Source organism: Bidens hawaiensis, unplaced genomic scaffold, assembly GCF_021521415.1.
Source record: "Bidens hawaiensis isolate Kalapana, Puna unplaced genomic scaffold, B.hawaiensis_p1.1 tig00013629_1, whole genome shotgun sequence".
Lineage (NCBI taxonomy): Eukaryota > Viridiplantae > Streptophyta > Magnoliopsida > Asterales > Asteraceae > Bidens > Bidens hawaiensis.
In genome coordinates this window covers 375702-447790 of record NW_027492158.1, presented here as the reverse complement: position 1 = coordinate 447790, position 72089 = coordinate 375702, and the positions used below count along the sequence as shown (strand labels likewise).

The following is a 72089-nucleotide window of genomic DNA, read 5'->3' as shown; positions in this document are numbered from 1 at the left end:
AACCTTTTCATAGATTTCACGAGCCTCCATACCTTCTTTGCTAAGTTGTTCACCCACCATCTCCCCAAATCGAAGCAAAACTTCCTTGATATCTTTGCAAGACTCTCGATATATCTCATCTGCATCCGTGCTTCTACCTCTTTTGCGCTTGCTTGTTACACTTCCTGTTTGTCCTTCAGATCTGTCAACATTTGGAACGGCTTCATCAACAAAATCAAAGTCTTCAATATCAACAGGTGAGCTTTTTTGCGTCTCTTGAACAACATCTTCTTCTCCAATGTCAACTGCTTTACTACAAGTAGCTCTATCCTTACCGAATATGGTACACAATTTGTCATAGAAAGGAAATGACTTGTCACGAAAATTCACAGCACCTTTGTGAGACTACAAGACAATTATAAATAAATTAGACTAAAATTTTAAAATCTAAAAAATATATTTTTTAGAATATACCTTCACGTATTCATTCCAAACACTATCATCGACAATAATACAACATTTTTGTTCATCCCAACCAAACCCACTTGTATGCACCATATCATATACAATGCTAAAGTGTGTCTTCCATGTCTTCATCCTAGACTTTATATGTGGTTCTGCTTTGAGGCCAGAGTTAGGAAGACTTACATCTAGCAATTGTTGAACACCATTTAAATAACCTGGTTTAAATCCATTGTCAGCACCAGCATACTTTCCGGATGCATGTATCTCCATTAATGCATCAATTAGCTTTGCATCTTCATCATTTGTCCAGGTATGCTTGTTCCGAGTAACTCCTCTCACTATATTTGAATCTGCCATGTCTACGTACAAATGCATAATTATACAATTAAAAATCATAATTCATGTAACTACAAATACAAATATAACAAGAAACATTAATAAGAAACAAATAAAGTGCATAAATAAACATTAATAAGAAACATCCTTGGTTCTATAAATAAAAAATACATAATTGTCAAACATAATTAAGAAACATTGTTGGCACGCTGCGCACGCATCGCAGTCCAACTATTAAACATTTCATTAGCAAGAAGGTCTCTACGATCGGTCCATTCTTGTGAGGGCTCGATCATAGAAATAACATTGTCATGGTCATTTGTAGGTTGTGTGTGATTTACTGGGATTTCGTTATCAAGAGGGTCTTCACTCATTGTTGTTCGTATGAAATTGTGCAATAAACAACAAGAAATGATGATACGTGGCATGGACTCTATGGGATGATATGAGTTATCACGCAAAATAGCCCATCTATCTTTAATCATTCCGAAACATCTTTCTATAACATTCCTGGCCGATGAATGTCTCATATTAAAGAACTCCTTAGCACTCGTAGGAGGACGAGACCAATCGTTAAGATGATAACGTTGACCTCGATATGGAGTTAAAAATCCTTCACCATTTGTATAACCGGCATCACAAAGGTAGTATGTTCCTACAATTAACCATAAACTCTATGTTAATTATCATACTTAAATCTATATATATTCTTTGAAAATTGTCTATCACATACCCGGAGTTATTTTAAGACCATTGGGTCTACTGATTGCATCACGCAAAACTCTACTATCAGCTACAGAACCCTCCCATCCCGCTAAGACATACGTAAATAAAAGGTCTCTCGTACATACTCCGAGTACGTTAGTACAAATCTGCCATTTTCTTGTCCTATAAGGTTTTCTATCAATAGCAGGGACTTTAACTTTAATGTATGTTCCATCTAATGCTCCTAAGCAACCCTGAGTTAAAAGAAAACATTACTTACTAATTTATGTTAGCAAAAAATATCTTTAATAAAAAAAGTGTTTGACTAACCTTAAACCATTTCCATCTTTCATCAGTTTCATTATCTGGCACTGGCACGGGTGACTTGTAGAGTTCTTTGTGTAATCGACATATAGCATTTAAGACTAACTTGAAATACCGACTTACAGTTTCCCCGGACCGATGAAATCTGTTGACTAGTATCCTATTCTTTGCATTATGAGCAAGGGTATGTAAAAACATAGCAACTTGCTCATCGACTAGCATGTTTTTACTATTCTTTAGTCCCCCTCTAGTTTCTAGCATATCACAAAGTGTTGTAAATGCATGTATATTCATTCTTATGTTAACAACACTCGTAACATCACTTTCATAAACCATCCTCACCATGTTTTCACGCCTATTATGGTAACTCATTAAATATTTTGTACGTAAAGTCATTGACTCAATCGACCGACGCAAATGATAAGTACACAACATCCACCAACGAATCGTAACATAAATGACATAAAATGCACCTATGGCAACTATTCTTTGTCTGGAAGGTGATCTTGCCATCTACACATAAAAATATAAGAAAATTCAAGAAAAGCAAATAACTCCAAAATATAATCCAAATATTAGCAACAAAGTAATCATGAAAGCAAGAAAAATGATTACAGGCAACTTTATTCACTGAATTGCTGAATGTTGTTTAATTGCCAATGTTTACATCAATATATATGTTATTTTGGATGAAATTGAACATCCAAGTTTCCATGTGAGTTACAAGTCAATGTAATACAAGATCCCTAAGGTTTCCATGTGAGTTACAGGTCAATTTCTAGATAAAAATGGTGTAAAAAGTGATGATTTGTTGATATGTAGAAATCTGAGTTTTTTGGTCAGATTTGAGTTTGTAAATATAGATTTATTTATCAACAAAACAATTGAAATAAATTATGAAAATATTTTCACAGAAACTTCAACATCTCTAGGTGTTTATATATTTTTCTCAAAATTTTAAAGTATGCATAAGGTTTTCAACTAAAATGCTAATTATCAAAGGTATCTAAAACTTACTGTTTAGAGTTTGTAAATGTCAAAATTTCTCAAAAATTGACTACTCAGGATTTGCATACAAGGCCAATTGGGAAATATTCTAGACACTTAAAATGTTCATTAGAAAGAGGAATGAAGTTTAAAACTTCAAAAACAAGAGAGTTATGCTCTTTAGAAGTGGACCTAAAATCTGTCAGTCAAAAACAGATTTGACATCCGGTTTTATTTTTCACGTTTGGGTAATCAAAACTTCTCTAAAAATTACGAAACCAGTGGGGTTTGAAACTAGACTCTTTGAACTTAATGTTAGACTCAAGAAACGATCAATTTGCATCTGTTATGATCAAAATATTGTTTGAACAAAACAGCATTACAGATTTCATCAGCAACAGCATTCAAGCAACTCATGTAAACTTTCAATTTATCGGTTCCAACATTCAACCTAGCATCTAAATATCATTCTAACATAAAATTCATGATTCAAACCCATCAATTTCATACCATATAATGTTCAATTCCCAACCTAGACATCAAAGATTTCATCAAGAGTCGAATTAAACATAAACCATTGAAATCTAACATATCTAAATCGATTACCAACAACATACAAACATCCCACGATAACAATCGACATCAGCAGCTGAGTTTGGATCGAGGTTTAGGTCTGGTCGAGGATAAGAAAGTCAAAAAAATGAAAGTTTCATACCTAGGATCGTTGGAATCGAAGCAAGGATCGCGAATACGAACTCGATTATTGGATTGGAGATGATTTGTGGGTGATTAGAGGCTGCAAGTCGATCGAACAGCAGGGAGAGGCATGAGTTTGCTGCTGTAGATCGAACAGCAGGGAGAGGCTTGAGAGAGTGAGGCTGAGAAATGAAACCCTAGAAATCCAATTCTCCGCTTTTTTTAGAGAAACAAAATCAGAGAAATGGAAATGGTTTATTTCCAATTCTCACCTCTTTCTTTCATAAACAAACAAGAGAATTATTTCCAATTCCATTTCTCACCCCTTAATTCCCTCTACCAAACACCCCCTAGTATCATGCTATTAAGAAGACTAATCATTAAATAACATGGTCGGAAAGGAGTGTTGAGTTGGAGTCAAGGGGATGATGATATAGTAGCATTAAACACGTTTTAACATTGGACACCAAACCTATGCTATCACGACTCTTTCATGTCAAACTTTTCTAACCTAACAATTTCAGCTATTCATTAAGGCAACCATTTATAGTTTTGCAACTCTGTTTGGAGATGTTGCATCCAACACTCATTAGTCATTATCATTACTTTTTAAAGTTATTAATCTTTTTTAAAATTTAGTATAGTATATTTGTAAACCTCAAACCGTAAAAAGAGAGGAAAAGAAAATAATAGAGCCTTAAAGGGGGTTCACTAATGGTTGATTTAAGTTTATAAGAAAATTATGTTGTAGCTAATTAAAGGATTTTCATTACTTCATGTAAAAAAATACGTGGTTCATGGGTCCTTTAAATAGGAGGAACATGATTCATACCGGGTGTTTATAAAGCGTTAGAAATAGATTGAACAATCCAAATCAAAGCAGGTTGGTTTGACTAGTTGGAAGTTTATACAACACCGGTTTAACAGAAGTTTTTGTTTACTATTTGGAACTTGAAGCATATTGTGTAAATAGGCGTGGCAATTTAACATCTATTATTTATGTTTTCATTTTAAAAATATTTACTTATGCATATATATTTCATAAATCATGCTTATCATTTAAAAATTTAAGTGTGCTATGCTAGGAGTAATATTAAAAGAAAAATATTTCAACACCAACCGCTAGTAAACCGTAGGAGTGTCTACGGTTAGATTTTGACAGTTTTTAGATAAAACCGTTAATAATAATTTTTATCATTGTAAACCAAAAATTCAACTGTTGAAACATAATGCCGAATCAAATCAAATTGTTGTTAATGGTTGATCCTGTGCCGGGTGGGTAAAGCGCCTTCTTGTTGTGCTTTTTAACTAGTGTCCTTATTGTCTCATGCTATGATGTTTGAACTATTGTCTAATTCTCATGGTTCACCCAGGCTTTTATCATTGGTTTTTGGTTGAAATTGTAAACCAAACTATTAAGTATAGTTTGAAAGTTTTTATGACAATCGATCAAACTTAAAAGACAACAACAAAACCAAACCAATGATTTGTTGGGTGGTTTCAATTTTTAAACCGAACCATGAACCCGCCAAAGCGACCCGGCCAATTCGGTTGTCTTTTTTGAAAACCGGCCGTAATATTTGGTCAAGATTTTCGTCAAAATCGACCTAACCAAGATAAAGCAATGATAGCATTAGAAAAGACTAACCTTGTTTAGAAATCATCCATATCAATACACTTATTAAATATATGATCAATGATTCAATGAATTATAATCTTTGTTAATTAAAGTGTTAATTGGTAAAGAGCCTTGTATTTACACCTTTTGATCCGATCATTGTCTACAAGTTAATATCAAAGCACCCTTCTACTTCACCTAACGTCATTCGTGTCAAAAACTAATTTCATTTTGTTGACTATCGTAAGTAAAATATAGAACTCTAACTTTTAATACGAAAATGTAACATCCATAAGAATTTTGTTTAATTAAATATAGAAGTTTTTGTTTATTAGCCATATCCTTATATTAAATTATTTACGAAGTTAATACATAGGAATAAGAGACTTGCTTCTCCGTTTAATTTCATGATGTGTGATAGTTACTTTTTTATGATAAAAATAGTAGTTCAGGAATAGTTAAATACGAAAGTATACAAATCTGTTGGTTGTTATCATGTAATGAATTTCTAAATTTCTCTTTCATTACGATAAATTTTGTAATATTTTATGGTTTAATATAAGTGATCTTATAATAAGTAACGTGTAATTACCTTTTGACATCTGGTAACATGTTTCAACGACGTTCGTAATATTTAGCCACGCATCCATTTGGTAGATTTTGGCTTAACATTGTGTCATGTGTCTTTGCGAGATCTTTCATTATTTTGTGTGAAGCAAATAGATTAATTTTGAGCGTATGTTGTATAAGGTGTGTACGGATTAGTTATTTTTTCTATCGATAATTAAATTAATTTGTTGATTACCTACAAGTGCCGCCATCTCTCATACTTAGGTAGTTGATAATGATAGTCAAGTCATGTAAAAACTGTAGGGGTATGGTACTAAAACCCGGTTCTACGACCCTAAATCTATTATGTTTGGCTTATTTCATTACATGGACTAATACAATGTTATTGGGCCGAGGGGGTTTTGTGGAGGTAACCCTAACTGGGCTAGGCCCATTAGGGTTCCATGATGGTGGCCATGAGACTCTACATAAGGAGGTCTCCACCTCCTTATCATGCGTCATGCTTAATAAGAGCCACCACCACTTTTTGTGTCTGTAAACAAGTAATCCTCAGGATATCTTAGCAGTCACCTCCACACCCCCGAAACCATTGCAGGTCTCAACATGGAGAGATCACAGGCGCAGCCGCAGAGGAAGAAGATCAAGACGTGGTTCGTTCATCTCAAAATCCGTGGAAACATCGTCATGGATCAGGTAAGATTCATTTCATGATTCGACATTGGCGCCATCCGTGGGACGGCAACGAACTGCCCTTCGATCTTCATCTCGGCTGTCAGATCTCTCCCAAGAAAAACACAGATCTGGAAGTTTACAGAAAAAGGCTTCAAAGATCTAAAAAGAGGCTTATATTAAAGCTCAAAAAGATCCATAGATCTAAAAAGAGATTTCCAGATCTGGACAAGAAGGAAAATCCGTGATTCGAATGATCAGATCTCCGAATCTGTGATGGTTTTAAATCTGCTCCGTGCTTCAGATCTGTCCAAATCTGATTTACAGATCTAGGTCTAGATTACAGACCTGGATTTTAGGTCTAAAGTTGCAGATCTAACTCTTAAATTGCAGATCTAGAAATTACCAGACTTCCGCCGCCATGTACGCACGCCCGTGGGTTCTCACTCCGCAGCCGTGCATGTGCCGCCGCGGAAACCACCATCTGGGTTTTGCGCAAGAGACCTCCGCCATGCACGCGCACTCGCGAGTCACCACTCTATCGCCGTGCATGCGCGCATCAGGCTACGCGCCAAGGTTGGGAATCCTCCTAATATCCCATATGGCTACGCGCCAAGGTTGGGAATCCTCCTAATATCCCATATGGCTACGCGCCAAGGTTGGGAATCCTCCTAATATCCCATATGGCTACGCGCCAAACTGCAAGGTTGGGAATCCTCCTAATATCCCATATGGCTACGCGCCAAGGTTGGGAATCCTCCTAATATCCCATATGGCTACGCGCCAAACTTCAAGGTTGGGAATCCTCATAATATCCCATATGGCTACGCGCCAAGGTTGGGAATCCTCCTAATATCCCATATGGCTACGCGCCAAACTTCAAGGTTGGGAATCCTCATAATATCCCATATGGCTACGCGCCAAGGTTGGGAATCCTCATAATATCCCATATGGCTACGCGCTAAACTTCAAGGTTGGGAATCCTCATAATATCCCATATGGCTACGCGCCAAGGTTGGGAATCCTCATAATATCCCATATGGCTACGCGCCAAACTTAGGGGTTGGGAATCCTCATACCATATGCTCACGCATATTACACATGCTTACGCATCACATGCTTACACATCACATGCTCACACATGTCACAGTCTATACGCACGTGCACGCAACATCTGCGCGTGGCGCATAACACAAAACAAAAGTCTACGCGCACGCGCATGCAACATCTGCACGTGGCGCGTGACATAAAGTAGCCCGTAAGTCGCCTCACGCGCAGGCTTTTATTATTCACAGCTCATAAGACGCCCGCGAGCTGTTATTATTCTTACAGCCCGTAAGTCGCCTCACGCGCAGGCTTTTATTATTCACACAGCTCATAAGACGCCTCGCGCGCAAGCTGTTGGTATTCTTACAGCCCGTAAGTCGCCTCACGCGCAGGCTTTTATTATTCACAGCTCATAAGACGCCTCGCGCGCAAGCTGTATTATTCTTACAGCCCGTAAGTCGCCTCACGCGCAGGCTTTTATTATTCACACAGCTCATAAGACGCCTCGCGCGCAAGCTGTTGGTATTCTTACAGCCCGTAAGTCGCCTCACTCGCAGGCTTTTATTATTCACAGCTCATAAGACGCCTCGCGCGCAAGCTGTTATTATTCTTACAGCCCGTAAGTCGCCTCACGTGCAGGCTTTTATTATTCACACAGCTCATAAGACGTCTCGCGCGCAAGCTGTTGCTATTCTTACAGCCCGTAAGTCGCCTCAAACGCAGGCTTTTATTACTCACAGCTCATAAGACGCCTCGCGTGCAAGCTGTTATTATTCTTACAGCCCGTAAGTCGCCTCACGCGCAGACTTTTATTATTCTTAGCTCGTAAGACGTCTCACGCACAGGCTTTATTATTCTACAAGCTCGTAAGTCGCCTTGCGCGCCAGCTTCATTATTCTACAAGCTCGTAAGCCGCCTCACGCGCCAGCTTCATTATTCTACAAGCTCGTAAGTCGCCTCGCGCGCCAGCTTCATTATTCTACAAGCTCGTAAGCCGCCTCACGCGCCAGCTTCATTATTCTACAAGCTCGTAAGCCGCCTCACGCGCCAGCTTCATTATTCTACAAGCTCGTAAGCCGCCTCACGCGCCAGCTTCATTATTCTACAAGCTCGTAAGTCGCCTAGCGCGCCAGCTTCTTTATTATTACAGCTCGTAAGTCGTTTCGCGCGCCAGCTTCTTTATTATTACAGCTCGTAAGTCGCCATGCGCGCAGGCTCTCGTTATTCTTATAGCTCAATTATTATTCTTATAGCTCATAAGACGCCTCTCGCGCGCAAGCTTTATTACTTTCACAGCTCGTAAGTCGCCTCACGCGCCAGCTCAATTATTATTTTCAAAGATCATAAGACGCCTCTCGCGCGCAAGCTTTATTACTTTCACAGCTCGTAAGTCGCCTCACGCGCCAGCTCAATTATTATTCTCAAAGCTCATAAGACGCCTCTCGCGCGCAGGCTTTTATTATTCATTAGACGCCTCACGTGCAGGCTTTATTATGCTACAGCTCGTAAGACGCCTCTCGCGCGCAGGCATTATTATTATTTTAGCTCGTAAGTCGCTTCTCGCGCCAGCTTCATTATTATTATAACTCGTGAGTCGCTTCTCGCGCCAGCTCCATTATTATTATAGCTCGTAAGTCGCCTCACGCGCGAGCTTCATTATTATTATAGCTCGTAAGTCGCCTCGCGCGCAGGCTTTTATTACAACATGTCACCATCATGAAGAAAGCCTCTCAAAACTCAGACAATAAAAACAAGGCCAAAGAAAAGGGAAAAAACCGCCTCACACCTTATAAAGTCCAGCGCTCCACCTAGACGCTTGCGCGCCTAGGAGCAACACTGGACTTGGGGGGGCTTGTAGGGGTATGGTACTAAAACCCGGTTCTACGACCCTAAATCTATTATGTTTGGCTTATTTCATTACATGGACTAATACAATGTTATTGGGCCGATGGGGTTTTGTGGAGGTAACCCTAACTGGGCTAGGCCCATTAGGGTACCATGATGGTGGCAATGAGACTCTACATAAGGAGGTCTCCACCTCCTTATCATGCGTCATGCTCAATAAGAGCCACCACCACTTTTTGTGTCTGTAAACAAGTAATCCTCAGGATATCTTAGCAGTCACCTCCACACCCCCGAAACCATTGCAGGTCTCAACATGGAGAGATCACAGGCGCAGCCGCAGAGGAAGAAGATCAAGACGTGGTTCGTTCATCTCAAAATCCGTGGAAACATCGTCATGGATCAGGTAAGATTCATTTCATGATTCGACAAAAACATTACACTTCTCTTGGTAAGTATGTATTGTATTCAACAAAAGGCATGTGAAGGTATCATAGTTATTTTTTATTATAAAAGTAAAATCTTAAGTTTTTTTTTTTTTTTTCATAATGCATTGATATTTAAACATGCTAACCATCCTTAAAAACACTTATTTTGAGCTTAAAATGCATTTCTGAAAACTATAAGAACCAATTTTGCCAAAATGAAACTTTTGAAGAAAACCCTCCTCATGTGGCACGTAAGAATGGGCCAAATCCTACGCGTGGCTCGGCCGACAGACCTGATCAGTATTTTATGTTTAAGTTCGTTTTTGACTCGTTTAACCTCAAATCTTCATTCTAGTCTCGTTATAATTCAAATTTTTGAGTTCCAAAACATTCCTAACTATATTCTATAATAATCCCATGAGTTTTATCATCTAATTTATGATAAAGATGCAAACTTGATCATATTCTGGTGTTTATCTTCTTTAGTTTTAAGTTTAAAAGAGTTATCTCCAAATTGTTGATAAACATGAAACTTTACTTCGATTTCTTTATAAACAAATCATTCTCCTCATTATTTCTCTGCTACATACTCATAAGCCTCCTTCTCTTTCGCAAATTCGAGTTCAATCAAGTGTTTTTCAAGGTTTGACTTTCAAAAGTCAAACTGGTATTTTAAGCTTCAATAATCTAGTTTTTCCATCAATCTTCAAGTAGGTTTGTGTTTTTATTATTAATTATCAATACTTGAATAAAATTCCTCATTCGATTTCAATGGATTTGGGGGATTTCATGTGCAATTAAATTAATTCTAGCCACGATTTATGTTAAGAACTGAATTGGGGCTTTTTAATTACACCATGAATTGACCCAAATTAGCTTCCGACTTTTCAATGTTTTATGTTTGCATTTGTGTTTTGATCATGTTGGACTCGAAATTGACCTTAAATCAACATTCGAGTCGGACACGAACCGAACACCCGCTTAAAAACGAACTTTCTGTTTTTCGCATAAAAGACTCATATTTGATTAATTATTCTATCTAGATATCATTATTCTTATTTATTTATGATTATGAACTCATTTTAGGGATTTTTCATTGAGTTCGGTTGTCAGCTCGCTTAAAGTCAATCTTCTCTTATATATTTAATTTTTTTCACTCGCCAATTCTCTAATAGCGGGATTCAGAATTTGATTCTAATTCTAAACATTCAAAATTTGATTTGATTCGAATTCGATTATTAATATTCGAATTCGTTTTTAAAAAAATTCGAATTCGAATTCGATTTGTATTCGAGTATAGTAATCGAATACGAATTCAAATACATAAATAATAAATATCTATTACAAAATATATATTTAAACCCTATAGCATACATTATTATTTCTTATCCCATACATTTGTGTTTTAATTTTAAACTTATTATCACATAGTATACATAGTATTGTGGCTACTTTAAACTAATATTTGTGTGTTTTAAAATTATGATTTTGGTTTTTGAATTCTGAAATTTTCAACAAAGTGAACTTGAATCAAAACGAATTTATCCGAATGCGGTTCGTATTCAATTCGAATTCGAGTTTCAAATACGAATCGAATTGAATTTCGAATATTGAATATAATACGAATACGAATTCGAACCGAATAATTTAACAATCTGAATACTAGCAAAAAAAATAAATTATTCGGATTATTCGATTCTATTGACTTGAAAATTCGTTATTCTATTCAATGAACACCCCTATTCTCTAAGGTTAGTAATCCACACCCTTTTTTCATCTTTTACTTTTGGGGGTAATATACGTACCATACACACCAAACTTTATTATATATATCTATATCTCATCAATCTCAATTCAATATTATGTGTTTTTGGATTTGTTGCCCATCGATGACATGCTATATTGTTATGTGCTTATTCTTATTGTTTGACGGTTGGACCACCTCATCCTCATCTAGCATGTATACATTATTATCTTGGTAAGCTGGCTTTGAACTAGACCGAAAGGGTCCACATCTATTTTATTTGGCAATTGTTATATATCATTAACGCTGTAATTTTTCATAATTACATACGAATTGTTTTGTTTTACAATATAACTATATTCTAAATGTGTATTTCTCAGTCAGCGTTATGCTGATCAAACTCTATTTTACGCATATTACAAAATTGCTAGTTAAATAATTAGAAGTTCGAGAAGATATGTAGTTGGACTTTAGGTTGTTGAAAAAATAAATAATTTATTTGAATAATGCTAGTTATGGATTTTGTGATGGATTTTGATTATATGAATTTAAATTATTAGTTTTGTCACGTTAATATTAATAGTGTCTTGCGAGATATTGTGTAATTAGTTGCGTCCCGACATATTCCGTCATAGGTTGGGTGTGACACGAGTAAGATATCCTAAGACGGGGTGCCAACCGTCCACATTGATATTGAAGTTCTAGGCCTTACTCACCAAAGAAACATTAAGGAAGAAACCTGCCACTTTGGAAAAAACCCTTTTAAATCAGGTTTCGAACTTGCGACATTTATTAACTAAAAAGGTTTAGTATTTTATGAAATTTCATTTGAAATACACATAACGTAATGCTATGTTATTTTAAAACATAATCAAGAATATAATATTTGTAACATGTCTTTATTAGAGCTGTACACGAAGCAAACATTTGGAAAACAGTTCATGAACCATTTGGTAGGAAGTTTGTTTATGTTCGTTCATTTAATAAATAAGCGAACATAAACAAGAAATTTCCTTCGATTAATTAAACAAGCGAACATAAACATTAGTTCGTATATGCTGCTCATGAAAGTTTTTTGTATTCATTCCTCATTATTCACTTTGATAAATATATCAACTTCAATCTCTAGGTTTTGCCAATTTTATTTGTGTTCGTTAACCGTTCTTGAACACTTTCATTTCCTTAATGAATTAACGCGAACATAAAATTTCATTCGGTAAGTGTTTGTAAACAAATTATTTCCTTAACGAATGAACATGGACAATGTCTTGTTCGCATTCGTTCGGTTCATTTGCAGCCCTAGTATTTATAGAAAATTTTAAAATATGTTATTATTAGACGTAAGATAAAAACATACATTATCATTTTGCCTCGTTATCATTTTATGTAACTTTAAAAGACAATTTTTTTAGCGGTGAATTTTTTTAAAACTTTGTTGTATGTGGAACTTGAACCCAAGACATCCTCTTCCAAACCCATATGTTTAAAGATTTTGCCATTACCATGGACCACCAAACGACCCGATTAGTTAAAACAATAAGATATGGTTTATTCAAATAACACTATAAGATATGGTTAGATATTTTAGTATAAATGTATTGACATTTTGACTAATTTGAATAATAGTATTCATCAAACAAATAAGCATATGCAGAGTGCACGTTTGTATGATTTTATTATGGTCTTCCGTATTAGAACCTTAAATGGTTCTTAGGGTCAAAGCCCTTGAACAATCGGGATCCAAGAGGGAGCCTTTGGCTGGTTCACTAAAAATTGAGCTTAATTTTGAAAATTATTGCTTCCATAAATATTAATTTTTATTTTAGTTTTCAGAATTTCACTTGTGAATTTCTGGATATCGGATGATTCGAATATTTAAAAACTTTAAAAATCACTATCTTAACTATTTGAAGATTCGAAATTCCGGATAGTTAGATACGGATTTTTAGATAATCATGATATGGGTATCAAAAATCTGCTACCGTTATTTTGCCTTTGAGAATTGAGAGGATGTGGCTATATTGGAGCATTGGAGGGAAGGATGTGTGGTTGCTGGTGTACGGGGATACTTAGCCGTGCTAGCCTTTCTTGCTCAAATTGATGGTTGGTAGGATTCCTTATATATTTCCTCTTATCTTGACTTCTTTTGTAAGTTTCTAAATGATCTAATTTGAGTTTAATTTTGGCACACATACACTCGGATTATTTTCGTTTATAATAACGAATATCTTTTGTAACTTCGAATGGATTATAAGGTTTTGATTATTGTGAGTTGTTAGTAGTAGATAACAATTTTATGGGCAAATAGAGTAGAAATAGTGTTTTTTTAATAATGACGATTTCTTGTTTGTTATAATAAAGCAGAAATAGTGTTTTGTATAAATGCATAAAAGTAAATGTTTGATATCACTTTTGTTCTTTTCAATATGGTATAGTGGTAGAGGGTTTGGTTTTTCAATGGAGACCCAAGTTCAATTTCTACTTACAGCATTTTGCAGGGCATGAGTGGTTCAATGAAAGAAGATTGATATCTTTGTGATTTCCAGTTCAACCCTGAGAGCATCCGGTTTTTACCACCAGTGGGCCTTCAGCGGTGGGTTTTTCATAAAGCTGGAGATAAATTGAAGGTGCTTAAAGACTCTGTACAGCTAGGTTGGACCAGCTGATGATGGCCTTTTCCATTGAATTAACCCTTACAAAATACCTAGCCATTTTATATTTGTTGATGGTTAAAAAAAATACCACTCCCAATATTTAATTTTTGTAGAGAAAACCTTAAAAAACAGAGTAAATGAAGTACAATTAATAGTCATAGCTACAAACTACAGTATACATTCAAGTTCAGGTCTGAAACAATTGTCACTTATCTTCAATCTCACATCTCCACCGCACGCGCCATTGAGATCTCCCTCACTCGCTCGCTCACTACCTATAAATACCCCACATTATCCTCACTCCCTACTTTCCATCCACCCCTTCTTTACTTAATTCAACCTTCATTTACACACCTTTGAATAATGAACGAAAATAATAATAAACTCCACCACCGCTCCCTGCCACAAACCACCAACCTCCTCACAACACCCACCACCAACATTTCCATTAATAATATTAATCTAAAGAAGAAGAAGACTCACGGTTGGTCATTAACCAATGCGTCGTTTATGCAATGGAGGGTGGCGGATGCAGTGGGTTTGTTCAAGTACCACCCGGTCCCGTGTTTCTTTGCGGGCTGTTTGTTGTTTTTTATGGGTGTGGAGTATACGCTCCGGATGATACCGTCGTCTTCTCCGCCGTTTGATATTGGTTTCAACGCTACCGTGTATTTGCACCGTGTTCTTGTTGCAAGTCCTACTCTTAATACCGTACTTGCCGGTCTTAATACGGTAACAGTTTGTTGCTGTTTTCTTATATGACCATAAATGTTGTACCCGAATTAAATTATTGTATTTTAGGTTATTGCACTCTCCAAATACAATAAGAGTTTACAATTTTCATATGTAACCTTAAAAATATTAAATAGAATTTTATTTATTATTATTATTATTATTATTATTATTTTGTGTTAGTTAACAAGTTTTTGAAAATTAAATAATTTTTTAATGTCTTGTTTTTAAAATAATATACTATAAAATAGACAAAGTTTTATTATCTTTAATGCAAAATTAATATTGATAAAATTTTAAGTGGTGTGTGATACCATATTATGTGATTATATAACATGGTAGGTATTTATATTTAATTACATATGGATATTTTAAGCTTATAAATTTTGGTATGAAATTATGCATAGGTGATACAAGATTACAATAAATATGGCATGTGGTTATATAACTATTGTATGTATTTAATCTGATGTGTAATCATATATTTGCATTTATGTTGGCTAAAATACATGCCGCATTTTGGTGACTTTATATGCTTAGCATAATTTCGACTATTTATATAGAAAATGTCTATTGCATATCTTGTTATATATTTTTAAATTAAAATTTAAAAATCTTTTACACTCATTTTTAATACTTGTTATGTGTTTGAAGGTGTTTGTGGGGATGCAAACCATATACATATTTGGGGCGTGGGTAATTGAAGGACGGCCGAGAGCCGCTGTCGCGACGCTATTCATGTTTACTTGCAGAGGGATTTTGGGTTATTCAACGCAACTTCCTTTGCCGGAGGTAAAATCGTTTTCGTCAACCTCCATCACCGTCCATTCTTGAAAAGAATTTGTTTTCCATTCATAGTAATTAATTCTCAATTCTAAAATTGGCATATTTTAACAGTATAGGTGAGTATCATTATATTCATTTACTTAAAAAGAACATATATAATACAGAAAAGGTTAAGAAAAAAGGATCGTTTTGTGATGCCCCATCACCCATGTGACGATCAGAAATAATAGTTGGGACTTGGGAGTCTTTTTACAATTTATAGTACTTTAAAAAAAGTACACTGAAAAAATATATATATTTTTAAAAAAAATGTGCAGCCTAGTTAATAATCCCGTGTTCTCCGCTGTAATTTAAGAAGTTCGTTTTTTATAATATTTAAGACTAATTTTTTTAATGATATATGTAACTTTTAATATTAATATATGGTCTTAACTTGTTCTCTTGGTTAATATTTTGATATGAATCTAACTGAAAACTGAGTTGCATTTAACATAATATAAAAGGGCGGAGTTTTTGGGTTCAAGTCTCATATAGGATTTCTTCTATGAGTGAAGTGAAGATGATTGGGTAGGTCAATAGTCAGTCGGTTACTTAAATAACCATTTAAAATAAAAAAAAATAATATAATTTTTAAAGATATCGATATAAGAAATAATTTATGTTAATCACATATTTGTCTTTGTTTTTACATTTCAAAGGGTGTGAGTTTGAAAATTGTCCCTAAGAAGATAAAGGTGACTTACCGGCCATCTTTTGAAAAACGCACTAGTTTGGCGTGACCAAAAGTACATAAACCGGCTAAAAATCCTAAATAAAAACAATTAGTTTTTTTATTAACGAATTAACAATTAGTTTTTTTTATTGTATTATTTTAGGAATTTTTGGGTTCAGGAGCGGACTTTCCAATAGGGGACGTGTCCTTCTTCTTGTTCTATTCGGGTCATGTAGCCGGATCAGTGATTGCCTCACTTGATATGAGGAGAATGCGTAGGTGGGAGTTGGCATTTCTATTCGACACCCTAAATCTTTTACAAGTGGTGCGATTACTGAGTACAAGGGGACACTACACCATTGATCTAGCCATCGGTGTAGGTGCAGGCATCCTGTTCGATTCCTTTGCTGGAAAATACATGAACAATGCTGGGGTCACTAAAGAGGTCGGTGGCCCGTATAAAAATCAGGCTCTTTTATCTTGACCTCTATATAGTCAATCAAGTTTTAAATGTTGATAGTTCTAGTTGAGTGTTTTGAAGGAACATCTGTATAATTTAACAATAGGTTTTTATATTACAACTTGTGTCAATTATTTTGTTTCCTTGGTTCTTTTGGGTTTAAGCGGCTTAGTTTAGGTTTGTAGGGCCAATGTTTTAAAACCAGTTTAAACCGGCCAGTGATACAAGTTAAACTGGATGCACTAATTGGTACGTTTTATTCTGGTAAATTGGATGAAAGGTTTGTAATTTGAAACAATGGTATTACCATCAATACCGCTTTAAGCCTAGGGTAATATTTATTATATAGACTTTACGCCAAAGACTTTTATCGACCTATATATACTTCCGGTTAAAAGTTTTAACCTACGGTTTTTCCTTAACCATCGAATTGATCAATTTTAACCTAATGGAATTTCCGGTTGCTAGCTTATTTTCCCTGGCCCAAAAGCTCGGAACTAAGCAAGATAAATACAATATTACAATTGATTTGCACTAATAAAATTTAGTTTGAACTATTTTTAAATAATTAAAAGGACAAATAAATGTTCAGTTATTTATATGTTTTTAGTTGAGAACTTATATTGAAATTATCAACGGTCGAGGCCCAGGCCCATCAAAGTTGTCAGCAGGGTCTGTACGTCTTCAAAAAAATTCCAACCCAGGTCATAACCTTTTTTTTTTAAAGGAACTTTTATGATCCTCGTAGCCTCATTAACTTAAATGTTTGGGTTTTGACAATTTTCTTTTTAAAGGAACTTCTAAATCATCCAGACATCCACCTTTAAAACACATACTTACCACCACACTATGTCCCTTAACGATAGGTTTTGGCCTTTAGGTTTACTGGATTGTTTTAAAAGTTTATATGGTGTTTTGTTTTTTGTTTAAAATTTGGGACGAGTGTTCCGGAGTTTGCTACCTCAACATTGATGGATGCTAAAGAGATTAGCAAGGTCCTTAAAAAGATAGTAAGAGATTTTTATGCTTGGTATATTAGACTAGTGTAGTCGATTCATATGAGTTTACTGCTTTACACATCAAATTTCTTTCAAACACGTTTGGTATTAGTTTAGTCGCTTGAATGATTATAAATATATCTATCTCAAACCCTTATTAACTATTTTGATTAGTGAGTTGTTCGCAACTCAATTTTGGGCCAATCAGATTGAAATTGACATTTTTTCTTAAAATCAATTTCGACCACTCCAAATACTTAGGATTAGGTTTCCAAAAAAAAAAAATAAAAAACTCTTAATAGCTTAATGTGTTAAACATAAATTTGTATAAGTTATGTCAAATTTGAAAAAGTTATGCCAATTTCCTTCAGAATTGGGATGATTAACGAACCTTAAATGACAGGTAAATCTAAAACCCTAAACATGCAGGACAATATTCATATATAGGACCGGTCTGAGATTAGCTTTTAAATTTTTTTTCACAAGTATGAGACGGCTAGTTTTTACCCGATACCTAAAACATACATATTTAACTCAAACGCCACTCATAAATAATTTCTTTTATTTTTATTTTCTTCGTCATGTGACATTGTAATCTATTAATTCACTCGCGTTTCAGTTTTTATGTCTAATATATTGGGTAATAGAATCATATTAAAATTATAACTGAATTAAACTTTGTACTCCCAAACGGATGTTTTTTTAAAAAACTTGTGGGCATACTTTGTACGAGCAATCATGTGCCCAAGTCCAACTGAGTAACTCATACGAGACCAGGAATGAAATACAACTTACAGAGAAAATACTAAAATTACCAATGCATGTCTTATGCCCACCCTATTATATCTCACTTTTACAAATGCATAGCATAACCATCACCTTGTTAAAGATTGTGAATCTAAAAAAAATTACACATTAGTTATTACTATATACTTTGTAACATCATTTGGGGTATGGAGAGGTGTACAAAAAAAAAAAAAAAACTGTTTGAGACCGGTTTTAGGCAAACCGAACCGTTCCAGTTTGGGTTTAAAACCGGTTTCACCCAAACCGGTTCCCAAACCCGACCCAAACCGCCAGTTTCAGAACCGGTTTCCCTTAAGATCTACCAAACCGGTTTTAAAACCAAACCGGTTTGAGGTAAACCGGTTAGAACCTGTAAACCGAACCGAATACCTAATTATCGTTTATAAATTGGACCGAACCGACATGACTAGGCCGGCCTATTTTACTTCTAAACCGGTTAAAACTGTAAATTCAAGATGTGCCGGGCCGAATACCTAATTACCGTTTATAAACCGGACCCAAACCGCCAGTTTCATGACTAAATACCTAGTTACCGTTTATAAACCGGAACGGATCGACATGACCAGGCCGGCCTATCTTACTTCTAAACCGGTTTATAAACCGTACCGATTTGAGTCAAACCGGTTTTGACCAGCCGTTAACCAAACCGGTTCGGTTTATAAACCAGTTTGGTTTGGGGTTTAAAATCGGCCTGTACACCTCTACCTCCATGTATTTTAGACAACTCAAGTCTTACAAAAAAAAACAGCCCAAATTATAATTCGGGCCAACTTTACAAAGATTCAGGCCCAGTAAACCTTCTGGAATTCGGAATGATATTACGATAACTGATTCATTACCACGGAAAATATCAGTTGTGGTCCGAATGGCGCCTACTCTTCTTTCTCCGGCCACCGTAAACCACCACCACCACCACCCTTACTCGTCGTTACTCACCGTCTCATATCCTTTCGTCCCGTCTATCCATTTATTCTCGCCTTGCAATTATTCAACCAGTAGAATCATATCATCACACCGTTGGTCTCTACTTACGCCACGGACTTCCAGATTACGGCGTGGCCGGTGCGGTGCTGCGAGTCCTCATCCGCCGTCTCCACCGGAATCCGAACCACCGCCTGGTGATGATCAAAGTTCGAATTCCGGTATAACGATTCTTGCTGTTTTGTTTCTGTACCGTAGTATTAACAAATTATGCTTACGTAATCATTTAATTCAATGAAATTGTTTTAGTTATTGATAATTTAGGTTTATTTTGTGTGCTTTAGTTTGATTGTAATTGCTAATAGGATAGTTTTGACCTCCAATCTTTTTTATGGATCTCAAATGAGTTAACAGGTCTAGGTTAGATTTAAAGAACCGTATTGAAAATAACCTTATTAACACTAACCGTATTAACCTATGTTTGGTTAGCTGGTTTCTATGTGAAAATTCGTATCGTTTAGTATCCGGCTTCTCCTATGCCGGTTAGTAGCCGGTTTTGGTTCGGTTAACTGGTACGATTTGCACCTCTCGATGCAGGTGGTACTTCTCTTGATCAGACGTACAATTAATCTACAGATAATTAGCAGTACTATTCAGCTGAAGTTGCTGAATCTCATTGAAATAGAAGTAAAGAAACTAAAAACTGTAAATTCAAGTTTTAGCATTCCGGATATTAATAAAAGTGCAGAACTTAATGATACGGTAATTAGGTATTCAGTCATTGGATTTGGGGCAAGAAATACAAAATTTTAATTAGTGATAATAGAAAAGGATGATAGATTGATATCAGCAGTTTATGTTTATTAATAACAATGGTATTGTGTTCATGAACAGGTTCAATAGCATCTTTGTCTAGATTTCAAGAACGTGTCCAGATTTTTTGTGCTGTATTTTTCTGGATGTCTCTCTTCTTTTGGTCATCTGTATGGGACGGAAGGAATAAAGGCAGGTCTGATAGGGGACCTAGATTCTGGAAATGAATAGGTAAACATTTTAGCTTGTACGTATATATTATGATTAAGCTAGGTCGAATGTGTAATAAAAACGGTTATATGCTGATGTAGCTATGAAAATATTTGTTGTATTGTATGTTTGTTTGCTGATTCATTCGTTATCTGATCATCTTGTTGCAAACGATTTTTAACACAGCCTGTAGTCTGTAGATGGAAGATATAACGACAATCTCACAATACACACTATATAAATCGGTGTCAATACACCTGTTATAAAAATCACCAGTATTAAAGCTGGTTATTAAGAGCACAGAGCACCGATAGCCAAAACAAATAAGGTGCTATTACTTTGATGAGTTCAATGGTGTGTGATGAAGTAGATAGTTGTGTTTGTACCAAGGTATATTCTTGAGTGAGGAAGTGATGCTTGAAACACACTGAAAATGGTGGTGCTCGCCGGAGGAGATGATGACTGAGGACGGTGATGCTCGCCAGAAAAAATGGAGGCCGGATGATATGGTGGGTTGGTTTGGCGGACAACTTTATTAAGGCGGGGAGGATGACGGGAACGATAGTGATTTAATGTGTTCTTTTATTTTAAATTTAGATAGACTACATCCAAGTAATCGCCACGTAATGGCCACCTAATATGCCACATTATTATAAATAAACGGAGTTAAAATCTAGTTAGTTTGGGATTGTTATTAGTAAGAAAGTTTAAAGTTAAGATTGCTACTAGTTAGATTGATAGTTGGGATTATTATCGGCCAATACTTGATAATTTAGATTATTAAAATACAATTTTCCTTAAAATAATAATAAGTCAGAAAAGGTAAGTAATCAACAAATTAGCGGCTAAAGACTTGGGTAGGGTGGTGAGTCATCCAATAAACACGTGTACCATCACCCAGCTGCTTCATCATTCACGTGGCATTGCACTTTAAACCTCCTCAGGTGTCACACTCTAGGACTTAATAATTTGCCGGCAAAGAGATGGCAAGTTGTGATACTCCGGCGAACCCCAATAAAGGCGACGAGCAAGTTCCGGCCGTCGACGATATGAGAAATGTTGAAACTGTGAAGTCGAACTCAACACCGCCATCGTCTAACAAACGTAAGCGTGAATCGGCAGTGGCTGTGGCTGATCATGTTAATAGTACCAACGAAGAAACGAAACAAACAGAAACAACTGTTGTGAAAGAGGTAGAGATGAAAGATGCCGAATCCGTACAAATCGAGATGCAAGATGATGCTGATGCTGATGAGGTGGCCTATAATAAACCAGATGTCGAGGAATAGATCATAAAAGATGAAAAAACGAATCCGAATATTGATGGTAAAGAAACAGGGTCGGATTTAAATGCGAGTGAAGGCGGTAAAGAAGATGAAGGAAAGGTTAATGAGGATGGATCCGGGCAACAGGTGTTAAGTGAGGTAGCAACGTTGTTGAAACAAGTTAAAGAAAGTGACACCAAAGCCAAGTTGGAGGTTGAGGTGAAGGCGAAGAAAATGGATCATGGGGACGTGAAGGAAAATATTGGTCAAGTTACCAAAGAACCAAATCTCGGGTCGGGTTAGTGGCTCATGATTGTCGTTTATATGTTGTAGGTTTAAGTTAATGTGTTCGGGTTGGGTTACCAAATGGCTAATTTTGTATGTACTATTACAGCTATTACAACCCGAAAATCACCTATCCGTTTTACCAAATGGCTAGCTGTGTTTGCATAATGAGTAAACATAATTGTTTGGTTGTTAACTTTGTATTTAAGTTTTCTTAAGCCCATGTTTGATGGTTTTTAAGCCATTAGTTAGCTAGTAAGTGGCATTCTACCTAATTCCATTGGCTCTTGCCTCTCAGTTAATTATCCTTGGCATTTTCTTCAAATTAGTTTTCTGCTTATAGGCAAGTGTTTGATGGTTTTTAACTCTTTACGCTGTGTCGGCATGAATGAAGATCAGGCCAAGATTTGGGTTAATGAAAATGCTGGCCCTTTTGTACCAGGGACTTTGTCTGTATCCACCTACTGCTGCAGGACTTGGGTCCATACAATTGATGTTTTATACCATATCTGCTACAGATCATATCATTAATCATTGTGACAACTCAAATCCCTTTCAGGTGCCTCAACAATCCTATGAAACAAACAGACATTTCACTTTAACATTACTTCTTTCTTCTCCTCAGTTTTCTCTTAACTAAATCAAAATACAGATTTACTTTTTGATATGTATAAGGAATTCGACTCGGGTCAACGAGTTGACCTAGCGAGAATAATTGGTCAAAGCTTAAAACACAACCGCCTAAGGAAAGGAATTAGTCAAAATTATACAATTTTCCTTGCCTATATAAACTTTGTAAGATAGTTCTAAGTTTAACACAAACTTGCGGTTTTAAATTCTAATACCTGAAGACAATAATCAAATCATATCTCCAATTTTAGGTGAAGAAAACAAGCACATGAAGACTGAAGGATTCAAGACACCAGAAAGCAACCGACCCAACCGCAAAGCTTCATCCTCAACTAAATCTAGTTTTGGTAGTATTTTGCTGAACATTTTCTTGGGTTTTATATAGATACATAATATGCAAAATTCCCCAAGTATTTAATATTTTGTTTTTTATTAAGCGTTGTTACTCTTTGTGACCATGAAACAGACTCAAGTTAACCTTTTGAATACAAAATGAATTTTACATTGTTTACACAAGGATATGTTTCAAATATCCAATCACTACTCAAATTAACTAATAACGCCAAAGTTAATAAAAGAGGGAACATGTTTGTCAGCAAGTCAAATAAATGTTTAGGAACCAATTGAATTTAACTCAAAATTCCTTTTTTCACTGAAAATTTCACTGTTTTTCCTTCCTGTTTTGGGGAAATGCACTGGTTTTGATGGTTTCATCTGACTAATTTCTTAAATCTTGAGTCATTGATTCTTAAATTACCAACATTATCCTTGTGATTTGGTCATGCCAAGAAAACAATGCCATTAATACTTGTATCTGTATTTTCTTGGTGGGGTTGGTTGGTCAAACTACAGTGGGAATGGTGCAATTAATAAGTTCTCTCATCAGTAAATATTGAAAGTAACTGCTGCCTTGTTTCATGGGAACATGTTGACGGTTAAGTTGTGTGTCTCACAACCAAAAAGTTGGGGTTCAAATCCAGCAAGTTACGTGTTATAGTGTGTTTATCCGAGAAAATCTGGAAACTGTTGTTCAAAAAAAAAATAAACTATCTTGTGTGTTAAGCATACAAAATCTTGAAGTTAAGTTATACAATACCATCTGAAGAAACACTAACCGGACCCCGGGCAGATTACTGGTAACCTGGGGGTTGGAGAGATGTTTCCCACGAGGGGTTAGACCCTTGGAAGATGGTTCTTCTGATAACCTGCAAAACAGACACCGTGAGCTCGTCACTGAGAAGGGGGGGGTTCCTCCTTGTGACCACCCTCCGGCGTGAGAATCAGACTAGATTGCTCTTTAAATATAAAAGTATATTAAGAGATTGCTAGAGCAGATATCAGGTATAATATGATAATGTAGTAAGATATGTTGTGTTTAGATGATCATACCATTTGGGGTATTTATAGCCGAAGGTAGGTTTTCAAGGAGGTATGGCCGGCTGCAACAGTGTTCCTGTTCATCAACAGTAGCCTACGCACGTGCCCTGCTGGTAGTTGGTGGGTAGGCAGCGGCTGATAGCGACCAGGCCTGCTGTATACTATTCCCTTTCCACCAACTGCCGGCTACGCACGTGGTATGACAGTAGTTGGTGAGTAGGCAGCGGCTTAATAGTGATACAGTACAGGAGCATGCTGCTCGCCATACTGTATCAGTGAGCTGTCGTATCCCTGATCAGATCTTTCGCCCATACCTCGTCAGGTACAGTGAAAGGTCCTTCAGTATAGACTGGCTTATTTGGGCGGGAGTATTCCCCCTCCCGCCTCTGTGCGGGATTGCTCCCGGCTTTGCTCATTCCTTCAGGTGACACTGAATGATCGAGAGCTAAGTACCTAGTGCGTGTAGCCATGCTGCGCGGGTGGCCTTCCCTCATGGCTTGTATCCGAGGCTGCGGGAACAGGCGGAGTCCTTCACCATGGGAGGCATTTCCTGCGGGACCAGCTTGCATACTGCGCGTAAGGACGTCACGTCTCTGAGCATGGTTGGTCCTGCGGATCCAGTTGGTCTCTGCGCAGACGTCCCTGTTTAAGGTGAGTCTTGCGGGTCCAACTGGGCTCTGCTGGGACCTACCTCTTCAAGTCCCCCCAGTCCAATGTTCTTCTCATGCGTGTTTAATAAAGTGAGGTGAACTTTTGGACTTAAGCAAAGGGTTTTGAAAAGGGTTTTGTAAGGTTTTCCATGGGAAGTCCTTGTCACTTGCAGAAATGCCCGAGTTTCCTGCTTGGTCTTTGGGTATGATGCGGGTAGGTCTGTAACCTCCTCGCAAGTCAGGAGCATTGAGTCCCAGTTGTGTGGATTCTCCATGAGGTTTTGGTAGTTTTGAACATAGTGATCAATTATGTTAAAACCACCAATTCCATCCTGGAACTTCAAACAACGTAGTTCTCAACGTTCCCGCTATGCGGGGATGTTATTTCCGTTTCCGCAAGCATTGCCCAGAAGATCCTTCCTGGTTTCAATTCCCAGCGGAGCGCTAGGTATGTGAAGGGTTTTGCCTTAACACTGTACCAGCGCTCGTCTTACGGTTACTTTACTTCCAAGGTATTCCTAGCGTCAATTCCCTGCAGGTGCTAGGTATGTGAAGGGTTTTGCCTTTACACTATACCCGCATCCGTCTAACGGTTACTTGTTCGCCAAGGTTTACTTGGCTTCAATTCCCTGCGGGTGCTAGGTATGTGAAGGATTTTGCCTTTACACTGTACCCGCATCCGTCTAACGGTTACTTGTTCGCCAAGGTTTACTTGGCTTCAATTCCCTGCGGGTGCTAGGTATGTGAAGGATTTTGCCTTTACACTGTACCCGCATCCGTCTAACGGTTACTTGTTCGCCAAGGTTTACTTGGCTTCAATTCCCTGCGGGTGCTAGGTATGTGAAGGATTTTGCCTTTACACTGTACCCGCATCCGTCTAACGGTTACTTGTTTGCCAAGGGGTAAGGGGTATTTTCCCGCTTACTTTTTAATATTTTCGAATTTTGAATTTTGAAATTCGAAGAGTTGGTGGAAAGATAAGAACAGTCCAAACCTCTGAAACGTCGTGCGACGGTTTCTTCTGACTGTGTCAGGACGTGCAGTAAGTTATGGTGACGTGACAGAACATGGTCATTCCAGACGCTTTTCCTGGCGCGTGGGCACGATTTTTCGGGCGCGTGGCCGCGAAATTACTGGCACGCGTCCTGTCAACAGCTGTTGCCAGCCTGCTTTTTGCCACGTGTCATAGTTTCATTGCACCTTCGATTTCTCTCTCCTCCGCATTAAATTCACCGCATTAATTGCGATTAGTATATAAAGGGGGAGAGGCCCCTTTGTAATCCACACTTTCACCTCTCTTCTTCTTCTTCTTAGTGATTTCCGGCAAATACTCCCCTTTTTCAGGCAAGCATTTTCCCGAAATCACTCTTCTTTCTGCAAAAATGTCTTCTCATGATGCTGAAGCTGTAGCCGACGATAGGAGTACTGCTGGCGAGTGCCAGTGTGCTCTACCTCTCGATCAGTACCAGTATATAGTCAGGAAGTTCATGCTCGAGTCTCTCGAGCCTGAGTTTCCTGAATCTCACCAGACTGTGTACGATGCCCCCAGTGGCAAGATCGGGGTATATGCTGCATTCTTTGTTTATGGGAACCTTAGGTTTCCATTGACAAAGTTTATGTATCGTGTCCTGGAGAGGCACGGTGTGCACCTGACCGAGGTGCATCCGATGGCGATTGCCAAGGTCCGGCACTTCGAGTGGGTGTGCCGGATTCTGGGTATTGAGCCCTACGTGGACCGCCTGATGACCTTCTATACTTGGAGGTGCGTCCAGGGGTGGTACACCCTAACAACCCGTATTAAGGGTTTGAAGATCTGCGTGACCGAGCGCAGTCTCCGATCGTGGAAGCGGGAGTTCTTCTACATCTCTGCCCGCGCCATCCCCATTGCTATGAAGTTCAAGAAGGGTCAAGCGCTTCCGAGCCTTCACGCTTCCAGCTACCAGGAGGCGGAATGGTTCGCGAAGATATCCCGGGTCCAATCTCCGGTTTACCGGTTTGCGGAGTCCGGGATGGTGCTGCTGGGGATGAGCCGGGTATGGAAGGATGCGTCCCGGTTTCCCATCCTTCTTGAATATGGTTTGAACTCTATTCCTTATGGTATGTCTTGTCTTTCTTGCTGATATTAGTTAATTTTCTAACTGTTTCTTTTTCTTTCAGAGGGGAATAATTTGGAGTCGCTCCTGTTCCCGCGGGAAGCTGACAGTCCTGTGCGGGTGGGCACTCGTGCTCTGGATGACAATGAGTTGCCCATCCTGGAGCAAACGGCGGATAGGTTTGTGGAGGTCTATCCGCCGGGCCAAGAGATCCTGAGCCACCGGCGGCCAGGTAAGGAGATATTCTATCCTGAACCCCTCAATGCTGTACCCGTTGCTGAAAATCCTTACGTCCTGTCTTCTGAGGAATCCGCAGATGGTCCTCCCCTTGTGCGGAAGAAGAAGACTGCTGCCGGCGTGAAGGGGAAGGAGAAGGCCACAGCTGATCCAGTGGTTCTATCTGACACGGAGTCAGATAGTGAAGAGGTGGCGGGGAAGCCCGGTGGTGAGAAGACCACTGCTCCGGAGGCTACGACCGTTACCTCCGGAGAACCAACGAAGACGACGGTGACCGGTACCAAGAGGCCGGCTCCATCGGGTTCCTCCCCGCCCGTCCGTACGTTCAGGGTCAAGAAAACCCGTAAGTATAATCATAATGCCTTTGTAGATTTGTCACTTCTTAATTTTCTTTTAACACTTTCTTCTTTGTGCAGGCGTGGATGTTGACGCAATCCTGGGTGAAACGCAGGGGAGTACTTCCTCGCCAATGATGGTAGGCTCGGTCAGCCTTCCTGAGGCGTCGACCCAGTCGCCTGCGCCTGCATCCGCTGGTCCAGTTGGTCGTTCCGTCGAGCCAACTGTTCCGGCCGAGATGACGTCACCGCCGGCCGTGAGTGCGATTTTTACAGCATCCTTCACGGAACCGGCGGTTACTGCTGCTTTTAAGGAGGCGGCGACCGCGGCGGAGACAACGACGGCGACCACGGCGGCTGCCACCATGCCCGCGCCACCGGCACCAATGGCCGGACCATCAGGTACGCGCAGGGCTTCACGCCGATCTTTGCCACCTTCCCGTCTGCCTGACCTGTTGGATGGATTTCCTTTAGGTTCAGGTGATGGGTTTGGCGGCTATCGGCCTGTCATTGACCCTACAGGTGCGTAGGGTTCCTTTCTTTTTTCCTTAATGTTTTTCATCATCTTTTCCTTACTGCTTTTGTTTCTTTTGCAGTGTCGGATTCCAATGAAGTGTATGTTCCTCGATGGAACATACGCCGAGGAACAACCCTTCGCACACCCGTGGATTGCGTGGACTGGGCTCGCCACGCTGCTCCTCCGGGCGCGTTGGGGGAAGCCATGGTTAGCTACCAGGAGGGTAGGCTAACTAATGAGCTTCGGGTTCTCCAGGCCCGGATGCAGCCGCGCGTCGAGCTGCTTTGTCGTGAAAACGACAAGTTGAAAGCAGCTCACGCCAAGGACATATCTGAGGCGCGTGCTCTTCGGGAGGAGAACCAACAGCTGGCGGCAGCTGCCGCCGACAAGGAGAAGGCCTTCAAGGCCCTCGAGGTTGAAGTTCAGGCGCGACTCGAGGCCCGCTCCAAGGCTGCCCAAGCTGTGAATGAACAGCTTCGGTTGGCCAGGGAGACTGCGCGAAACGCAACCGAGAGGGCTGCCAAGGCTGAAGCCGTTGCTGAGCCTTTGCGTGTGGAGAATGAGGAGCTCAAGGCCAAATTAGAGGCTCTCCAACGCGCTCATGATGCCTTGGCAATGGAAGATGCCAAGAAACTCCAGGAAATCCTGGACCAAAGGGGGGTGCTTGACCAGACCCAGCGGAAGCTTAAGGGCGTCGAAGAGGCTGCCGCTAAGGAAGTTTTACTTGCCAACCTTAACAAGAGCGAAGCCGAACGCGCCCATACCGAAGCTCAAGCTGCCCTCCGATGGCTTCTTCGAGAAGCGTTGCCTCAGGTATGTTTAGATTTATCTTCACGCATTTCTTTTGTAAGAAAAGGTTCTAATACTTGTGTTTTCTTTGTAGGTTGTGCGTCGGGTCTTTTCAGAGACCTCTTACGATGATGCTATGACCGCAGCCCTCAACGCTTCTCATGATGATGGGGAAAAGGCCGGCTTCATGCTTGGTCTAGGGTTTGTTGAGAAAGGCGTCCCGCCTTCCAACTTCCCTTTGTTCAATGTGGATACTGAAGCCATTTATGACCAAGCATTGAACCAATACGCCGCCTTCCCGCATCCAGTGGTGGAGAAGGTGGACGAAGTAGCTGCTGCTGATGATGGGTTAGCTGTCCTCAAAGCGTTCCTCGAACCACCCCGTCTTGACGGAGCGGGTCCAAGTGGTAGCGGCCCTGAGGCTTGATCCTGAAGATCCCTTCCCATTGCTAAGACTTGTATAGTTTTTTATTTTCTTTTAGGCGGGTAGTTACCCGGCCATTCTTGTAATATATTCTTGAAATATTAATCTTTTTGCGTATAAGATTGTTATTTCCTTCTTTGGGTTCCTTGCTTTATAAACTTATGACTTGCATACTTAGTTTAAATTAGCAATTTTCCAAGTGTTTAGAATAAGAACCTTTGAACGTGGTTGATAGTGGGTTAAAGTTTCGCTTCCTCCTTCGTGATTGTGCGGGTAGAACCGTCACTTGCACTTGGTAGGATGGCTAAACTTTAACTTTTATCTAACCTGCGTGCTGGTTTTTCTTACTTTTTGAGGATAAGTTAACCTTTGAACGTGGTTGATAATAGGTGTGAAGTTTTGCTTCCTCTTTCGTGATTGTGCGGGAAGAACCGTCACTTGCACTTAGTAGGATGGCAAAACTTTACCCTTATCTGACCTGCGTGTAGGTTTTCTTTGCCTTTTGAGGATAAGTTAACCTTTGAACGTGGTTGATAATAGGTTGTGAAGTTTTGCTTCCTCTTTCGTGATTGTGCGGGTAGAACCGTCACTTGCACTTAGTAGGATGGCAAAACTTTACCCTTATCTGACCTGCGTGTAGGTTTTTCTTACCTTTTGAGGATAAGTTAACCTTTGAACGTGGTTGATAATAGGTGTGAAGTTTTGCTTCCTCTTTCGTGATTGTGCGGGTAGAACCGTCACTTGCACTTAGTAGGATGGCAAAACTTTACCCTTATCTGACCTGCGTGTAGGTTTTTCTTACCTTTTGAGGATAAGTTAACCTTTGAACGTGGTTGATAATAGGTGTGAAGTTTTGCTTCCTCTTTCGTGATTGTGCGGGTAGAACCGTCACTTGCACTTAGTAGGATGGCAAAACTTTACCCTTATCTGACCTGCGTGTAGGTTTTTCTTACCTTTTGAGGATAAGTTAACCTTTGAACGTGGTTGATAATAGGTGTGAAGTTTTGCTTCCTCTTTCGTGATTGTGCGGGTAGAACCGTCACTTGCACTTAGTAGGATGGCAAAACTTTACCCTTATCTGACCTGCGTGTAGGTTTTTCTTACCTTTTGAGGATAAGTTAACCTTTGAACGTGGTTGATAATAGGTGTGAAGTTTTGCTTCCTCTTTCGTGATTGTGCGGGTAGAACCGTCACTTGCACTTAGTAGGATGGCAAAACTTTACCCTTATCTGACCTGCGTGTAGGTTTTTCTTACCTTTATAAGAATTTTGTTTTGAACCGTTCGACGCGCGGTTGTCGATAGGTTAGTGTTCATTTTCCTTTTATGATTCATGCGGATAGACCGGCACTTTCATTTAATGGAATAATTGAACTCCTTCAACTGACCTGCGTGAAAGTTTGCCACGTTATTGGGTTCGTGCGGGTAAGACCGCCTTCCCACGCAACGACTTCACGTTATGTGAATGCCGTCACCAGTGTTGGATAGTTTTAACCGTTCGACGCGCGGTTGTTGATAGGTTATTATTCAGTTTCGTTAATGATTCATGCGGATAGACCGGCACTTTCATTTTTGGGTGCTGAACTTTTTCCCCTTCAACTGACCTGCGTGAAGGTTTGTCACGTTATTGGGTTCGTGCGGGTAGGACCGCCTTCCCATGCAATGACTTCACGTAATTATGCGGTGAAAACCGGCATATTAGTGTCCTGAAAAGTATTAAATGTAAAATCATCAGCTTCGATATTCTTAAGAGAATCATTTCCATTAGAAGTGGCTCTTGGCCTTTTCTTTACAAATTGGAATTGATTTACATGCAAAATGTGTAAATGAGCTCCCTTCCTTGTTGGGATGGGAGTGCCATCGAGCCGATACGCACCTGGTTCGGGATCTCGTTCTTTACGCAGCATGTAGTCTCGATTTTGAAGCTGGATTTGATTCGTGTTTTCCCCAGCTGGGGTTCTATACGCACCCGCCTGCTCAGCCTTTATTACGCCACGAGGTGCGCGAGCGTCCCATCTCTGACAAATGCTTCGACCATATCTTTTACATCTATGCATTCTTCAGTGTTGTGGCCCTTTGTCTTGTGAAAGTCACAGTATTTGCTCCGATCTGCATCGTGACGATGTCGGATTATTGGCGGTTTTGGCCATGGGAGCCCTTCAGTGGCGAATATCTCAGTGACGCTTTTGGTGAGTGGCGTCCATCTGGAGTTCCGGTGCGACTGTACATTATCCCTTCCGCCCAACCGATTTTGCAAGCCGGATGAGGTGTCAAAGTTTACCCTTGACTGCCAGATGCCTAGCTTTCGTTTTTTATTTAATCGGGCGGTGAGGACGTTGTCTTCTCTCGTCCTCTGGGTGTAGAGGTTTGTGCTCTGTGGGAGATCTCTACCCAGTTGCTTCTCTGTTTCCGCATAGCGTTTTGCTGCTGTCATGATGCCATCCCATGTGGATGGCATGCCATCTTTACCCGTTAGGGTGCGGATGAGCTCCGGGTCATGTGCGCCCTGGATGAAGGCAGCGCGAACAAGATCTTCACTGATATTGCCCAAACTTAACTTCTTTGAGTTGAAGCGAGTGATGAAGTTTGGCAGAGATTCGTCTTCCTCTCGTATGCATTTGAGGATTGTCCATTGCTCCTCGGTATACTTCCGTTGCTGGCTGAAGTGTTGGCTAAACTTTTGTTGGAAGTCTGCCCAGTCGTAGATGTGGTTGACCGGTAGACGATCGAACCATGCTCTAGCAGCCCCAACCAGCGTCATTTGGAACATGTAACACCACGTGGGTTCCGTCCAATTGCTGACGGTTGCCCCTGCTATGAACCTGTTCAAATGATCGTCTGGATCAGATATACCGTCATATGTGCCTATGTTGGGCATTTGTTTGGCACTCTTTGGGGCGATTGCTTCAGCAATGTCCCTTGCAAATTTGGACGTTCCTGCATTTGCAACGTTTGGTCTGAACGTTTTAGAGAAGTCTCGTGGACTTCCTCCTGTGCTTTTTGGTTTGAAGGCTTGTCCAAAATGCCTTTTCGGTTGGGATTCCGTTTCCTTACGCTTCCCTTTTGCCCTATGGCGAGGGTTCGCGTCAGAGTCGGATTCCTCCGAGTCATCCTCCCAGTATTCGAATTCGTCGGCCTGTTGTACGGAACGCAAGCGTTCGTCCAACTCAGCCTGGAATTCCTTTTGTCGTGCCTCCGCCCATGCCTTAACTTCATCGAGAGTCTGGCGGGGGAGTCTTCGTTTCTCAACCTGGGTATCAGTGGATCCCAGTAGGCGCTCATTTACTGCACTTGCCCCAGCTTTGGTAAGTGGGGTAGTGTTCGTAAAATTTACTTCGCTTGCCCCGGCTTCGGTAGCCGGGGTAGTGTTCGTAAAAACTGTGTTGCCGGTATTCCCCCTAGTAGCAGGGGTTATGGTTACCGGAATTTCTCTAACCATCTTTGTAGAAGTTTGAGAAAACTGTGAGAAAAATAAAGTTCTAGCTTTATGCACGGATGGCGCCAATGAAGAAACACTAACCGGACCCCGGGCAGATTACTGGTAACCTGGGGGTTGGAGAGATGTTTCCCACGAGGGGTTAGACCCTTGGAAGATGGTTCTTCTGATAACCTGCAAAACAGACACCGTGAGCTCGTCACTGAGAAGGGGGGGGGGTTCCTCCTTGTGACCACCCTCCGGCGTGAGAATCAGACTAGATTGCTCTTTAAATATAAAAGTATATTAAGAGATTGCTAGAGCAGATATCAGGTATAATATGATAATGTAGTAAGATATGTTGTGTTTAGATGATCATACCATTTGGGGTATTTATAGCCGAAGGTAGGTTTCCAAGGAGGTATGGCCGGCTGCAACAGTGTTCCTGTTCATCAACAGTAGCCTACGCACGTGCCCTGCTGGTAGTTGGTGGGTAGGCAGCGGCTGATAGCGACCAGGCCTGCTGTATACTATTCCCTTTCCACCAACTGCCGGCTACGCACGTGGTATGACAGTAGTTGGTGAGTAGGCAGCGGCTTAATAGTGATACAGTACAGGAGCATGCTGCTCGCCATACTGTATCAGTGAGCTGTCGTATCCCTGATCAGATCTTTCGCCCATACCTCGTCAGGTACAGTGAAAGGTCCTTCAGTATAGACTGGCTTATTTGGGCGGGAGTATTCCCCCTCCCGCCTCTGTGCGGGATTGCTCCCGGCTTTGCTCATTCCTTCAGGTGACACTGAATGATCGAGAGCTAAGTACCTAGTGCGTGTAGCCATGCTGCGCGGGTGGCCTTCCCTCATGGCTTGTATCCGAAGCTGCGGGAACAGGCGGAGTCCTTCACCATGGGAGGCATTTCCTGCGGGACCAGCTTGCATACTGCGCGTAAGGACGTCACGTCTCTGAGCATGGTTGGTCCTGCGGATCCAGTTGGTCTCTGCGCAGACGTCCCTGTTTAAGGTGAGTCTTGCGGGTCCAACTGGGCTCTGCTGGGACCTACCTCTTCACCATCCATTCAGAATTACGAAACATCTAGACCAAAATCGAAACTTTGACACTGATAGACAAATTAAGTGTAAGCCCAACAAATTGGGCTGATTTAGGTGATGAGCGAAGAGTGGCTTTGGGTTGATACGCTTTTAGTGCAAAATGAAATCAGGTGAAAGCAGGATATTTTTTTTCATTAAAAGTATCAATTTTGGTTCTATTCAAAGTAGGTCTCGGCCAAAATGGGTCGAACTGAGTCATTTTAGAAAACGTACAATATTTTAGGCGAAGGTGGTGTGTTCAAAACGGGTTAATACGGTTTTAGTGCAAAATGAAATGAGGTGAAAATGAGATTTTCTTTTTAAAAGTATCAATTTGGTTATGTTCAAAACGGTTTTCGACCAAAATGAGCTGATCTGAAATGAATCATTTTTGTCTTTTAGAAAAGGTATTATATTTTAGGCGACGGAGGTGTAAGTGGTGGAGGGGACGACTACGAGGTGGTGGCAACAAAAATAATCATGAATGGTTGTAATGCATTTGGACCCGTTCCACGTTAACAATAAATTGTTTCGTAGTAAAATATTTACAGCTGGAGGGTATAAGAAAACTTGAATAAATGTAAGTCAGAGATGTTACATGGGTTAGGCTTAACGTCAGAAATGATGTTTATGTGCACCGGGCCACATGACCAAAAAATTCAAAGCGTCATTTCATCAAACGGTTGGCGTGCACAGTCTTATCTATGGATTTGGTTTTACCTTTCTTGGCAATACTCACAGTTTTCCATTAAAGCTCACATACATACAGTGATTCGTACCCAAAAGCAAAACCAATTCATCATCAAGAAGAATTTAACTGTTCATCAGTTTCAGAACCCTAGAAATATGAATGGTGAATATTGATCCTACAATGCTGCTTTATGCACACTATTGCCAAAAGGAACTGATCAGATATCTCACATGGAAATGTCGGCCCCGTTAATTAAAAGTCTTTATGATATGATATGACCTTCCATTGACGCCATGCCATGTTAGTACTCAGTACGCGTACGGCGTTTGGGCCATGCACCATGGGCCCAGAGCCAGACGCCATGGTTATCGGTAGGCTCGAGCTCGGCTCCCGAAGGTATTTCGGGCTCAATTTCGACTCATAAGTAGTTTTTCAAAGTCCAGCTTTTAAAACTCAAGCTTGGCTCGGACTTCACTTGGTTATTATTTATTAATTATTTTATTTATATTTATTCTTGTTTTTTTCTTACATTTTAACAAGTTAAAGACCATGCGCGCTGCGGTGGCTTAAACTTGAATCGCGAAGGAATCCTAACGCCTATGTCGGTTAGGTTGCCAGGAACCTGAAAGGATCCAAACCCTTTCTCTTTAGTGATTTGAATTGGCGCGTTGCGGCTAGGACGCGGCAATAACTTGGTCAATATCATCTTGTTTCGTTACAATACCATAAAAAATGTCGTGGTCAAAGTTGAAAATTATTGTACCAAATGTGTAAAGACGTGAAATTTAGGTGGCTAAAGTTTGAAGAACAAATAACTTTGATGGTCAAATTTAAAGTTTAAATGGAATAATTATTTAGGTGAAATCTTAGCATGGAGGGCGGAAATGGAACATATACCAGTTTTGTTTTCTTTGGCTAAAAGAGGCGTTGCGGTAGAGTCGATCGTTTGTCCGGTTTGTGAAGAAGATTTGGAGTCGGCTGAACACCTGCTTGTATCGTGCCAATTTGCTCAATCAATTTGGAGTATTATTACTAATTGGTGTAAGGTGCCGGCAATCTTTGCGTTTTCGACTCGAGATTTGTTGGAATTGCATAAATATGCGTTATTGTCGAGTAGAAAGGCAAAGACTTTTCATGCGGTGTGTTTAACAACAATTTGGAGCCTTTGGTGTACAAGAAATCGTTGGGTTTTCGAGAGAAAACCGCCTAACTTAAGGAGTGCGGTCGCTGAGATCAAGGCTTTAAGCTATTTGTGGGTAAAAAATCGGTCTAAGTGGCCGGATTTAACGTGGGATAGGTGGTGTGCGTTTAATGTATAATCTCAATTACGGGTGTAATCGGGCGAAACTTGGGGGGTATGTAATTGTAATTTATTTTTGTTGGATGGTTTCGGTGTTCGCTAGTATCTTGCTAGTGTTTCAAATAAAATTTTGTTGGTCGTTCAAAAAAAATATTTTAAAAGTTTTTTAACATTCTTTTTTAACTTTGGTGGCTAAGGTTGTATGTTTCAAACTTTCAAATTTGTTTTTTAATTTGGATGGTTGGAAATTAGCTTATGATTGACCCGGTTTGGAATCCTATTGAGTTTCTTCCGAAGGGCGTAACCTCTGGTTTATGAGGTCTTTTTTGTGTCCTCGGAGGAACATTCTCCCCTTATGTCATTTGACGCCAGTTCCGCAGCCACAAGAGTAGAAAACCTCTGGCGTAACGCGGGCAGGATAACCCCCCCCCCCCCCCCCCCGGGTGTGGCTTGGATTCAATCTAGCGACCTCCCGAATAATGCTTAGTTTTATCTTCATTGTCATAACCAAATTTCCCGGTTGGTTTGGCAACTTGGGTTGTTCACATAATAAAAATAGAATACCTAATACTTAAACTCGAGGATTTGTTACTTAAAATGATTCAAGGTTTGATGGTTCAACAAATAACTAAGCAATAATCCGAATTCGTAGACTACTAATCCATATACAAGACACAATAGTCATTATTATTATTATATATAATAAATGACAACTTTGGTGCTGCAATAACCTCATTGGACCACTTGGTTGCACCTTAGTGGTCGATGAATTTTTAGTTTTATTTTTTTTGTTTTTCTTTTTGTGTTTTTTAGTTTCAGTACCGTGACGAACATAGCGTAAACCGACCGAATGACAAATTTGTTTTACCTTTTTTGTTTTAGTTCTCGTGCCGTACCGAACGTGACGGAAACCAACTGAATTTGCATAAGCTCACTACATTATGTTTTAGTTTCAGTATCGTAACGAACGTAACGAAAACCGATCAAATGCGAAATTTGTTTTTGTTTTATTTCTGATACATAGCAAACATGACAGAGATCAACCGAATTTGCATCAACTCACCGTCTCAACACCCGGGATTGACAACGCTCAGGTTTTACCAACGCTCAACTTTTACTGACCGACAAACCCTATTGGGCCACCTCAAATTTTTTTTTTTGGTTTTAGTTCCAATACATAACGCACGTAACTAAAATCAACCAAATTCGCGTTGACTTACCGTCTTTACATCCGTGACTAACAACGCTTGGGTTTTACCATCGACCAGGTTTTACCGACCTGTCCCGTCGCAACGCGTCGGGTGAGCTACTAGTTATTCAACAATCAATCAATACCTAAAATTCAAGTTTCGCTTAAACTATAAAACTAACTATTAGTAAAATTAACAATCATACAAGCAACAACAAACAATAAACAAACCTTTGAGTTTGAAGTAATCGCCCATGTGTTTCAGTTTATTTGAAAAAAATCGCTCCGATCTTTTTTGTCTTCTCCTACCCTTGACTTTGCCTTATGTTATCGTACCCCAGCGGCCACTCATCCTCAATATTTATTTTATTTTTGTAAGTTTTACAAGTATTGAGTATTTTGTGGGAATTGTGATCATTTAAATAATTAATTCGGGCTTATTCTACTAATGGAGTCACTGTCCAATAAATACATCGGTGTCGCTCGAAAATTCATACATACATCTCTAAATCGCGAAGACCCATTGTATTCCTATGACTCCATACCATCTTAGACCATTTTCATCACTCTCCTCCATTCGTCACGTCTTCACCGCCTTAGTGCCAAGTCGGTCGTTTCTCCATCATTCAACATCGTCACTCAACCTCTGTTACAGTTCATTCTCATCATTCTCTATCATTCTCTGTCAGTATATTATTTAATAATATAAAGACATTAAAAATAAAAGAAAACAAAAAAAAACTAATTGGAGAGAGTGGAAAATGACCCGCATGACCACCCTCATTCCCCACATTTCACGTGTGACCATTTATGGGGGCGTGCAGTGTTTGAAGGAGGAATGATGCCACGTAGGACCCTTGGAGGGTCTTGCATGACCCATACCTCACAGCCTTAGAAGATCTGCCATTGACACGCTGACTCAAGTTAAAAATGAGTCGGATTCATTCGAGCTCAACTTTCAGCTAAAATTGAAGATTAGGAGTCGAGCCAACTTAACCTATATTGTTACAAGCTAGAGTCTAAGTTCATGTCAAGTGGACTCAGGTCGCTCTTATACAACTCTATAGCCACGAGAGTTGGTTTCATAGAATACATGTTTAAAAATTTCACAAGTGTTGTAATTCGATAATTCACAACTCAACATAGGCATGATAATAAATCGGTTTTATTTTTATAAAATTCCGAAGAATTACAATATGATAGTTAGAAGCAATTCAGAAAGGAGATGTGATAATCAGTAAGTGCAGATTAACAATATTCATTGCCCATTGTTCTTCGTTTCCTTGTTTATATCTAGCTCGAGCTATCACCGCACCATTTAACTTGTTCGGCCACTGGACCAAGCTGGTTAGTTGGGCCTTGGTTCATAACAAGGTAGTTTTTCTTATGTATATGACTCTTAAAATTATAATAGCAATAAAGATTTAGATTTTGTATTTTTATTTTGAATTTTGTAACGATTATTCTCTTTAGAGATGTTGTAATTTGATAGGGTTTAACTTTTTCTTCAAATGGATCAATAATGAAAGAATTAGGTTATGTTGATAATATTAAAAAAAAACAAAAACCCTCTAACCCCGTTTTATAAAACTTGAAAGGAACTTATTTTTGATATTAAAAAAATGATGTTATAACCTGCTTGAGGTGTATGTTGAACATGATAACATATAGCAACGTTAGACCTTCACAAGTCGTCACATCAACGTCACTTTAAATTCCAAACTATTTTTAAAAACCTCTGCTTTCTTTCGTAGCAATAAACATTCACAAAACACAAAACTCCTATAAAAATATTAAATTTGTTTATATGTGTGTGAGGGAATGGCATAGGGCCCCGCCACTCCGTCCTCTGCAAACTTTTCAGTTTTGCCATGGACTTCACCCCCACAATAGTAAAGTTTGTTTGTCTAAGGTCCATCCCCATGTCGCATAGATCCGGACCACAAGTTCCGGATGCTTTGTGGGTGCTTGGTGCTCTAAGATGACCAGTTGTTAACCATGTTACAAAAACTTTGGACAAAGAAAAACATAAATAAATGTTCAAACTGAAGAAACAACAAATAAATAAATATTTTGATTAAAAACATGAATATAAGATATTCATCGTGAAAACTCTACAAGTAGATTTCGAGCCTCACTAAAATCCGTAGTTTTGATTCCACAATTAGAAACATATTCTTCACTCCATGTTTTCCTGTCCATATTTACATCATCTGCAAACCTCACTTTCTTCTTCATCCTTCCATCTTTCTTCACTGATGACAAACAAGAACGCGGTGGCCGCGATGATGATGCTGGTGGTGGTGATGGTGATGGTGTTTCTGCTGAACTTGAATCTTGATCTCCAGTAGAGGAATTGGAGGTGGTCCGGAGTAAGGAGAGGAAGATCATGGTGCCCGAAACCGCCATCGCGGTTGCGAAAACCGCGGTGTGGGAGCTCCAAACAGGTGACATGTTTTGAAGTTGTTGATTGCTTGAGTTGGAATGAGTGGTTATGAGTTTGGAGAGAGTTGATGAATGTGGTGCCAGTTTAATACTGCTTTTGGTGGTGGCCTCTTGGGACAAAGGTGTATTATATTTCGTAGAAACACACTACTTTCGTGTGGGGTCGGTTTAAAAAAATAGTATTTTAGCAGTGGTGGGATTTGGTACAGAAAAAATTAATCAATATGGCTCGAGGAAACATATATGCGGCACTTAAGCATAACTGGACACTAACTCCTCAGAACCTGGTAAATTCAACTCCATTAACAGATACTTATAAATTTTTTTCCGTTTACACTTTACACCCATTATCTCAAGTTTTGGATCGAACTAATCCATTGACACAAATGGTTCATGGGAGAAAATTGAGTTATTTGGGCCTGGGGGATTGACTGGGCGAACTACTACTTTTCCAATACGAGATATTCATCCTAGTCACTATGGGCGTATTAACGTATAAATAATTAAAGTAACAATAATTACTCTTATTTGTATGTTTCTTACGTTAATAACAGTTTGTAATTGATCCTGGATTCCTGATACCTCTAGCAGGTTAGATTATGTTTATATGTTTTTTATATACGTCTCTAGAATGCATGCAATTAGACCATCACCATGTAAGAGTTCTAGTAAGTTTTAGTGATAAGAAAATCCTTCTAGCGATTATAATACTTGAATTCAATATTGATAGGTGTGATAATCGTGTAAGGTTAGATGGTTGGTGTGGTGGGGTTATTACTTATTAGTTTTATTGGTTAAACTTGTATATTATAATTTTTGTTTTTTCTTTTATTCTATCTTTAGACGAGTTGACAAGTTAAACTATTTAACACTTGCATAACTCAAACATTGCTTTCTTAACTATACCGATCAATTCAATCATGACATGTTTATTAAACGAGTTAACCGGAATTTGATTTATACGCAAATATAAACCAATAGGAGTGGTGTGTGGGGTATTATGGTGGGATCGGAAATGTGAAGGAAGGATGGTTTGTGACTTGTGTGTAAACCATGAAATGTGGACCTAGAGGTGCACAAATCGGGTTTTTCAAATACCTGGGTTCGGGTATGGAATTAGGTTCGGGTATGATTGGGTATTGGAAATCGGGTATTTGCAATACTCGGGTCGGGTTCGGATCCGAGTTTTGTCTCTAAAAACCATACCCTATGTATCGAGTTTGGTTCGGGTATAGAACCGGGTATTTGAATACCCTATTTCCGGGTATTGAAAAAACCTATTTTCGGGTTTTTTCTGGGTACAGATTGGATTTTATAAGAGAGTTGCACTTTTTAGGAGTATTTATCGGATATTTTTCAGGTATAGATCGAGTATTTGAAAAACCCAGTTTCGGGTATTGGAAAAACCCGGTTCCGGGTATGAAACCGGTTCCGGTTTTCGGGTATTAGCGGGTACAAATTGGGTCCGATTCGGGTATGGGTTTTGGTACTGAAATGCATACTCTACCCGTAAATTCGGGTACGGGTTTGGGTATTAAAAACCCGGGTGTAAAAATAACTGGTTTCGTTTTTTTCTTAAATCTGGTTTCAGATTCGGGTTTTTTTTGCAACTCTGTGTATACCAATACATTAAAAGCCAATTGGCAATGGTGGTTGGGATGACTGGTGAGAGGGTCAATTGTGGAGTGCTGGTCTTTCGCTTTCTGATTTTTGTGGATCAATAGTCATGTTTTATTTATTGTAAGGCCCCGTTACCGGTAGCCCTACTTTCGTGTTGGATTTGCTCATAATCGCAGTTCTAAATATCAGAGTTAATTAAAACATTCGCGGAATATAAAAGCTTTCATAAAACATTTCATAATAAAACACGCCTTGTCTTAAAACATCATTTTGTCTTTCAAAATAAACGAAACATTAAACTTAAACGTCTTGAGTCTTCCGATGCCAGCCTCTTATTCAGTGCCACGTGTCTCCTCAAGCGAGCTGCCTCATCCTACTCACCTGCGTGCATACTAAAAGTCAGCTACGCTGAATGAGTTCTAGTTAATCATACACTATACAATACACATAAATTTATATTCTTTCATTCATACTTTCTTTTGTATTAACTTACTTTCATATCTTACGTTATAAAGAGCATTATGCCCTACATTCCTCGAGTATTATTAGGGCTCGGTACCCTCCTTCCTCGAGTATTATTAGGGCTCGGTACCCTCCTTCCTCGAGTATTATTAGGGCTCGGTACCCTCTTTTCTCGAGTATTATTAGGGCTCGGTTCCCTCTTTCCTCGAATATTAGTAGGGTTCGGTTCCCTAGTTCTCGAATATTAGTAGGGTTCGATTCCCTCCTCGTTACCGTACATCCATCCTTTCCTGCTTTTATTAACTTTATCACATTCATACACATAAGCATACATATCATACTTACCTTATACTTAGCGTTACAACCTGACAGTACGTGCAATATCCGAAGATCGTTCACGTACCGTCAAGCCATCATTCATACATTTCACATTATCCACATAAGGCATACACTTATCTCTTAGGATAAGCGTATTAACAAACATATTGAGTATGCACACAGCCCCGAAAACATAACACATAAATGGGGCTAGAAACTCACCTGAACACGGTTACGTTCACCGTTAATCGTAATCCCTTTCTTCAGTTGTGCACGGCTGACTGTATAACAAGTATACGTATCAATTAACTATTACTACTCATATCATCTTTCTAGTCTTAACTACTACCCACAACGAACGGGGGTCCGGGGGCAGCGCCCCTGGCAGCGGGGTCTAGGGGCGGCAGCCCCTAGCATTCCAAGGGGCAGAGCCCCTGGCTGGGGTCGAGCTGCCAGGTCAGCTTGGAAAAATTTTATTTCCATTAACTGTCTTAACACATTTTCATTAGGTTTTTAATTTATTTTCTAATCGAACTTGACTTTAGGCGAAGTTAAACCTTAGGCGAACTTAGCTTTAGGCGAAGTTAAACCTTAGGCGAACTTAACTTTAGACGAAGTTAAACCTTAAGCGAACTTAGCTTTAGGCGAAGTTATCAGTTAGGCGAACTTGGCCGTAAGCGAAGTTATCAATTAGGCGAACTTGGCCTTAGGCGAAGTTACCAGTTAGGCGAACTTGGCCGTAGGCGAAGTTATCAATTAGGCGAACTTGGCCTTAGGCGAAGTTATCAATTAGGCGAACTTGGCCTTAGGCGAAGTTACCAGTTAGGCGAACTTGGCCGTAGGCGAAGTTAAGCTTTGAAGGCGAAGTTAAGCTTTTGCAGGCAAAGTTGCCCAGTTCGCAGGCGAAGTTGCCCAGTTCAGCTACGGGTTTGGTTTTTATCAAGCATTTTGGCGATTTTAATACCCTTGTTATGGTTCGACATCACCCACTAACGTTCCCTAACCATTTTCGGTCGTATATATATCCCGTATATACTATAAAGCTTGGATCTTTAAGTAAAAACGTTCAATACTACGTAAACTTTAAAGGTCAAGAACATACCTTTTGTGCTCGTTTGGATCTCGTTTAACTTGTTTAATCACAACTAATCGTTTACTCTCTCTCGGATCTTGCTCGTTTCTCTCCCTCGGCCGCCGGCCGTATATGGCGGTGTGTGGTGTGTGTGTGTTTTGGAGTGTGTTAGAGAATAAGATGGAAATGAAATGAGGGTTTAGGGTTTTAGGTTGGTTTAGGGGATATTTATATCCCTTAAAGCCCATGGACCTAAGGCCCATTCTCATTTAACCCATCTTAATTAATCTAAGTCCATGATTCGTTCTTTACTCGACATTAATTAATAACGCGAAATCACTAAACGTAACTTTCTTTATTTAACATTATAAATTTTAGGATGTTACATTTATGAAAAGTGCCTAAAACCTAAAGCAATCTATTCTATGTTGTGTTTAAAGCCACTTTTGAAATATTAAAAATTTCCTATTTAAAGCGTGAGAAGCACCATGTCACTACCTTTGTTAGATGTCAAATCGCGACTATAATTTGTGTGTCATAAGGGTGGATGGAGTGGGTTTTCCCATCCCGAAATTCATTCTTGGTACCACACAAGTTAGAATGGTATTCACCTCCATCCTGCCCAGAAATTCTTCCCGCGGCTTCCGTTTCTTCTTTGTTCTTCTGAGATAGCGGGGCAGTGAAGCCGAGGAGGTGCGTTTTTGTTCGGTACTGACAATCACAGCACAGGGTGGTGTTTCTGTCAGTACCGAACGATATTAGATCCCATTTTTGGTTCAATCCGTTCACCATAAAGGGTTTGGTTCATAACAAGTCCGAACTAAATATATGGAGAGTTTAAAAAAAGGTTAAAGAGAAAGTGAATTGAAATAAAAAATAAAGAGGATAAAAATCTATTAATTTTGAAAATTGTACTGGCCCATGGTTTTGATGGATATATTTGAATTCAACTTGTATCCTTGAAGCACCTAGTCAATTCACACAACTTGCAATTAGTACAAAAATAAATTTATTCAACCCAAAACATCTCTTTCTTATCAACTTTCAACATCATCACTCCCAAATTCAATTCATAGTTTTTGATGTTATCGATCAACAACCATACACGGTACAATCATACCTCTATCTCATTTGATAAATTAACAAAATTTTATATAACCGTCTTAACATAAATACTTAAGAAAACGTCTACAACATGAGCCAGTGATGCAATTTTGTAAGAAAAGCTAAATCCGCTTTGCTTATTAGATTAAATCATGGATGCAACCTTGTTGAAATTGATTTGGAATACATCTTAGGTATAATCGAGCACAAGCCTAACTCATTTAGTTATGCACATGTTGACAAACGAATAGTGGTAGCTATATCATAAGATGGCCAAATAATGAGACAATTTTTATACCCAAAGACTAAAAACTAAGAGGTATATACCTGGGAATATATTGAATATGCTTCAAAGATGCTTGGGATTGGGTCCATAAAGGGCCACACTACAAACCTTTGGTGCAATACCAAAAATAGAAAAATAAAGATATAAAGTTTGGAAAAAGATTTTGCATTTACATATCCATCACTATGCCCGAGTGGGAGGGTGATTGTATGTCATATAAAGGTTTAAAAAAGCAATTAAAGTTATGGGATCGTGAAAGCCGTGACGAGGGCTTCACGCGATTACTCACTAACGAGCTTGTGAAGATGAAAGATTTTTTCTCGGGGAAGGAAGAAGAATATACTAATAGATTCGAGGTACTTGTATCAAAATTCTAAAGGGTGTTAAACAGGTTGTGTTCGTGGGTTGGCAGGTTAAATCTGACACAACCCCAAAAATGACACGAGTATATGTGGTTGACATTAGCACGACTTGTTTAACTTGTTTTTTTGCATATTAATAATCTAATTTACAATTTTACAAAAAAAATAATAATACAAATGTTCATAGAACAATTGCATTTTGAAACTATACAAGTTGACTTTCTGCTTCAATTTTTGATGTTTGTCATAAACTATGCATTCATCTGATCTAACTATATATTAAAGCAACATGATTTTTCCATATGATATTATTTTGGAGCCTTCACATATGATGCCACATAGATGTCAAGTGAGCAGTTTCTTATTTTTTCATCTCTTCTTCCAAACACAATATGGAGCATGAACCCGTTTAGTTATTTTATAACCCATGACCTGGTTTCTCTTCAAAACAACCATCTTCATATGAAGATAACATTTTGTAAAATTTTGAAAAATAAATTATTGTGTGATACAATGATGCTTACTAGCCCCACTTAAGTAGTTATTGTGTTAAATTTCTTAACTTCTAAGTAGTTAGATTCACTTATAGTTAATGTATTATATATAACAAATTTTTATTTTTATTATATTTTTCACCCGTGTAAACACGGGTCCTAACCTAGTTTTTATATTATGACATAATACTCATTCAAAAAAAAAGAAAAGAAAAGTGTAAACAGACAAATGGGTTAAACGCAACCTTGAAACCCGTGAGGTTTATATATTATATTAATGTGTTTTTGATTAGGAAGTCATTTTGTATGTTCTAAATTTGTTAGTAAACAACTAAACTTACAGGTGTTGAGAGACAAAGTAGATGATATACATAGCAGAGAAGATGCAAGACGAGTTATGATTGATTTACTGAGATTTCATAACAATTTGAATCTGCTCCTTCTTTACTATACACTCAACTGTGACGGTATGATAACCATACATCTACTATACACTCAATGTCATTATAATACATGATTATTTTTATAAGCCGTACTAAGAATAAACCGAAAAGGAGGATTTATGAAGATTATCAAGAAACACAGGAAAAAAACCGGAGAATCGTTTAACTTGTCATTTATGCAAGAAGATGATCAAAATATGGTCTTCATTGCCAACTCACTTGACGAACTTGTGGCAGACTGTGTACAACTTCTTGTGTACACCGCACGTAGAATCTAGTAGTTCGTACCATGGAAAAATAGGATCATAAACTTCATTTGCATAACCATATGTACGCTACACAGTTATGTAAAACCACCTAATTAGTGTTACTCGTAATAAACTTATATTCGTATAAGTTCCTAATTTCCAAATATGAACGGAAATTTTGGATAATTATATTACGTGGTTAAGAAGATTTATGAAATGATATATTTTATACATGTAATATGTGGTTATATAGATATCAAATATACACAACAGTGATTAAGACGATTTATGAAATAATGTATTTTGTGTATGTAGTTATGTACTACTTTGTTATATACGTCGTATGATTATAGTGCTTTTATAGTACACATTGTCACGTTTTTTGTTTTTGTTTTGTTTTTTTGTCTTTTTAAAGAATGTCTAGAAAAAATTGTATTGTATTGTATGGTTGTGTTGACTTAAGATCTAAACAAGTCGAATGCAATTATACCCGCTTGATTAAAACTAGAGTCGGCTTCTTTAACTTACAAATTTTGAAGACAAGGTGATGAAGGTAAGTTTTCAACTTTGTCAAAACAAAATAAAAAATCATTTAGAGGCATTTCAAATGGTTACATGTCGGACTCCTCTGTCTTCACAACTGATATATTATCTAATATATATAATTTGAAAGTTTGGCGACGCTAGCATCTTATTAGTCCAAGTGGCGGTCCGATATTAGACAAAGTTTTTTTTTTTTGTATTTTTATTTTGTTTCGTAGTTTCAGTATCGTAACGAGCATAATTGAAACAAATTAAATTTGTGTCGATTTACCACCACAAATTCCGAGACCAACAACGCTCAGGTTTTACCGACTCACCACCGCAACGCTCAGGTTTTACCGACCCTTTTGTTTTAATTCCGATATCTTAAGTTGGTATTGACTAAATTCGTGTCAACTCGTCGTAATGCTCGGGTTTTTACCAACGCCCGGGTTTCAATACTGGGGTTTTGCCAACTGCCCCGGCGCAACGCGCTGGATAGAAAATCTAGTTGAATTATAAAATGCATTTTGTGTATATGAAAACTCATCCATATAGGCATCTAAAAGTGTGTCAGTTGACAAAGATGCCCCTAAAAGTTGAAAAAAGATACCTTTGGTGAGGTGACATGTTTATAGATTCATAAATTTGTTGTATTTTGAGAAATTTCAAGGGCATATTTGTCACCTGGCATGTTTTTGTTGGAATTAGTATGTGAATAAAGCCAAATATATACACATGGGTGGCATCTACAAACATGTTACATTGCATATACAAGTTTGACTTTTGAAATTGTTTTGTTAGGTTGACGCGCTACAAGGGTTTCAAAGAGGGGTTAAAAAGAATCCTTGTTGCAACTGATTTAGTTGGAAGGGGCATTGACATTGAGCGAGTTAATATTGTCATAAATTATGACATGCCAGATTCTGCTGATACTTATCTGCACAGGGTTGGTTTAAGTTTTAATAATATTAAACTGATGCGTTACTCTTCTAACTGCTTTTTAGGATGCACAACTGATTTCTCATGTTTATTTGCTTTATTTAATATTTTGGTAGGTTGGTAGAGCTGGCAGGTTTGGCACTAAGGGTCTTGCAATCACTTTTGTAGCATCTGCTTCAGACTCCGATGTTCTCAATCAGGTGATTGTTTTTTAATGTTTTGGATGGTGGTTGATGTCAAATATCTGATGCTTATCATAGTTTAGTATTTTATATCTTTTTTATGTTGCAGGTGCAGGAAAGGTTTGAGGTTGATATAAAGGAGCTTCCAGAGCAGATCGATACTTCGACCTACAGTATGGCTTTTTTCTAATATTCACGCTCTACTTTTAATAGTACCCAAAACACCTTTTTTCTTAGAATTTTTTTTCCATTTAAATTACAAAAATTGTATGTTTCAAAATATTAATAATCATCTGAACTCTTATGCCATTATAATATATTCAAAATTGTAGATTGACTGGGCGGGCTGGGTAAAAAATGATTCAGGAACATGTACTTTTTGTGCTGGTTGAAACTAGCAGGATGCAAGGGTCTACTCAAATTAATTGTTCAGAGCTTGAAAAATATAATAAATTTTAGGATGTCAATTGTGCTTGCAGCAATTACATCATTCAATAACAACCCAATATTTTGTATAACTTGAGTCCAAGGTTTTATGCATTAATTGCACCTTAGTTGACTCTTGAGTTTTGACTAGTGTTTTTACAAGCATTTTAGTTTCTAGTCTTTGGTTCAAAACAGGGCACCAATGGGTCTGGCATTCGTTGTAGTACTTATGTTATAAATTTGATAAAAGCTATAGTTGTAACAAGTCACTCGCTTTAAATTTTTTTAATTTTGGTGAATATGTTTATAACAACACTGTGTCTGAACCTTGTTTTCTGCAGTGCCGGCATAAAGAGGAGGTTGGGGATGGATTGTAATGGTTTTCAATCTTCTTTGCAAAAAGTGTTAGAAAAGAAGAAAACGACACCAGTGTATTTCTTAGTATTTATGGTATACATTTGAGCAGGCTGTGGATCTAGACCCACCCAGACTGTTTTGATGGTGTTTTGAGCTTTGGATTTTGATCTGTTTGAAGTTTTGCTATTAGTAGTTGGCTATAACTTAAATGCGCTAAGTAGGATGTTCACAAAAAAAATTCAAATGTTAAAGCTGCATTTTTAGAAAAAACCCTTCACAAAAGTAAGTAAAACGCTGAGACTTCTAAAACCAAGAATAAATGTGGTTTTAGAAAAGAAAGTATTAACTATTAACACATGTTAAGATTTTAATTCTTGATTATGTAAACCTTAAAATACAATTTTTTTATTCATAAATTTTCGTCTCGATGTTTGTTACTGTTTAAAAAAGCTATATTAAAATTGATTTGCACCTCTTTAATGACGGCAGCTTGTTTTAGCACATATGAGTGGAGGGTTCTATGCTTGCATGACTTATGAATGCTAAAGTTGGCTGTCATGTTAAACTTTGTATATAAAGATATATATGTATGTAAAACACAATCCTATTGCAATCTATAAAAGTACTGTATTTTACTAGGCCTACTATTCTGTAAGGAAGTTTTGGTTTGTTTTAGGTTGTGGATGGTGTGTAACTTGCTTTCAAGCCGTCCATAGACAAACGTGTTAAAGCCTCGTTTGATTCCATGATTTTAAACGTGTGATGTTTTGGATTGATATACCAAAAAGTATAAGGATTATGTAATCTTTTAAATTAAATTATTTAATGCTATGCGATCAATGTTTTAAAACACGTATTTATACTTTTGCCTTATTTGCACAATATATTAAGAGGAAAGTGAATGCAATGCTGTTATGCACCTAAGCTTAAACGCAAAACTATCAAAACTATGTAGTTTTTAGTTAAAAACAATTAAAATTTTAATTAACTTTTATTATGTTTTATTCTATGTTTTAGCTACATCAAACAATCAGCCGTCATGTAAGTATTTCAAATGAAAAAAAAAGCTAAAACTTGAATTATCATATAATTAAAATGTTGAATTTGAGAATTCACACGTAATGCATTTTCTTTTTCGTTATATATATATAGATTTGGGGAATTTCAATTTTTTCTTTCTTTCTGTATTTTGATTTGGAGAATTAAGAATTAGATGTTAAATTTATGTAGATTAACAATGAAATAGAATAAAATTAGGCTTAATTGGATTGCAAATTTGATTTCTGATAAATGAATAATACTTAAGCATTTCAATAAAAAAATTATGATTAATCCATTATGATGAACGATTATCAATAGTAGGGACTTAATCAAGGATTCAGAGTTAGTGGAGACAAAATACGTAACTTAAAAGATTGATTTTTTATTAGATTTATTTAAAATTACACAATTTTGATGGTTTTGCGTGTATGCTTGGTTGCATAACAACATTGTATTCACTTTTTCCATATATTAAATAACAGTTTATTAATTGCGTTAGATCGGGAAGCATGGTGCTATTTATTTAAATATTTAACATAATTTTGTAACTGGTGTGTATGTTGTGTCTAGCTCTTGGGTAGTGATCAATAAAATTGGCTGTTAAAAAAAATAATAAATAATAGTTTGGTTTTAATCAAATTTTAATTGTCTTGTCTTTCTAATATGGTGTAGTGGCAGTAAGTTTATGTTTTTTAATAGGGACTCAAGTTGGTGTAGTGGCAGAAAATATGAGTTTCCAAATAGAGACTCAGGTTCAATCTGATAACACTTTGAGAGACATGGATCACTCAATGAATGAAGACTATAAGGATTTTTGTAATCTCCAGTTCGATTCTAGGGTTGTTTGGATTTTATCACTAGTGGATCTTCGGGTGGGCAGGTTTTCCTTAGGAATGAAGATAACTTGGAGATGCTTAAGGCACCGTACAACTTGGTTGGGTCAGCTGGCGATGATATTTTGCCATTGAGCCACTCCATACAGAATGCCGTCAATAAAAAATATTAGTTCGTTATAACCTAATAATATTTATTTGAAACACAGCATTAAAGTAAATTAAAGACACCATTTCATTAATGAGAAAAGGTCAAAAACTGTTAAAAAAGGTTTTGTTGATTACAATTTGACGAAGAAAACCAAAGCCAAAGACAAGAAGAAACCAGAGTCAAAAGTAAAACTCACATCCATCAGAAGATCGAGTCAAGCTTGGGACGATGGGATTCATCGGAGACACAATCGACTCGTTGAAGTCGTTAAAAGTCAGACAGGCCTTTGAGCAGGTCATCACTCTCGGTATGTTCAATCTGTTTTCTCGATCTTAACGTATCTCTATTCGATCTTAATTTGCTTGCTGATCCAATGCTGCAATTAGCTTCTGATTTAGGATTTTATTTTTACGCTAATATCAAGCCTTAATTGAGAAACCCTAAATTTGAATTAACTTAATTGTTTCAGCTCACTGTAATTGCACAACCTGGTGCCTTTGTATTTTTATGAATTTAGATTAATTGTAAATGAAGGTATGACTGAAATAAACAAGGATGACAAAAAATAATTTATGATTAAAAATTTACTATTTTTTTTATCAGATTATTGAAAAAGTGTTGTTTTTTGTTTGCCTTTAGGTATGATTGTTTCATCTGCACTGATTATATGGAAGCTTCTGATGTGTCTTACTGGTAGCGAGTCGCCGGTGGTTGTAGTTCTTTCTGAAAGCATGGAACCTGCATTCCAGAGGGTAAGACTAAGTTTGTAGAGATCAAAAGCTTGTATTTTTGTAGGTCTTTTGGCCTTTATTTTATTTAAAGATTATAACATGAGATAATCCCAATGGTAGAGTGTTTATAAAGATATATATATATATATTTTTAAGTTGATGCCTTGTTTACATTACCAGGGAGATATTTTGTTCTTAAGAATGGGTGAAGACCCTATTCGGGCTGGTGAAATTGTGGTGTTCAACATTGATGTAAGAATTCTAATTCCTCTTTTAAGTTTAATATTTTGGTTACTTTGTGTATGCTCATTGAAACTTATATTACCTTTGTGAGTTATATCTTAAGGTTTTTTTGTTTTCTTTTTTATTTCATTCAGCGCCGCGAGATTCCTATCGTCCATCGTGTAATTAAGGTATTGCGTTTTTCTTGGATTACATGTTTGTCCTTGTGTTTTGACCAAGTAACATGATGTTACATAGGCATGTAAATGAACCGAACGAATACGAATGAGGCATGCTCAAGTTCGTTTAACTTTAACCAAACAAACAATCGAACATGAACGATTAAACGAACAGAGTTTTCTTGTTCGTTCGTTAAGAAAATGAATGTGTTCATGTTCGTTTTCCTAACAGTATAAATGGACGGTTCATGAACATAAGAACAAATATTATTAAACAAAAACATAGATTTTGTTTTGAACGCCAATGTTACAATACTCCTAATACACTCTCAAAAGTTAAAACCCCTATATATACATTCATTGCCTGGGTTAGAACCCAAGACTTCCATGAAGAGGCAAAAGCCTCTATCGAGTGAGCTAGCCCCACATTGGCATTATTTAACATAGATCAACAGAAATAACAAATATAATTGAGCCGGCACTAATTAAAAGTAAGCATGAACATCAATCTATTGAGTGTAGAAATTTAATAAAAGTGGACTAAATTGTAGTGGGTAATATTTTATGTCATAAAATTAAACTAAATTGTAATGGACCTAAAAGATTTATATGAATATATGCATGAATGGACTTTAATACATGTAAATTAAGGATCATTAATTAACCTAGACAAGCGAGCACAGACGCTCACAAACATAAATGAACGAACGAGACTTTTGTTCATGTTTGTTCGTTTAACTAAATGAACAGAAAATGCTGTTTGTGCTCGTTCGTTTGTAAAATAAACCAACTTACCGAACAATTCACGAACAGTTCACTGAATACTGAACTTTTATTTAAGAAGAATGCTATTATACCCGCTAGATACTGTCATTGTTTAAAATATGATGATTTTTTCTGGCTGGGTAATTAATGTGATTGATTTGCTTCATATTTCCTTATCCTGTTTTACATTTTGGATATTTGACCAATAGTCAAACACCACATTTACCTTTGGAGAGAGGGACTATTGTTTATTCATTTTGTTAATTTAAACGGTGTGTCTTATTGTTATCTTTTACAGGTTCATGAACGGAATGATACAGCAGATATTGATGTCCTTACAAAAGGTATTATTATTAGAGAGTTAGAAGATAATAATTTTATCTATCAAGGTTTCTTTTACTCTATCAAGGGATAATAATTTTATATTTTTTTATCTCAGGGGATAATAATGATCAGGATGACCGAGTTCTATATGCACCAGGTCAGCAGTGGCTTCAACGCCAGCATATCATGGGTAGAGCCGTCGGGTAAGACTAAGACGCGTATTTAAAAATATTTTACTTAAAGAATTCTTTTATCTTTTTTGGTTTCAAGTTTTTATTAGAATGCGAAAACTGGTAGGGCCAACCTGCAAAGTCTTTTTCTCTTGGCCTTTTTCTCGAATTTTACATATATAAAGAAAACTATACAATAAAGTTGTAATCGTAGTTTTCAAAGTAAAATGATTCAGGAGGTTTTATACATTTTAATTACATTTTGGTAGGCCATATTTCCAATTGACCCGTTATGGGAAAAGTGTAACCTAAATCAACCAATTTACCCTTAAATGGGTCTAAATTTCCAACTGTAAGTAATACATCTAAAATGCTAAAACCATGGATGCAGACGAATCGAGAGATCGTGTGCATCTAGTATTTGACTTTTTTTTTGTGCAACTTTTTAACATGTGAAATTATCTATTCTGAAATATATAATGTTTATTAGTGCCGACTTTCAAGAGCTAAAAACCTTTGTTCATTTACAGATTTTTACCTTATGTTGGCTATGTTACAATCATCATGACCGAAAATCCCATCATAAAGGTATGTCTAAATGTCTTGTTTCATGTTAAAGCAATTGATGCTTTCCATTTATTTATTTCCTTTTTTTGCCAATTTACAGTATGCTCTTATTGGCGCTTTGGGTTTACTTGCAATTACATCAAAAGATTGATAATCATGCATCCAAAGTTCTCAAAAGTCATCTTACATATTTCTTCCCAGTTGAGTAGTATTTATGAACAGATTAAGCCTTAACATTAATGATATCAAAATTGCAGTCTTGTTAGTTTCAACGTTTCGTTATAGCTGGCCCAGTTTACTGGGTTAAGTTAGAAAAAGAACTAACGTTTCGGTGGCGTTTAAAGCCTGGGGGATTGAGAAACTTGTTCATGACTTTAAAAGGCTTTAGTTAGCAGTCATATGTTTTAATTAGAATAATCCTGTGACTGATTCAGTGTTCATTCATATGAAAAGTGAAAGAATTGCCTGCCCTTGAAACGTCAGCCCGGGCTTATTTAATAAATGAGCTCATTTTAAGGCACAAACTCGGGCTCGGGCTTGTAACGAGCAGATCTCGTTTGCAAGAGGAGATATGGCGTATCCTGGCCATGGCGGTAAATGAAACGCAAGTGATCACAAGAGCTATGGCGTAAGTCAATGTGGTTGCATAGTCGGTGAAACATTGGTACCATGCTCGTGGTGCAGGCCATCAGTAATTTCTTAAGACGACTTGTGGTCGGGAAAAGAACAATCCCGAAACCCCAATGGGTTCATACATACCGTCTCTCTTAAGTGCTTGCGAAGAAAAGCTTTTTGGCAGAAGTAGCGTAATTAGCCAGCCGGGTTGGTTTGTGGCTACGTTGGTGGCTTGAGTTGGTTAGGACAGAGCCGAATCAGAGCCCTCACAACTGTATTCTAGCAGAAACGCAATCGGCTCCTTCCTAGCCAATCGTTCTTCTTGGCCTCCTATTTAGCATATTTGTAGCTCGTGTCAAATAAAGGTACTGTGTCATATTAGCTTTGTAAGGTTTTCGGTGTCTTGACTCAAATAATGCTGAAGAGGTAGGGTCTTAAACCTACCTAATTAGCAGCATGGGCTTCCACAGGTGAAACAGTCTAGCACCAGGTACAAAGTACAAAGCACCGATAAGCATTCTACAAGGCGCTAAGCATTCCCTAACGCTTTGGGAAGAGTGATGCCGTAGATCTTTCTAGATATGGTGCAAAAAGGAAGTATCTTGTTGAAAGGATGCTCAACCAATGATTGATTGACAACACATTAACAATAGTATTACATAGTATAAATGTTACCATCAGTCAACCACTTTATCCACCAACTACCCTAGAGCACGTGCAAGGCCTCTGATTGGTGGAATTCTTGACATGGCAGGTGACCCAAATCTTCTCTCCTCCCATTCGGCTGTAAATACCACTCAACCTCCAACGGTAAAGGGATCGAAACTTTTACACGAGAATACTCACTAATGTTCCGTGATAGCTTGTATTCATTATTTAGTTATTCTTCTGTCCTGATTCTCACGCCGGAGGGTAGTTACGAGAAGACACCCCCACCCCCTCTCTATCGTAACAAGTTCACTGTGTTCTGTTTTATAGGTGAAACTGCTTGGATCTACCGGATTATACTCCACCCTCGTGGGAAAGACTAAGTGTTAACCTAAGGACTAAGTGATTAGGCTAAAGGTTAATCTAGTGTTTACTAGCTTAGGTCCTTTATTTGATTGGCCCAATTTGTTCCATGACAAGTTTTAGATAGTGAAATTTGCATGCTTATATTAGATATTTTTATGATAAAATACTTAGGTCCTTTATTTGATTGGCCCAATTTGTTCCATGACAGGTTTTAGATAGTGAAATTTGCATGCTTATATTCGATATTTTTATGATAAAATATCCAGAGAATTTTAAACATACAATTCACGTGCTTTTGAAACCAATTAGCTAGATGAACAAAAACTACGTGAACCCAATATATTATTTGAAAATGACAGTACTTATTGGATTTTGAATTTGTTTTAAATATTGTATTAACTAATAAAACGCTACATTGTTTATGGATTAGCGTTGTATACATTTCTTGATCATGAAACTATGAAAGTAATAATTGGAATCTTGATGACACGATCCGACCTTGTAAAGGGTTCTTCAATGGTTTATAAACGTCTGAAAACCGAAAGGTGAAGCGGTTAAAAGAATTACGGTCATCATAGTGTTTGTAGCCCAGCAATATCAAGATGTTTGATAAGATAGAGTCCTCTCAAATAATGAGAAATAGACAAAAAAAAATATCTTTAAAAAAAGAAAAAGAATTAGGGTCCATTTGTGACCACTAAGATCACGTAGAAAATTATATTTATTTGTTTTTGGTTGATCCTTTTCTTCAATTTCAATGAGTTGGTGGTGATGGGGTTACGTCTTTTACTTGTTTATTTTGCATACACTTAGTTGACCACAATTGATGCCATATTTAAGTTTAAGAATATACATTAAGTCTAACTAAAATCATCGACATATTTTATAACTAGTGAATCATACATAAAATACATTTTTGTTGTCATGTATATTTTATATCCACCGATAATTAGTAGTGTGTTATGATCTTCACAACTGAGTGAGTGACTAAGCAAGGGTGAAGCTTTAAAAAGATACCGTTTTTTCTCAGTAGTTGAAATTTACGTGTTTTCGTCTCATAATATTTATAGATATTGAGTCCGCACCCACATATCTTGTCACTTGCATGATTATATACTCCCATGTTCTTCCTGGACTATTCTAGTATGAGAGAAATGATCTTACATGATTTTCTTTTATCAAAGAGCTTCTTGTATTATTTGTTTCTTTAATTATTAGTGAGGAGGCCGAGTACTATCAATCTTAACACAATGCTTTATTTTCTATTCGTTTTAATAAAGGTTATTTCTTTTCGAATGATAAGAGTTTAAATCTCTTAATTCTAAAAAATTGAATAAAATTATATTACCTTACATTAACCATCATTAATATATTCAAATAGGTACAACAATTAAGTAAAATCATAATTAACATAAGTAATAATTTCACGTAACAAAAACTAAGACAAAACGAATAAAGTAGGTTTAAGTTCCATTATAATATGCATTATACAAGTTGACTAGAGAGTAGCATTTTTTTAAAATATTTAACAACTATTTGTATTTTATACCTAGCTACTACAGTTTATGGTATAATAAATAATATCACCAACTCAAAAAATAGATCAATTTCACTAAATATAAATCACAAGCTCAACAATAACAAGTTGTAACTTGACTAACGATATAAACAAGCTAAGGTTAGTTAGCTTGACTCGTTTCAAACTCTACATGCATCAATCGTTTCAAACTCCACAAGCTCGTTTTTAAAATGAGTTTAGCCTCAAACTCGGACTTGATCTTATTTAAACTCGACTTGATTCAAATTTTAGCAAACCAATATGTAGTAGCTAACATCCTCTTGACTCATTTATGACCAAGAAAACATACAAAGTAAAATAAATCAAACTAGTCATATAAATATATATTTTTGGTGGAAACTTGTCGTGGCCACGGTGTCTTAATCATATTTTATGTACATAAAGGCAGAGTTTTCATGTTACATCAATAATTATGTCATTGGGAAATCTTTTTAGCTTAATGACATATTGCGTGTATTGTTTGATTAACTAATTAACTAATATATAAATACAATGAACGGTGTCAGCAACCAAGTAGCCGCTTATAGTAATCCTATATAAAAATGTGTTTTCTACGACATGATACCTAATTAGTATAAGTTGGCTTGTTCCATTATTTAATGAATTACATACTACGCAATTAATAATAGTTAATATAAACTGATTATAATTGTCTTAGGCTTAACTAGATACTGCATTAATAGTTTAAAACATTTTAATTTTCTAGACAAACTTTATTTTTCTAAATAGCAACATATCACAATCCCCCCATCATGATACCATTGTTTTAAGGGTAAACAAGTCAAGTTGTTTGTAAATTACTAGAGACCGACTACATAAAAACTCGAATCAAGCTGAGTTTAAACAAAGTTGAATCAGATTTGAGCTTCTTTTGGAGCTCTTTTAAAATCACGAACCTAATCAAATCTATTATTTATATATTTTTTATTTAATTTTTTAAATATTGATTTAAATAATTATATATATATGTGTGTGTGTGTGTGTGTGTGTGTGTGATGGATCATGCGAGAAATGATATTACAGTGAGAAGTGCGAAAAATGAATCTGAACAATTGATTGTGTTTAATCAAGGGTCTATAATATAAATGACATTATCGTAAATAAAAACACATATTTATGACATATTTTTAATAAAAAAGGGTAGACATGTCTTTTGTGGTGTAGGACTCATTAATCATGTATTAATGTATTAAACGGTTACTTTTTTCTTATGCTCAATCAATGCTAATAATATTATTAAATCAATATATATATATAGGATGGATCATGCGAGAAGTGATATTATAACGAGAAATGCGAGAAATTATGTAACATCCCGAAATTTCCAAAATGATATTAATTAATTAATATCGAGTAAGGAGCGGATCATGGACTTGGATTAATTGAGACGGGTTAAATGAGAATGGGCCTTAGGTCCATGGGATTTAAGGGGTATAAATATCCCCCAAAACCCCAAACCACCATCCATTCCATCTTATCCTCTAACACTCCAAAACACACACACCACACACCAACACCGCCGCCGGCCGAGGGAAGAACCGAGCCAGATCCGAGAGAGAGAGCGATTAGTTGTGATAACAAGTTAAACAAGATCCAAACAAGCTCAAAAAGGTATGATTCTTGATCTTTGAAGTTTAAAGATCCAAGCTTCATAGTGTATAAACGACCGAAAACGGTTGGGGAACGTAGTGGGTGATGTTGAACCATAACAAGGGTGTTAAAATCGCCCAAAATGCTGGACAGAAACCAAACAGCGGCTGATCTGGGCAACTTCGCCTGCAACTGGGCAACTTCGCCTTCAAAGCGATAACTTCGCCTTCAAAGCGATAACTTCGCTTGAGGCCAAGTTCGCTTAATGGATAACTTCGCCTGAGGCCAAGTTCGCTTAATGGATAACTTCGCTTACGGCTAAGTTCGCCTGATGACAACTTCGCCTGAGGCCAAGTTCGCCTAATTGATAACTTCGCTTGCGGCTAAGTTCGCCTGATGACAACTTCGCAAAAAGCTAAGTTCGCCTAAGGTTAATTTCGCCTAAAGCCGAGTTCGATGAGAAAATAAGTTAAAAGCGATAAGTAAAAGTAAGCTAATACTAGGCCACCAGATTAGATCAGGCGAGTATTGATACGTGTAACTTATACAGTCAGCCGAGCTCAGTTAAAGAAGGGATTCACAACTACCAGAGGAAGAAGCAGAGTTCAGGTGAGTTTCTAGCCCCATTCTTTGTTATGTTTTCGGGGCTGTGTGCATACTCGATGTGAAGTGTGAATACACTTACCATAAGTGGTAAGTGTATGCTATAGATGTTATACGAGGTATATATTTTATAATGCTTGTCGGTACGTGAACGATCTTCGGATATTGCACGTATCGCCAAGGATAGTAAATTCCAAGTGGTTGATAGTGTGTACGAATGTTATGATGTGACTGGTTTATTACGTAAATACCGAACTGATATGAAGTGTGATATAGGCAGGTAGAGGTAGAGTGTGTTAAAAGTGGCAAGAGTCTAGCAAGGGTGTTAGTGGCATAACGTGAGCGCGTGATAGGGAAAGCCTGTACGTGCATCGTTATTATGTGTGTATGATTGTGGATGTGACATGCTTATTATGTAAATGATATGAAGCGTGTTGTAGACAAGTAGAGGTAGAACGTGTTAGAAGTGGCAAGAGTCTAGTAAGAGTGTTAGTGGCATAACGATAGTACGTGGTAGGGTAAGCCTATACGTGCCTTCGTTATTAAAGTGGCAAAGTGGCATAACGTTTTACGTTATTAAAGTGGCAAAGTGGCATAACGTTTTACGTTATTAAAGTGGCAAAGTGGCATAACGTTATACGTTATTAAAGTGGCAAAGTGGCATAACGTTTTACGTTATTAAAGTGGCAAAGTGGCATAACGTTATACGTTATTAAAGTGGCAAAGTGGCATAACGTTTTACGTTATTAAAGTGGCAAAGTGGCATAACGTTTTACGTTATTAAGTGGCAAAGTGGCATAACGTTATACGTTATTAAAGTGGCAAAGTGGCAAGGTGGCAGGTGTAAATAAGAGGCTAAGTGGTAAGTTAAGCAGGTTAGATGCGAAAGTGTGAATACACTTACCTTAAGTGGTAAGTGTATAGAAGTTATACAAGTAGCTATTATGTAATGCTTGTCGGTACGTGAACGATCTTCGGATATTGCACGTATCGTCAAGGAGAGTGATTGTCAAGTGGTTGTTAGTGTGTATGTATTCTATGATGCGACTTGCTTATTATGTAAATATTGTATTGGTATAAAGAGTGCTGTAGACAAGTAGAGGTAGAGTGTGATAGAAGTGGCAGAGTCTAGGAAGAGTGTTAGTGGCATGACGATAGTACGTGGTAGGGTAAGCCTATACGTGACTTCGTTATTAAGGTGGCATCAAGTGGCATAAAGTGGCATAAGTGGCTAAGCTGTAGGGGTAATTAAGAGGCTAAGCTATAGGGGTAATTAAGTGGTTAAACAGTGGCATGTTAGACAGTGGACTATGTGTCTTCGGATACGTATATATATTGTATGTAGTGGTTGTATGATGAGTTGCTTGATTAACTAGAACTCACTCAACGTAGCTGACTTTTAGTATGCACGCAGGTGAGCTGATTATAGAGTTAGCATGAGGATGGCACATGGCATGGATTGAACGGCTGACATCTGAAGAAAAAAAGAAAAGATGTTTTAAACATAAAGTTTTGTGTTATGGTATCAAAGAAAAGATTTAATGTTTTGTAACAAATGATTGATGTTTTATATTCCGCGAAAAGTTTTAATGAACTCTGATTTGTAAGAACTGTGTTTATGAGTAAATCCGACGCTAAAGTAAGGCTACCGGGTTCGGGGCCTTACAAGTTGGTATCAGAGCAAAGTTCGAGAGATTTAAGCATCCTACATGCTTAGACTCGAACAGAGAGTGGGATTTAAGTAAGAAAGGAAAGAAGTTGCCAGTTCAAGAATGCCATGTGTCGCTCAAGCAAGATCAGTAAAGGTAAAGTGTATGATTAAATGATATATGTTAATGAGAAAGGAAAGATATGTGAACGACAGGATAGGAATAATTGATTGCTTGATTTGACTAATTGCTTAAGTAGAATCAGCACAAATAGACTCATAAAGGGGAAGTGTATAGGACACGGAAAGCAACGTGATCCGCTAGTCACAGCTGGCCACTGTTATTACCTGCTAGCCTTGCTATCCTTGTACTAAATAGTTCCTTGAGTGATGATGTTTGTGTTTTCCCTTTTAGAATACTAATGGCTGGAGCTGGAGAAATTGTTGGAACTGGGGGTCGCACTGGACGTCGTGGCAGGCCTCGTCCTGTCCGGCAACCCTCGGTAGAAGAAGCTTCCAACACCGGAGACGAGGGAGGCGCAGCTGGAGGAAACTCGAGCAACAACGAAGAGGTTCAACTTAGCCCTGCAGTTCAAGCAGCCATCGTTCAAGCTGTAGTTGCTGCTGTGAAGAACCTGAATCCCGAAGGATCTGCTGGAAGTCGTGAACGAACTGCTGAAGGGGCGGGTGGTGATGGTAGGAAGGATGGGGAAGGAGAAAGAGAGGCCTCGAGTGAGGATAAGTCTGTGAAGGTCGATGACAGGAAAAGAGGCCAAGATGGGTGCAACTATAAGTCCTTCAAATGATGCGACCCGCCAAAGCTGACTGGGTTGGGAGACGCAATCGCTACTCTCCAATGGATAACCGCTATGGACAAGATTATCCGCATTAGCGAATGCCGTCCCGAACAAGCTGTGGGTTATGCTACTCAGTCATTTGAGGAAGAAGCTATGTATTGGTGGGAAAGTGTGGAGCAGAGAAAGACTAGGGATGAGATCAAGGCGTTGAGATGGGACGATCTGAAAGAGTTGGTGATGAAGAAGTTCTGTGCAGATGCCGAGGTTGAAAGGACGGAGATGAAGTTCCTGAATTTAAAGGCCGGTGTGATGACATATCGTGAGTATACTACTGAATTCAACCGACTATCTAGGTTGGTGCCTGATATGGTTGACACTGAGGTCAAGAGAATCGAATGTTATGTGAGGGGATTGCCACAAAAAGTCCGCATGTTAGTCAGGGCCAACAAACCTGTCACCTTTGAGTCTGCGGTCGAGTTGGCGGAGATGGTCTATGTTGATCTGGCGGCGGATGATGTGGGAGTGGAAGATGAGGAAGAAGGGAAAGGAACTAAAAGAGCTAGGGATGTCGTGGAGCGTGCAGGGAGAAAGACACAGAAGATGGCAGGAAGGGAAGCAAGTAAGGTGTGCGGGAAGATGCACTTGGGGGAATGCAAGGCTGGTCCAAATCAGTGCTACCGATGTGGGAGGAAGGGGCACATCTCCCGTGAATGCACCGAGGACCAGAAGTGTTACAAGTGTGGTAAGTCAGGTCACATAACTAGGGAGTGTGGAGAAGCCGTGGCAGTGGGGGAAGGAAGAGGAGACGCGTGAAATGATGGTCTATTAGCTGCTGAGGGGGTTGCAGGAGAATAAGTGGCATGTCACAGTTGTTTTATGTTTAGTAGTTAAAAAGTGTTTTATGTTACAGTTGAACCTATGTTTGTTTAGCAAGCTTGAATGATTTCCTTTTATGTTATAAAGTACTTGTGACTTCCTGTGATTTTGTATGAACGACCTATGAATTTATCTTGAATGCGTGTTGGTTATGATAAATAGTTGTGTGAGGGCAAAGCGTCGCCTTAGGAGTTAGCGTTGTTATATAAAACAAGGTTCCTCGGGAAGGTGAGATGAGACTTGGCACATTGAGGGCCTCATGGACAAGCTACCTTAATAGCTAAAACACATGATCACCGCTCAATGACTACAAGTCAGGAGTAAGAAGGATAACTCAGAAAGCAAAGGCGATTCAATAAAGTGTGTAAATATAAGAAGTTTTCCTTTTATAGGGAATAAGTTTGGTTTCGGGGACGAAACCTCTTTAAGGAGGGAAGACTTGTAACATCCCGAAATTTCCAAAATGATATTAATTAATTAATATCGAGTAAGGAGCGGATCATGGACTTGGATTAATTGAGATGGGTTAAATGAGAATGGGCCTTAGGTCCATGGGATTTAAGGGGTATAAATATCCCTCAAAACCCCAAACCACTATCCATTCCATCTTATCCTCTAACACTCCAAAACACACACACCACACACCAACACCGCCGCCGGCCGAGGGAAGAACCGAGCCAGATCCGAGAGAGAGAGAGCGATTAGTTGTGATAACAAGTTAAACAAGATCCAAACAAGCTCAAAAAGGTATGATTCTTGATCTTTGAAGTTTAAAGATCCAAGCTTCATAGTGTATAAACGACCGAAAACGGTTGGGGAACGTAGTGGGTGATGTTGAACCATAACAAGGGTGTTAAAATCGCCCAAAATGCTGGACAGAAACCAAACAGCGGCTGATCTGGGCAACTTCGCCTGCAACTGGGCAACTTCGCCTTCTAAGCGATAACTTCGCCTTCAAAGCGATAACTTCGCCTGAGGCCAAGTTCGCTTAATGGATAACTTCGCCTGAGGCCAAGTTCGCTTAATGGATAACTTCGCTTACGGCTAAGTTCGCCTGATGACAACTTCGCCTGAGGCCAAGTTCGCTTAATTGATAACTTCGCTTGCGGCTAAGTTCGCCTGATGACAACTTCGCCTAAAGCTAAGTTCGCCTAAGGTTAACTTCGCCTAAAGCCGAGTTCGATGAGAAAATAAGTTAAAAGCGATAAGTAAAAGTAAGCTAATACTAGGCCACCAGATTAGATCAGGCGAGTATTGATACGTGTAACTTATACAGTCAGCCGAGCTCAGTTAAAGAAGGGATTCACAACTACCAGAGGAAGAAGCAGAGTTCATGTGAGTTTCTAGCCCCATTCTTTGTTATGTTTTCGGGGCTGTGTGCATACTCGATGTGAAGTGTGAATACACTTACCTTAAGTGGTAAGTGTATGCTATAGATGTTATACGAGGTATATATTTTATAATGCTTGTCGGTACGTGAACGATCTTCGGATATTGCACGTATCGCCAAGGATAGTAAATTCCAAGTGGTTGATAGTGTGTACGAATGTTATGATGTGACTGGTTTATTACGTAAATACCGAACTGATATGAAGTGTGATATAGGCAGGTAGAGGTAGAGTGTGTTAAAAGTGGCAAGAGTCTAGCAAGGGTGTTAGTGGCATAACGTGAGCGCGTGATAGGGAAAGCCTGTACGTGCCATCGTTATTATGTGTGTATGATTGTGGATGTGACATGCTTATTATGTAAATGATATGAAGCGTGTTGTAGACAAGTAGAGGTAGAACGTGTTAGAAGTGGCAAGAGTCTATTAAGAGTGTTAGTGGCATAACGATAGTACGTGGTAGGGTAAGCCTATACGTGCCTTCGTTATTAAAGTGGCAAAGTGGCATAACGTTTTACGTTATTAAAGTGGCAAAGTGGCATAACGTTTTACGTTATTAAAGTGGCAAAGTGGCATAACGTTATACGTTATTAAAGTGGCAAAGTGGCATAACGTTTTACGTTATTAAAGTGGCAAAGTGGCATAACGTTATACGTTATTAAAGTGGCAAAGTGGCATAACGTTTTACGTTATTAAAGTGGCAAAGTGGCATAACGTTTTACGTTATTAAGTGGCAAAGTGGCATAACGTTATACGTTATTAAAGTGGCAAAGTGGCAAGGTGGCAGGTGTAAATAAGAGGCTAAGTGGTAAGTTAAGCAGGTTAGATGCGAAAGTGTGAATACACTTACCTTAAGTGGTAAGTGTATAGAAGTTATACAAGTAGCTATTATGTAATGCTTGTCGGTACGTGAACGATCTTCGGATATTGCACGTATCGTCAAGGAGAGTGATTGTCAAGTGGTTGTTAGTGTGTATGTATTCTATGATGCGACTTGCTTATTATGTAAATATTGTATTGGTATAAAGAGTGCTGTAGACAAGTAGAGGTAGAGTGTGATAGAAGTGGCAGAGTCTAGGAAGAGTGTTAGTGGCATGACGATAGTACGTGGTAGGGTAAGCCTATACGTGACTTCGTTATTAAGGTGGCATCAAGTGGCATAAAGTGGCATAAGTGGCTAAGCTGTAGGGGTAATTAAGAGGCTAAGCTATAGGGGTAATTAAGTGGTTAAACAGTGGCATGTTAGACAGTGGACTATGTGTCTTCGGATACGTATATATATTGTATGTAGTGGTTGTATGATGAGTTGCTTGATTAACTAGAACTCACTCAGCGTAGCTGACTTTTAGTATGCACGCAGGTGAGCTGATTATAGAGTTAGCATGAGGATGGCACATGACATGGATTGAACGGCTGGCATCTGAAGAAAAAAAGAAAAGATGTTTTAAACATAAAGTTTTGTGTTATGGTATCAAAGAAAAGATTTAATGTTTTGTAACAAATGATTGATGTTTTATATTCCGCGAAAAGTTTTAATGAACTCTGATTTGTAAGAACTGTGTTTATGAGTAAATCCGACGCTAAAGTAAGGCTACCGGGTTCGGGGCCTTTCTCATTTTGCAAATAAAGTATATATATATATATAAATATATATATATATATATATGGTTGTGTAATCGGTTTATTTGTTTTTAAGATTTATTTATAAAGCACGTAATTTTTTCAACATTATGTATATTATGGATTTTTCATATAGTACCTACATACAAAATTAAAAACATACAGTTTTGTGTAGGGGGTTTTGTGAAAGTGTGGCTACCTTTTGAATTAAATTTGTATGTGTGGGCGGAATAAATGTTTATATAGTAGTGCATTGTGTGATATGTAGGAATTATTATTTACAGTGTAGGGTGGTATTTCGAATTGTGTATTGTGTAGGTACATATATTATACCATGTAGGGATCAGTTCGATGTTTAGGTATTTTTAGTTCATTTGATTTTCACCAACAAGTAACTAATATTACATGTGTAGAATAATTATGCTTATTATGTAGAGTGTTTAGGATAAATACTTATATGTTGGGTGTGCAGGATAATTTTGTTTACTATGTAGGGTATGCAGGAATAAATTTTTACTGTGTAGGGTGTGTAAATTCATACATGTACTGTGTATGTGGTATTTTAAATTATCTATGTGTAAATTATATCGTGTGTAGGTTCATATATAACTGTGTATGTGGTATTTTGAATTGCGTATGTGTAAATTTTATCATGTGTAGGTTCATCTATGTACTGTGTTGGTGGTATTTTGAATTGTGTATGTTTAAATTTTTTCATATGTAGGAACATTTATTAATAGCGTAGGTCACATATGTACCGTGTAGGTGGTATTTCGAATTGTGTATGTTTAAATTTTATCATGTGTAATATCTAGGTAATAAGGCAGTTCGTAGAGTAATTCAAGATTTTAAGTCATATGTGTAATCTAGGCTTTGCTGATCGTATGTGCACGTATATGAATGTGTTATATTATGTAATATGATATAATGATATTTGATATGTATTGATCTTACTTAGTTTTATTAGCCATAAAAAAAATCTTTTGGTAACGTTAAAATAAAATATTTCATGAAATTGTGCGCATATTTTGGATGATGAAGAATTAAAAATTAAAAGAAGAAAAAGAATTTTGAAACTTTCTAAAACATTTATTAGTTACCAAAAATAAAACATGAAAATTTTACTATTATACCCATCTAATTAATTAAAGATAAAATAAATAGAAAAATCCTGATTGGTTCTAATATCTTCTCGCACTAAGAAACACTTCTGAAATAAACCAAGACGTATATATATAAAATAGAAAAATACTTAAATAATAAATAGATATTAAACAAGACAAGTCCTTTTAATGAATTACATACTCCCACATATATTAGATTATTGGTTCACCGTTATATTTCTAAGTCATTAAGGGGGTGGGGGTGGTTTAAAAACCATCACTTGCTCCCATCAATCACGGTGTGTTACCTCACCCCACCACTTTCCATCACTAGTGATGGAATTTTGGTGGGGGTGGTGGTGTGATGGAATTTTTTTTTAATTTTTTAATTTTTTTTACAATAAATACTAAAACAAGGTTAAATTAAATAAAAAATAAAACAAGATTAAATAAATATTACAAAGATAAATAAATTAAAAAAACCGACAAAAAAAAAACCTACGGCGCTTCCCAACCCCACTTCTCGCATAGCTCGCGTTTGCGTTGAAGTAGGATCGATCTAAAGGGTTCGTTAAGATGTTCGTGCGGTTGTACGATGAATGTTAAATCGGCGTTTTTTTGTTTTTCATTCAAATGGTTGATATACGCCTCGTCGCGTTTTAATTTTGAAGCAAGAGCTAGTTGCTTTCGCTCATTCGTCTCGACCATTTCCGCCAACTTAGCGACTTGTATTCGTTGAAGTCCTCGGCCACCGTTTCCTTTCCTAATCTTGACGATTCCCCACTTTTCTTGCGATGCGGCCGTGTGGGTGTGGGTGTGTCTTCGCCGGGATCGTCTCCGGGTTGACCGTTCAAGTTCATGTTCGGCGTGTTGCTTGACAAGCTGTCGGTAGATGTTGTGTAGTTCCCGGAATCAGAAGTTTTTGATCTTTTTGAAGAAGATCCTTTTTTTCCTTGGAGCCGTCGGTCCGTCCATGTCGACCACGGGAACCGGTTCCCACTTCGGGTGGTGTCTCGCAATCTCCCACGCATCTAAGTGGGGAAAAGATTTATATTGGAAAATCTTGATATAATTGCTCAAGGCGTTCTTTATGATAGTTGCCTCGCTTGCTCCGCTTTGTGGATCTCGGCTCTACAAAACATTTCGAAAAATATATATATATCAAAATTGTAAAAATAAAGTAATAAATTATAAAAAAAAATTTAACTAATAAATTTAAAAAAATAATTACCAATTGGATGTAGCAAGCATTAAATTTTGACATTTTTCTATTCAAATCTCCTCACTTGGAAGTCATTTTATCCATGTTTTGATCGGTTGCACCAGGAAGTTTTTCGAAATGTGCAATAACACGTCTCCATAACATATCTCGTTTTTGTTGGTTTCCGTGTTTTTTTGTTTCGGAGGCGTGTAAATAAGCCTTGGTCAAGGCGACCTCCTCCGCGGACGACCAAGATCTACGGACGATGGCATCCTCCTCCGCGGGTTCATCTTCATCCACATCGTCGTCTTCATCACGAAAAGCATGTGCAAATTGATGTATAACATTGTTATCCTCTAAAGGATCGACGAACGTTTGTGACGGTTGAGATTGAAACGTTTCAAAAGGATTATTTTGAAATATTTGGCTAGAAAAAGGTGGAATAAACGGTTGGTTTTGATAAGGTGTCGATGAAAACGGTGAATTAAATGTTTGAGATTGAAATGGTTGGTTTTGGAACGGTTGTGGTTGAAAAGGTTGTTGTTGGAATGGTTGGGTTGTGTTGGGTTCATCTTTACTCTAAAGGGATTTGCATTGTTTCATTTTACCCACCTTATTACTTAACATAGGTTGAGTAAATATTAAGGTTAGATACTTTAACCCGGTTTCGAGCAAACTTACATTTTTAAATGGTTATTATTATAAATTCTTAAATAGTCACATTTTAAACCTTGAACTTTAATTATTTACATTTCTCACCATTTATTTTGTTTAAAGACATTCAAGACAACCTTTCTAAATTCAAGACTTCTTTCTTTTTTAGGCATTGTGCGTTAAACTCGTCGTTCCGACAAATCTCCAAATTATCATCTTTACCTAAATAATTGCTCGATTTGGTTTTCTATGCTTATATGCCTATGTGTTTATCGCTTTTGGTTGGTGGAACTATAAAATCCTAGACTATTTGACATCCCCTTATAGCAAGGTGTCGTTAACGTAATGCAATTAACGATACTATAAAATCCTAGACTATTTGGCATCCCCTTATAGCTAGGTGTCGCTAATGTGTTTAGCGATATCTATTTATCCAAATTACCACTTTTATTTATCGTTTCGTCTGCAAGTTTTGTGGCTATCTTTATTATATACTAATATGATTAAACTTATGAATTGCTCATCGACCTTTGTGTTGACAAACTTTATTTTATGAAATGTTGCAGGTTTGCATCTTGGTTGATTTATGATTGTGAAGAAAACGACATCAAAGACCTTAGGATATTAGTAAAAATGAACAATATCAATTTGCCATATTTTGTGATATCTTGTTTATGGTTATTTTATGGATAATTGTTATATGACATTTTTGATGTTGTGAAATGAAATGAGTTTATTAAATACTGTCACTTTAATTAGTGTCATGTGCTTATGGACAATCGTTACACCTCGGCATGTTCCGCCGCCTTTGGTCGGGGTGTGACAGCCGGCCCTCCATCACGCGTGATGGGAGGACCGGTGGTGGTGTTCGTGATGCCATCACGCATGCTCGGGCCCTATAACGGACCACCCCCACTCCACTTATGTATAAGTGTTTAGAGTATTAGAGCATTCTCATCCCATCCTCTATCTCTAAACCAAAAATTACACTAAAATTCACTACATTTTCTCTCTCTATTTCAATTAAATAATACTTTTTATACCTTTTATCATTACCTTTTTTCTTTCCTTCACTCACAACTACTCTCAAAATATATTAAAAAATTATAAGGGATGAACAGTAACTTTTCAAATATACAGAAAAATCACTACTTTCTCTAAAATATAAAAACTCTTCACTCACAACACCCTAAATCGCTCTCTAAATTATAAAAACACCTCTCGCATAAAATAAAGGGTGGGATGAGAATGCTCTTAGGTATAGATGCTTCTTTACTTTTTATATTACACTTCCACGTCACTACCATACCCCTCTCAACCCCACTCTTTTCCACAATTTGCTTCCCTCTCTTTTCAATTAAAATAATAACTATAATTAAATTATACCAATACTTATCCAATTAAAACCTGAGTCGATCAAATTACTCATTTCCAATCAAAGCTGCATAAATTGCATACCATCGTTTCTAATCCAAGCTGCACACTATCATTTCAATCCAAAATATGAAATTGTACTCATGATCCAAGTTGCAAAATATCCCAAATCACAAAACTGCAACCCTGATCGAGCTCTCAAACCAGTGTATCGAAATGAAGATTGCAACCGGGCTTGCTTCAAAACCGTCAAACCCGGGTACCAAAACGAAGATCGTTGCTGGCTTGCTTCAAAACTGTAGGAATCAGGCAATTGCTGTTGAGTTTGTTGATCACTATCTGGGTTTATGGTGTTAATTTTGATTGAAAGGGAGAGGGGAGGATTTGAGCGGTGAAATAGTTGGCTTTTCACTGCTGGCAACACTTTGAACGATGGGTGTGGTGTTTGCCGGCGGTGCGGATGGCCAGCGAGGCAGTTGGGGCGACAAAACAACACCCACACCTTTCAGTCTTGTGTACTATTTGTTCTCTCACACCTACCAGATGAAATACTTGATTAAACCATCCAATAGCAGCCCAATAGTCAGTTTTTGTCTACATTTGTGGAGTTTTGACAAGTTACCTAAACACCACACTTTCAAATGAAGTGGCTTTACTGTTTTTCTAACGTTTTTATTGAAGTTATTATTGTTGTTTTCCAATTGTAGTCTTGGTCACAACTCCTATTTAATTTGAACCATCCACCTAACAAACGCCAAAATCTACAATACTCACAACATCACGCACGTTTTCCCTTTGATGATAACGACCACCAACACATGATTGTCAACAATACATCTTCACCCCACCTACTCCGACACTGCCCATCCGGTTATATAACGAGACCATTAAAAAAACGGTCCCCCTTCATATATCACCGACAAATATTGGGCGCAATGGTAGTACATGAGAGAACTAAATAATTAAACGTGCTCGGATGAGGGTAATTAATAACTAGTGATTTCCTATTAAATTTTCACTCGACTAACAAAAAAATGAATCGATGAATTCCTCGTGAGCAAAGGAACCAATATTGGTTGGTGTGAGAGACCAAATAGTATATAAACACTTATACATAATGACTTAGAAATATAGTGGGTGAGAAAGAGAGTAATTATGCAATCTTAACAGTGAACCAATCAATAATCAGTGGGTGATTTGGATGGCATAATGTCCTTATCAACTTTTCACAGTCATACTAACTTATTAAATTTATTATAGATACCCCACTTATAAAGCCACTTCATTTGAAAGTGTGGTGTTTAGTATTCTGTTTAGGTAATTTGTCAAAACTTCTAGAAAAAGAATAAAGCCACTTCATTTGAAAGTGTGGTGTTTAGTATTCTGTTTAGGTAATTTGTCAAAACTTCGCAAATATAAACAAAAACTATTGGTTCATGGGATGCTTTAATCAACAACAAAACTTCTACGTGACAAATTAAATAAGAGTTATTGACATTTAGTAATCATCAAATTCAATTCAGCAATAACCATTAAGATATTCTTAATACAAAACGTGTAATTTTCAAACTATAAAAGAATCAAAGATAAATTTCTACACATTTATCTTATTGGAATGATTGATTAAATTAGTACGGCACAGTTTTTTTATGGGTGTTTTAAAAATAATCGAAAACATTGACATTCAAAGCGAGCATGTTAGTCGGTTTAAGATTCAAACGGTTTGTTAGTTTACAGGATTAATCCGGTTAGGAACTTAGAATCATTCGAGTTAACTAACTTAATCTTTTAGCTTTTACTATTTGTATATATTGTTTGTTTTTGAAATATGTGATGATGTACATGTATTTTACAAATATAATCATGAATACTGTTTGTCGTATGAACTTCTAGTACAAGTTAATGTTTAAAAAACTAGGCTAAAAACTCTAACTCAAACAGTTTGATTTGTCTTTCTCCGAAACTACAGGTGGTGCTATCCAGAATTTCCATCAGACCGGTCTAACCAACCAAGACTACAGGATGGTAATTTCTTACACAACATATAAAAAAAGTCATGTTATTAATTTTCATATCAACAATGTATAAGAAACATGTTGTATTTAGGTGGCATGTATAATTAATGTATCACGTCCTGGTTAACTATTATTTAATCTGTTCATGACTCATTTAACCATTTATTACATGCTAGAAAAGGCATTCACATGTTTACACTTTGATCACTACCTAGTTAACAGATAAACAATGCAAATTGATCGTGTTGAAGCTACATAATTTTAAACATACAAAGTTACATGTTTTTGACATATCGCCATAGTAGCTTGAGCACGCTTATTTATTAAAAAAAGAAAAAAAAAGTAGAGATAAATCCCACTGTACCTAATATTTACAGCTGTGTGTCATAAGATTAAGCTAAAAACAAATTGAGACGAGATACGCCAAAATTGCCAACTCTACATCAATGTGGAACCTACGTGTCACATGTGAGATAATCTTGACACGTGGAAAAGCTTGTTAAATCTTCCATCTATAAATAACCTCCCACCACCCCCGTTCTCCTCATCCTCCACTTCATCCATCCGTGCCGTGTTTGTGTTTGAAATTTAATTTAAATAATAATAATAATAATAAATAAATAAATATATATCTACCGATCACTAAATTAAATTAATTTTTTCATATTTCCGATTATTATTCCTATTAATCCTCACATACTATATAATATTTTGGAATCCTGTAATCGTCTTCTTCGTTGTTTCCTATTGTGATTGTAATTGATCACGTCGGAAGATGAAGGAAACCGCCGGAAATCCCCTGCATCTCAAGTCGTTGAATCACATCTCGCTCGTCTGCCGATCGGTTGAAGAGTCGATCGATTTCTACACCAACGTTCTTGGTTTCTTCCCCATCCGAAGGCCGGGATCCTTTGATTTCGACGGTGCATGGTATATTATTATTAATTTATATACACATCGCTTT

The 72089-nt window shown here is 37.8% G+C and overlaps 4 protein-coding genes, 1 long non-coding RNA gene and 1 pseudogene across 6 annotated transcripts in view; 5 read left to right on the top strand and 1 right to left on the bottom strand.

The window, feature by feature from the left end:
• The window catches only part of LOC143544598 (uncharacterized), a 918-nt gene extending 280 nt beyond the window's left edge, over positions 1 to 638 (bottom strand). Inside the window, exons 1-2 of the mRNA XM_077036667.1 lie at positions 454 to 638; positions 1 to 384 (exon numbers count right to left, since the gene is read on the bottom strand). The exon at positions 1 to 384 is cut by the window's left edge and continues 280 nt beyond it. Of these exons, the coding sequence (XP_076892782.1) occupies positions 1 to 384; positions 454 to 576 (507 nt within the window). The 5' untranslated portion in view covers positions 577 to 638. The remainder of the gene's footprint in view (positions 385 to 453) is intronic.
• A 13789-nt stretch (positions 639 to 14427) lies between these two features.
• On the top strand, positions 14428 to 16889 carry LOC143544567 (phosphatidylcholine:diacylglycerol cholinephosphotransferase 1 pseudogene; annotated as a pseudogene). The gene is made up of 3 exons (XR_013137273.1): positions 14428 to 14796; positions 15451 to 15588; positions 16458 to 16889. The product of XR_013137273.1 is annotated as a phosphatidylcholine:diacylglycerol cholinephosphotransferase 1 pseudogene (transcript).
• A 27317-nt stretch (positions 16890 to 44206) lies between these two features.
• Positions 44207 to 45715, top strand: LOC143544597 (uncharacterized). Its single transcript, XR_013137276.1, has 3 exons — positions 44207 to 44449; positions 45293 to 45416; positions 45507 to 45715. It is a non-coding gene; the product is annotated as an uncharacterized LOC143544597 (long non-coding RNA).
• A 1240-nt stretch (positions 45716 to 46955) lies between these two features.
• Positions 46956 to 48088, top strand: LOC143544596 (DEAD-box ATP-dependent RNA helicase 15-like; the record flags this gene model as incomplete). The annotated part of the gene is made up of 4 exons (XM_077036665.1): positions 46956 to 47111; positions 47221 to 47304; positions 47396 to 47459; positions 48054 to 48088. Coding segments are annotated over 4 exons (315 nt in total), but the record flags the coding sequence as incomplete, so codon positions are not given.
• Positions 48089 to 50268: 2180 nt separating this feature from the next.
• On the top strand, positions 50269 to 53368 carry LOC143544595 (uncharacterized). The gene is made up of 8 exons (XM_077036664.1): positions 50269 to 50401; positions 50734 to 50846; positions 51006 to 51077; positions 51203 to 51238; positions 52290 to 52335; positions 52431 to 52518; positions 53016 to 53073; positions 53153 to 53368. Exons 1-8 carry the CDS (start codon positions 50323 to 50325, stop codon positions 53201 to 53203), a joined length of 543 nt encoding a protein of 180 aa, XP_076892779.1. The 5' UTR covers positions 50269 to 50322; the 3' UTR covers positions 53204 to 53368.
• An 18527-nt stretch (positions 53369 to 71895) lies between these two features.
• The window catches only part of LOC143544594 (glyoxylase I 4-like), a 1387-nt gene continuing 1193 nt past the window's right edge, over positions 71896 to 72089 (top strand). Inside the window, exon 1 of the mRNA XM_077036663.1 lies at positions 71896 to 72055. Coding sequence (XP_076892778.1) covers positions 71901 to 72055 — 155 coding nt within the window. The 5' untranslated portion in view covers positions 71896 to 71900. The remainder of the gene's footprint in view (positions 72056 to 72089) is intronic.

Bases quoted from the DNA above. Each gene is read 5' to 3' on its own strand.
- LOC143544595 (XM_077036664.1), top strand. From the start codon at position 50,323: ATGGGATTCATCGGAGACACAATCGACTCGTTGAAGTCGTTAAAAGTC. The intron at 50,847-51,005 runs GTAAGACTAAGT...TTACATTACCAG, and splicing joins TGGAACCTGCATTCCAGAGG to GGAGATATTTTGTTCTTAAG. The intron at 51,239-52,289 runs GTATTGCGTTTT...TATCTTTTACAG, and splicing joins TCGTCCATCGTGTAATTAAG to GTTCATGAACGGAATGATAC.